Here is a 71527-nt window from a genome sequence, read left to right on the forward strand (position 1 = left end):
AAGAAAGTACAAGGGAAGATTTGTTTCAGATCAAACAAAAGAAAATAAGACTTCTAGGCATGGCGTTGGGGAATGGGGATTGGGGATGAGGGGTAGTAGGTGTTGCAAAAAACTCAAATTAGGGATTTAGGGTTGGCGGATATATATAAATACCTTCATGTACATGATAATGTTTAGGTGCCTTTAGCTATCACAATATGGTCCCTTCATATCTATTATACTTATTATTACCATAAAATTACATCTCTTTCGAAACGATTAATATCTCATCACTTTCATCTCCATAAGATGTATCCTAAAAAAATCATTATAATTCATGCTGAGCATATATATATATATATATATATATATATTGATGCTCGGTACATTATTTGTTACACTTATAATACATTTTACTTGCACTTAAGTACACTATATGAAACTGTTACTTCCAATTTTAACACAATTTACTTGCACTTCAATGTTCAAAAAATTTCACCGCATTTTTTTTTTTAAATTAGTGTTTATGATCCGTTAGATCTGAACACATGGACGACTGTGAGTGATTTTTAGTTCTATCCTAGGCAACTCGTTCTCACCGATCACACACACACACACACATTAATGATCAAATGTGAATTAGGTTCTCGTGATAAGTGTAGACTAATTTGATCCATCCATTTTGTACACACATACACACAAATTAATGATCAAATGTGAATTAGGTTTCTCGTGATAAGTGTTGACTAATTTGATTCATCCATTTAGTATGATCAATAGCTAAAAAATGGTAGGATCAATTTTATAAATATTAGCATCTATTTCTCTTTTTGCAAACTAATATCAGTAACCCAATTACATATGAGACACTACAAACAAAAAAGAAACGGACAAGCAATGAAGAAAAAATCTTGACAAACCTATCCAAAAGCAAATTAACAAAACTTATACCCTACCAACTACAATAAGTATTTAGATAAATATTTTTAGAAAAGTGTAAATTAAACATTAATTTTAATATAAATTATAATGAATTTTTCTTATATAATCTTACATTGATATACTTTGAATTACTTATTTAAATACAAACACTTAAATCAATCACGCAAATGCGCATATAAAACTAGTCAAGATGGAACATATCCTTCGGTTTGGTATCAAAGTTAGCCCTAATAACTTAGACTTTTACCTGAGACGGAACACATCCTTCAATTATTGAACACTATAAAATTACAATCCCAACTAAAAGAAACAGGAATAGATTCTCATACTCATCATCTGGTAGAATTGATCAAAATATGCCCATTTTTCATAAAAGAGTAAGAAGACTTTGTAGTTATTAATTTCAGCATACTGAACAAATCCTGTGGCCAAGTCAAACCATGGTATTTAACTCTCGGAGTGGAAAGATTTTAGGGGATCAATAAATGCCAATAAAAATGTTAATTTGAATATTGGATTAAGCTATGGCATTTTCCACTATGAACAAATTCTTTAACCAGCAGTTGAATTTTCCTTTTGCCTAACATACTTTTGTCTAGGTTTGGGAACACATTTTTACAAAATGTGCATATATTTGTCAATTCCTGTCATTTAAGTGACAAACTCAATTAATTAGAAATGTGCATATATAGTGCAACAAATACAGGTTGCAGTCAACAAACCAACAGTAGTAAGAAATACAATAAATGTACTATGAGTAATAGCTTTGGTTGGGTGAATAAACTGTAAAAACCCAAAATTAATGGGGAGGAGAAGTTTATCACGGTAAAAATGCATATTTACCTTTCAGATCGACTGTTATTTTATCCTTTGTGTGTAAAGAATTCTTGTATTCATCTCTTTAATAACCTCAACACGTCTCCAACCAGATGCAATGAGCCTGTGACAAGAACCTGCATATCCAGAATATGCAGGATAGTTAGACCTGTAAAGAATTCTTGTATTCATCTCTTTAATAACCTCAACACGTCTCCAACCAGATGCAATGAGCCTGTGACAAGAACCTGCATATCCAGAATATGCAGGACAGTTAGACCTCTTAAGAATTTGATTGTTCAATTTTCAAAAAATTAAAATGTGGGTATATGACAGTTTTCTTTTTTATTAAGAGAACCAATGGAATGTAATGAATGATTGTTACGTGCATTACTTCTATGATGCAATGTTGCTACCAAATTATCAATAATGTCAACATTGCAGGTGTTTTTTACCTGAATCCTAGAGGAAGGGTTTTCCTTAGCGCAATTCCTCAACCAATTTATTGTCAACGGTAATGAAGGAAACACAGCGCTGCCAAAATACTCATCTCCCCGACTGCAAGAGGAAGCATCCTTGTAAAGAAACTTGCAGGGTGGTACATTTCCTGATGTATTCGTGTTCAGGTTCTGGTCTAGAACATGAACATCTGCATGGAAGTGACGTTAACGTGAGGCTTGGCAACTGATAATTTTCAAATACATTTCCTAGCTAATGCAAACAAGTATAGCTATTTAAAGATTGTTATATAGTTTCACAGCTTTTCAGCTACATGAATTAATCAATTAATCTTGCTGAGAAACCCTCTCTCAAGTCCCAAGCACTATCTCAATTTAATACTCCGTAATAAATGTTTGTCCAGTATAGCCTTAGTAACTACTAATTACCTATGGTGATTATTACCTTATAAATACTGCAAAAATTGAAACATGTCATGGATGACAAATATGAGAGAGGGAAGTATGGAAAGATGGGAAAAACTAAGACAGCCCAGTTTGCAAGGAAGAAAAGAAAAGTCACCTTTGCCACAGCAAATTCTTTCCCACACTCTCTGAAGATTGAATTGCCATGACAAATCCTTTTGAGGAATGTTTAAAGGAATAGTTGAGGTACCAGAAGTAACCTTGTTATATGCAGACATACTTGGCACAAAAATAGCTTTTGAGAAGTGAGTACCTGTAAAGAATCCATCATACATGCAATTCATTACTTCTGAGGTTGCAGACTGATGAAGAAAGTCTGGTAAAAAACACTAAAAACAGAAATTTTTACGAAAACTCGATGGCAAATTTATTGAACTATACAAAACTGGATAGTTGTTGGCAGCTGAGCCTGGTACATCGTTTACACTTGGATATCCCAAAAATAATGCACAATTAAACCATACTGTTGTTTGCAGGCACATGTTCCTTCATTATATTCATACAAACAGATAGAAGTATTCACATGTAAATCAAAAAGGGAGAAAAATAAAGGAATATCACCAAGCAGAGAATATAAAGTTGAACATTCACGAATAGAGAACTAGCATGTTGCAGACACTGTTCCTTTACTAGAAGGATATTGGTTATGATGCTTTGCAAAGATGTGAAAGGCACTAGGAGGAACTAACAAGTCAGTGGTTTCATACCATTCATACTCAAAAAGGGGTCAATAGTTCATTTGCTGTCTCATACATTGAGACAACCATTATCATCAATGAGTAGACAAGTGGCTAGTTTCCGCATTTGTTTATATACCTGATGAAGCACAGGTACTAACCAACCGTGACAGAAGAATTTGTGGATCTCTTACATCCATGCAATTAAATAGAAGAACCTGCAGTCAGGCAAATAAACCATTAACCATATCAGACTACATATACTGAAATAAGGCGCACTGTGTTGGAGCATGTAACAAAAATCATCTCTTCGAGATTTTACCTGCTTTGACATTTTGTAGGGTTCCTGCTTGTCACCGTCCTGGATGCAACCATTAACCCAGATTTTTTTTGGAGTTAGATTTTTTGAGCAAGATAACAAATGAGATAAATTTTTATTTTCTCCCACCACAGCAGAAAACCATCTGGCACAGGCTTCCATGCTCTCAGGACTGTGAGCTCCATCCAAGTAGAAGGTCAAACCTCCAGAACTTCCATTTACTCCTGATGAATTTTTTATAGTGTCATCATGAACGATCTGAGCTCTACCAGAAAGATGTGCATTTGAAAGCCCCATAAGAAATTTGTGTGGCAAAGTCTCGTCCCAGTCAGCCTGATTAGACATTCAAAAAAATCAAGCAGTTTGATCAAAGGACTAGTAAACAAGGAGTAAATATGTATGTGAATATTAACAAATACATCAGTATGCCAACGAGTCTCCAATGATTTATAGGAAGATGAAATACAATGCAAGCAAAGAGTGAAGCTAACTTAGATGATAAGAACATGAAAGGCAGGACAAGAAAGAGGCTATGGTCCCTCCTAAACCTTCAAAAATACCAAAGCATATATCTTCTTGGATTATAGAAAGTCCCAGCTAGTGAATACTAGTATGATTTAAGTGCAAGGAAATAAGCTACTAACCAAAGACCAAGCACAAATACATTGTCACTCACAATAAAGATAATAAGATTTTATCCACAAATACCACTGTTATTGCCATAGTGACTGATACTTTCTCAGCGTACTACTAACACATGAAGTACTTATCTTATTGAATACTAAAGTAATTGGCCAAACCCTGCAAAGCTTCATTCCATCCTCAAGGTTGGAGCTATGTGGCCAAGAAGTACCAACATCCCTATTAGGTCATGGGCTCAGCTTCACCTTCCAACACCCAAATGCACTCCACAAAGTGAAGAAAGGAAGGGGTAGAAAAGAAGAGCAAATGAAAGAGCCTCTATTCAAAGTCCAGTGTTACCAAAGAGAAGTACTGCTTACATACTTCAAGGTGTAGTTTCAAGAATTCACCCCGAATGTAACTTATCAAAAAAGAAGGCCATGTCCTATGTATCCTATAAGTTTTGATGGACAAAAACCTGGAAGCCTAAGTTGCTGTTACTATTAATAGTTAGAGTAAATAAACTATATAGCCTTATAATCTAGAATCACAAAAATTCACAACTGTCATGAATACAGATTATCCATTGAGATATCAGCATGTTCTTAAACTAACAAGAAGAAAGGATAAACAGAATCAACCAACATTTTCAAGCTGCCATGATCCTGTAGTTTTAAGCCAGCTTTTACAAAGTGAGATGGCAAGGGCAGCATTTGTGAGCTGGTGATCACCGGACAAGATTAGCTTTACATCTTTTAACATCTTACTGTCAAGTGGAGTGACTACTTTCAATGGAACCTTCACAAAAGGATAACTAGTAATGAGTAAAATTCAATGTAAAGGCACATATACAATAATTTTGGTGCATAGCTATATACAGAGTATCAGTTTACTTCTTTGGTAAAAAACAATTTTCTGATATTAGTTTCTTGTAAGAAGGCCAAGATATATAATACATAAAATCTGCAATTTAAGTCACAGATCATTAAAATGTAATGCAAGTAATTAGCCATTCAAGTATTCAACATTCTCATTATAATGTGTAATGAGGTATCAACCCTGGGATAGGGATTGGAATTTACTAACACTTTGTTTCATAATGCAAATTCGCATATAATGTATGTTGATGAATTAAATACATTTTCTTCAGAGTTGTACCATCAATTTCTGTGCCCTGTCATAAAGAACTTCCATTGCTTCAGAAGGTTGAGGCACTGTGAAAGCAGGAACTCCAAGCTTCAGGAACTCAAGCACAGGAAATAACAAAATTCAGAAAAAACAATTGAAAGTGAAAGGCGTGAAACTCTATTCTCTTCAGTGATCAGCACTCTATAATAAGTAGAAAAAACACCATACTCCATATCCCTTTGAGTTTGCTTAAAGTCCTGTACCTTTAGAATGCCAGCTTTGTGAGAAGCAATCTTGCCTAGTGTATCTCCTGCATATTTGAACAATATATCATTGCAAAATAGCATATATAATGGTGTTTTTTTTTTTGTTTTTTGTTTTTTGTGAGGGGGGGCGATAAGTAGGTATAGCCTCTATGAATTTTACTAACCAAAAAGAAGAAGTGCATCACAAAGAAAAATGTTTGGACATAATCAAGGACAGGCTACTAACATATGAATCAACCGTTCCTTGCCCCGATAAAGAATAAGTGCAGTGCATAGATTGCATAAAGAACAACGCAATAGGATGATGGATAATAAAGGAATTACCCAATATTTCCATGTGATCCATCCCTAGAGAAGTAATGCCACAAACAACAGGTTCTTTGATCTGCAAAGTTAATTGTCTTTCAGTAAAGAGGACAAGTAGATTTCTTTAACTCCTATGTTATTCGAGCCATTTTTGAGACAGACTCCCATATTAAAGTTGATTAACACTGTAATCAGTTCAGCTGTGCCTGAAAAGAGATGTCTTACCACATTTGTTGAGTCAAATGTTCCCCCAATACCAACTTCAATGATAGCAACATCAACCTATGAAAGCATAGAGTCTATTTAGTAAATAATGAAAAGATTTTCTCATTTGGTCCCAAAACCATCTGTTAAAATGTTTTTGGTGATTAATGACACCCAAGAGGTAACACATAGATTATTGTTTAATTATAAAAGAAAGGACAAAGCAACTGAAAATGATCAACATTTTTCATTGACTATCTAGAGGCTTTTTTAGGGAAATATTTGGCAGATGAGATAGAATAACTGGAATGAGCAGGATTTATTCTTATTGCACATTTAAGCTTCAGAAATTTTGAGACCCACAAATTAGAGATCAACATGAAAAAATAAAAAAAATAAAAATAATATATATATATATATATATATATATATATATATATATATATATATATATATATATATATATATATATATAAAGAAAAAATACCTTCTCAGATGTAAAAATTTTGAAAGCCAATAGAGTTAAGAACTGGAATAGAGGAGGCATAGGTAAGCCTTCCACAATGTTATCCTGCATATTAGAATAGAACTGAGCAGTAAGCAGGCCAATTAACTGGAATTAGATTAAGTATCAAACTCTCATGAGTCATGATCACTTTTAGTATTAAAGGAATAAGTTCATTTAATGTGCCAAATCATTGGATTCAATGACAGGCAGTACTCTATGAGTATACTTTAATTTCAACACACACACAAACACACACAAAAACATTACAAGCTGAAAAGAAAGATGATTGCTGATTTGTAAAAGGGGAATAACATTTGTAACTCTTATACATTTTGACAGTATGTGAAGAAAATGACTAAATCAAGGGATTCATATGTAAATAATAAAAAATGGTTAATTCCAATCTCAGTGTAATTGAGTCTCTATTACTGGCAACCTAAACTACAATAATTCCTTGGAGAGTAGAAATTTTGCAATATGATCATCATAACTTCAAGTGTCTGTTACTCGCCTAAAAGTGTCTTACAGTAAAGAGCAAAGAGCCTTTTTCACTTGGATATCTTAATTCATGGTAAAACTGGGAAATAGAAAGGTAGCAAAATAATACTCCGTATAAAGATACAACTAGGCAACAAATGAGCTACAAGAATGAAAGAATACTTTCAGCTGGTTCCAAATCTCCCAAAAATACTGCAGAAACTTTTCCTCAGATATGTCCAACCTATAGAATGAAAGCAAAACAGTGAATAGTAAGAGTATACATGATAGATAACCTACATAACTATTTTTCAACACTAGCAAGAATTTTGCCTCCTAACATGAAAAAATGGTCAATACTGTGCTTTGCAATATATAGCAAATGAATGACAACTGTTGTTTGTTCAGGGTAATACCCTCCCGTTCTAATGGGCCAAGTTATTGGCCCAGTTTAAGCGGACATCTTCATTAATGAGCTGGCCTAGACTAAGCAAATGGTAGACTGGGCCAAGCTCATAATGCATGCATTAGTCTGAGGACCTGAAGCCCAGGTCAAACAATACAGCTGCAATGGCAGTACTCAGAATTCACTGAGATGTCAAGTTGTCAACCCAGGCATCTCACTCAGGCAGAAAAGGACCTATCTTTATTGATCAACATACATAGAGGTTAATTACCTAAAATACAAAGGGTAATTATCTTATGTGGAAGATACTAGTTGCCTAGTTTATTAGGGAAGTATCTCGTAATTCTCCATATCTTGTACTTAGTTTCCTAATTGCATTATGGCATGTACTAGGGAATTCCTTTCTCATCTAGGATAGGAAAAGGACAGTTCCCTAGTCTATAATTAGAACCCTTTTTCCTCCAGTTGTATCCAAGCAATCTTCATTGCATTCTAGACTTTTTTTTTTTTTTTTTTTTTTGAGCATTCTAGACTTCTAGTGATTACAAGCAGCATCTTTGTGATTGCTCTAAATTAATAAAAGAAGCCCTTGGGTTCAACTTTCCCTCTCATTATGTTACTCTTTCTGGCAATATTGCTTGGTTAGTCTATTACCCGGGTACATTTACAGAATTACACCAACACTGTTCAAACTTCAAAGTATAGTTATTAAAATTTAAAACACTAATGCTGGCTATCTACTCTTTGACAACATGAAAAGTTCATGAATAGCTAAAAGGGTACATATTTAATGAACACAATATATACCCATCTAAACGAAATCTTTCTCTCACATCAATTAAGTGAGGAGAAGTAAAAAGGCCAGTTCTGAAGCCACACTCCCGCAAAATTGCTTCACAGAATGCACATGTTGAACCCTACATTTTGAATTCCATAAAAATAAGGCAAAGAATCAAAAGAAAGAATGCTGAAGTATTTCCCAACTAAAGATTGCAAAATAACAACATTTAAATGGTAAAGAAAAGCCACCTTTCCTTTGGTTCCAGCAACATGTATAATTTTAAGACCAGCTATCTGCTTTTCCAGTCCCAAAATCTGAAACAAAAAATGCAGCTTCTATGATTCACCAGTTTACCATATATTCAAGATCTGCAAATTATAACAATCTAACAGCTTGAAAAAAAAATTGGTGAATACACAGCAATTCATGACTGGGTGAACCCTTTGTGTGAGCAAATTATTTGTCAGGAAAAGCTATCTAACATCTTGTCATAGGTATAGCAAAACTATACTTTTAAGTCCATCAAAGAATAAGAAGGATAATACTGAAGCTACCTAATATATGATAGTAAATTTCCAAATAATTTAAAAACCAATACTCTATAAGTAGAACTTTAGTGAGTAATGATGCAGATGGCATCATGGAATTGAATCATATATGCTGTGTAGTATAACAAAATGAAAGCTTTCTTCTATAGAGGCAAAATAGTTTTGGTGAAGGGCAATACAATGGACAAATGTCATCAGCCACATTGGAAAATGAACTCTTGCAAAAACAACATTGGAGAGACATGAATATGCAGAACTAGAGATAAAAGCACTTTCAACAATAAGACATCTGAGTATCTCATATCACATTTATATAAGATTGAAATGTCAGTTACTAGTGCATCTAGAAAGGCATGAAATGCTATCTGTGGAAGCTGGGGAGATGATCCATACTTTTGGTACCAAATATTTAGTACCAAGCCTGCTTATTATTGCATCAATAACTTTACATAAGAGTGTCAGTTATGTTCAGAAGCCTTTAGGGCACAGAATGTTGAAGCAGAAAAATACCACCAACTAGACTAGCAAGAAGCCAAGAAGCAATTAGTTCACAAAAGATTAAAGCCAAATTCTCTATTATTGAGAAGGACATTTACCTCAATAAAACTCAACATCCTTTCCCGTTTCTCTATTTCACTTATTGTTGATTTACCATCCCGCTTTTTCCGAGTGATTAGAGATGAGAGTTTTTCCATAGCATATTCATATGTGGATGTAACCCCCTTAACTTGAGAGGTTTCTTCAACTTTTTCATTCTTCAGCTTTTCCATAATCTTATGTCCTCTAACTAAAAAACAAAGAAAAAAAAAAAAAAGAAAAAAAGATTAAAAGTTAAAATGCAAGGATCAAAAACTTTGCATCTAGTAAATGAGTAGCATCACAATAACCAATATGCATATACAAGTATCAAACTAGAGGCAGGGAATTTTTGTAGTATAGGATAATGTACCTTTTAATCTGATATAGGGTAAAGTCTGCAGTCCTCCAACTCTAATTTGAACCACAGGAATTCCAATAAGCCCAGTTCTAGGCCCTTAGTATAAATTTACAAGGAAATTGGTGTCCCCCAATATAAATCTTAGAAAACCAACTCATTGGCTTTGGACATCGGTTCTTATATACTAGCATTAGAAGAATAAGCCTGCAACCACAAAACACCAAAAGAAAATAAAAGGGACTTAAAATGTGTTACAAGTTAGGATTCACAAATTAATTTGGGAAGAGTTTTATCCAATTCCAATTGGACAGAGTCTGTCAATTTTTGTTGCTAAATAGTATGCCATTTTACTGCTAACAAGACAAAAGCATTTTTGCTCAGTATCCTTCCACAGCTATCAGTATCATACAATCAACCATGGCATCAACAAGGATTTAAGCTCTATTATCCTCTATAACAGTAAGGAGGCAATACCCTCCAGTCCTAATAAGGTGGCATTCACAGCTCACAATGTATAGTTTATATGATCAAATTGTATGCCATTTACAGCTAACAACACAAAAGCATTTTTGCTCAGTATCCTTTCACAGCTATCAGTATCATACAATCAACCATGGCATCAACAAGGATTTAAGCTCTATTATCCTCTAACAGTAGAGAGGCAACATCCTCCAGTCCTAGCGTTCACAGCTCACAAGATACAATTTATATGATCAAATTGTATGCCATTTTACAGCTAACAACACAAAAACATTTGTGCTCTGCATCCTTGCAAAACTATCAGTTATTATATAAGCAATCATGGCATCAATGAGGATTTAAGCCCTATATCTCTGGCGGTAGGAGGAGATATCCTCCATTACATGATAAGGTGGCGTTCACGATAGATAAATTCAAATACACTATTCCAATTTCCGTTTACTTTTTTACTTCCAGCTATTTCGAGCCTACGCCGATGCATATATAGGCGGCAAGCGAAATGAGATAGCAGTTGAGGAGAAATAGAGCTTACTGTAAATGTTGTGGTGGCGGCGGCAGGCGGAGTGAGCGCAGAAGCCGGTGGTTTTTTTTCTATTTCTGGATAGGCTATCTATAATCTGTGTATGAAATTTGGATCGGCGGGGTAACGAATATTTGGTTGTTGTGTACTTGTCTTGTGACCCCAAAAACTCGCAGCCACCAGCCAGCTTAAGGACAACTCGACGACAATGGGAATATTTTTTGTAGCAACATAATTCTCTCTTTTTTTTTTTTTTTTTTTTTAAAGAACATCATATACTCCGTATTAGCCTATTAGGTACTATCAGTCAACATGATCGGATTTTGGACGTGTAAAATGAACAACAGCAAATAGCCTCAATTTGTAGAGAACTTAATATTTATTTTTGACTTAATTAGGTAAGAAATCAAAAAAAAAAAAAATTACAAATAATTTTAGAGCTCATTAATCGTTTTCCGAATCACTCATTGCTCCTAATAATTATAACCTATTAATTGAGCATGCCAAAATCATTCTGTAACTTAAAAGAAATAATCATATATTTTACGGTATTAATTTTGAAAATTACATGTATACTTTTGATAAGGTCTCACTTATTTATAAGGTCGGGACTTCAAAAATCAAAAAATTGACCCTATCATCAACAATACATGAAAAAGAGCAAGAAAAATAAGAAAAAGTAATATAATTCCATTTGAGTAAAGCTAGATATTCTTCATATATTTTTTCCTCAAATCTAACCCTGTCATTAATTAATTGGTTACTATTAAGAAAAATGATATATGTACTCTCATTCTCTACTCTCAGTTTTTACTCTACACTTACAATTTTGATTTAGACATATTTACGGGAATCCACATGAAGAAAATAGTCTATCAGTGTCTGCCATATCATGAGTAAATTTGAGGGAGTACATGTAATAGAACTCTAGAAAAAAGTGTCAAATTGACCCCTTAAGTCAATTGGATACTCCTAAACTAGACTAAAGTGATAAAATCGTTCAGTTCAAATTGACGTATTTATCATATTAAATCTATACGGTATTCACATGTGTCTTTAAAAAAAAAAAACAATTTTTTTATTTATTAAAAATTACAAATATTATTTTAAAAAAAAAAATCGGCGGTCCACACCGGACAGTTGATGACTGTCTTCTTCACGAACAGTCACGACCATTTATGAAAGACGTATTGAACCAGTGAGTTAAATTTGTACCAACAATGAATTTTGATTTTTTGTGCTGCTATAATAGTAGAATGATGGTACAAAATAATTGTCTAACTGAGGAAATTTCAATTTTGATCATAACTATAGGGGTTGTTAGTTTCAGACCTTAGACTTTTAAAAGTGTCAATTTAGTACATTAACTATGTAATTTTTGTCAATTTTGATCACTCCGGCCAAATTGTCGGCCAAATTTCGCCAAAAATTTTTAATTGTTAAAATAATGAGAGTATTTTGATCATTTCACGTCTCTTTTCTTTTTCTCAGACGAGTTCATCCCTTCCTCTCCCGTTTCCGGTGAATACAATGAACTAAGATGATGGGGAAATGAGGCTTGATGATATTAAACTATAACCTCCATAACCACGACTTGCGCAACTGGATTTCTCACTATATTCGGCCAAAGAGCATGGAAAATGATGGAATCAACAAGCCAAGGTTGTTTGCTATAGCAATCTGGTGGAACTGGATATGGCGGAATAACTTCATCTTCAGAAAGGAGGAGATGGATCCAAGTAGGAAAATTATGTGGATCCTTGAGGCTGAGGAGGAGATCACCAGAGCGTTTAGAAGAAAAGATGAGTCAAACACACTTTGGTCTGCCACAAATAAGAGAGTCCAATACTGGAAACCTTCGACTACCAACAGATGGACGCTGAATGTGGATGCTAATGTGAAACATGCTACACAGCAAGCCGGGTATGGAGGAGTGCTGAGAAACAAAAATGGTGAGTGGGTGGCAGGATTCTATAATAAATCCAGCTACAAGAATGCCACAATTGTTGAAGCCGAAGCAATCAGCAGAGGACTTCATTAGGCATGGAATGGAGGTTTCAAAGACATTGAGATTCAATCTGATGCGGAAGTAATTGTCAAGTGGATCTCAGACAACACCCAACTAAGATGTCCCATATGCGTATACATTGATGAGATTCGTCAGTGGCTCAAAAAAGAGTGAAAATTGAAGATATGTAGCATCCCAAGAGATCAAAACGAAAGTGCGGATGCCATTGCTTCTTGGAGTATAGCCATGCATGGAAACTGGAAGGACTTCTCTTTCCCCAGCCAGAATCGATGAGATAATTGAGAGAGAATACATCTGTGTCTTCTGTTCGCGCAGTGGGAGAAATTAACTTCTCGCTGGGGTCCCCCTCCCATTTAAAAAAAAAAAAAAGATAGGGTTTAGAGGGAGAAAGAACGCCGGAAACGGGAGAGAAAGAGATGGACTCGCCAGAGGGAGAGAAACGAGGCGTGAAACGACCAAAATACCCTCATTATTTTAACTATTAAAATTTTTCTGCGAAATTTGACCGGCAATTTGACCGGAGTGACTAAAATTGACAAAAATTACATAATTAAGGTTCTAAATTGACACTAGGACAATGTGGTCCAATGGTACCCGGGTTGAACTTCCATTTGGAAGGTTGTGAGTTTGAGTCTCAATGGAGGCATTATTAGCTCTTAAATTGACACTTTAAAAAGCCAATAACTTAAATTAACAAGATCTCTGTAGTCATATAAACAAAATTGAAATTTCATATTGTATAACTATTATATTTTACACTCCAAAATCACGAGCTCAGGAATTATGGAGGTAGAATGTGCGCAGAGATTTGTTTGGATGGGAATCTCTAGTAGCCGTGTTTCTCGTTTTCCCTTTGTCCCTACCAAACGCACCCTTAAATAGAAGCGTCAAAACCTCCCCACTCCACACTTCCGCCATTTTCCAAAGCTTGTTCTATTCGTCTTCTTCGCTGATCAATAATGAGCTGCTCAGCCAACCTATTCACCAACCACAATCCGCTTTCGCCGGCGGCCAATAAGTTCCGCCGCGCGACCAATCTCTTTCCGCAGTACAGGAGACTCGCAATCCCTCATTGCAATGGCGGCGGGAGAGTGGTGGCGTGCCTCAACGTGGAAACGCGCGCACCGGATTCCGGGGCGGCGGAGTTGGGAATCGGGGAGAAAAGCAGGGAGATTATGGAGGAATCTGCTAGGTATTTCGTGGGGACCTATGCCAGAGCTCCCCTGGTGCTTTCTAGTGGCAAAGGCTGTAAATTGTACGATGTTGAAGGGCGAGAGTACTTGGACTTGACCTCTGGGATTGCCGTCAATGCCCTCGGCCATGCCGATCCCGATTGGGTCCGGGCGGTTACCCAACAGGCTAATATCCTAACTCACGTCAGCAATATCTACCATTCACTTCCGCAGGTAGGTTTACTTTTCATTTTAAAAAATTTCAAGGTTTGTTAAAATCCTTAATCCCTTGGTTGTTGGCTATTAAGAATACTCTCTTGGTTGGCCCTTTTTGTCATATGAAAGTTAAACTACAAAGTGGAAATTCTAAATAGTTACTTAAGATCTGCAATTTAGAGGTGAAGATTTTATTTTATTTATTTTTGCATTTATTCCATTCCTTCAGGGTAAAATGCTTAACCCCTAGAGGTTTATGGTAGATTTTTGGGAATTTAATTAGTGAGAATGTTATTTTGATATCTTTGGTCTAAAGTAGTTCTAAAACAAAATTAGTGAGTCCTGGGGTGGGTGATAGGCCAAGAGATGTTGATTTTAGGATGGATAACTACATTTTACTTCTTCTTCTTCTAATTATTATTACTTCATTATTTTCACAGAATAAATTTTTAAAAAATCAAAGAGAGAGATAAGGTTAAGGGTACAGTAAATCTGATGATGGGTTCTTATGTGACTGGTGAAATATTTCTGATTGTTTATTGCTGCAAGCAAACAAGAAAGTACTTTGTTCATGACTTCATGTAGGTTGAACTGGCAAAACGCCTTGTTGGTTGCTCATTTGCTGACCGTGTTTTCTTCTCAAATTCTGGGACTGAAGCAAATGAAGCTGCAATTAAGTTTGCAAGGAAGTTCCAGAGATTTTCACATCCTGACATGGAGCAGCCTCCTGTGGAGTTTATTGCCTTCTCCAATTGCTTTCATGGGAGGACTATGGGTGCTGTTGCTTTGACAAGTAAAGAGCATTATAGGTCACCATTTGAACCTGTGATGCCGGGAGTTACTTTCTTAGAATATGGTAATATTCAGGCAGCAACAGAACTGATTCAGAGTGGAAAAATTGCTGCCGTTTTTGTGGAACCAATCCAGGGTGAAGGGGGCATATATAGTGCTACAAAGGAGTTTTTACAAGCTCTACGTACTTCCTGTGATAATGCTGGTTCACTTCTTGTGTTTGATGAGGTATGCAATCAATCTACTATATCAAATCTACTAGATATATTCGTGAATGTTGCACTTTGGTCATGTCTTCATGGGGGCTATTGACAATTTCTGTTATTGTTTAATTTGAATGTTCTCGCTTGTCCTTTGCACCTACTAGAGAACTGGCAGGATAATATCTCTTCATTCTTCATGCTCGTTGCATCTTCTAGACCCTAATCTAAAATGGATAATATCTCTTCATTCTTCATGCTCGTTGCATCTACTAGACCCTAATCTAAAATTCTAAATAGGTTGTTTATGGGAATTGGATCCTTATCGTACCCTACTTTGGGGTGGGGGATGGGGATGTATCTTTTGGCATCCTTTTCTTGACTTGGTCTGTAGATATGCTAAAATGATGAAAAGTGTTGTAGTTTTTACTGGTGGTTTTCTGAGTCTAATGCTCTTAGAATGAGTCCTTTTGTTTAGGAAGGCAAAGCAGTTTGTTGCCATGTTTCTATTCTTTTATAGATCTTAGTTGGTATCTATTGTTTTGTGCTCTCTAATACATATTGAATCTTGATATTGTGTTTGGTTTTTTATTCTTGTCTCAATGGAAACATGGATGGCACCTTCTTGGACCTATCAATGGAACATTCCTACCTCCTATCTACCCCTCACCTCCAATGTAGAAGGTTTAGTACAGCCTAGGACAAATTGAAACATAGTTTTTACCCTGGAATATGAAGATTGATGTTTTTTGTTTTGTATTGTTGTTTGGACATTGTTATTAATTATTATATATATTTTACGAGTGACAAGAAAAACTCGCATCCACTATTTGAGAGTGTGCGTTGGGACCCATAGTTGACCAATTCAAATCAAGAAGGCGAATAAGCCTTTTATGTTGAAAGTTGAACTTATAATCTTGTGGTTACCAATTCAACAGTCTTACCAACTTAGATGAGCCTCGGATTATGAAGATTTAATAACCATTGATCTTTTTTATAGGTTCAATGTGGCCTAGGACGAACTGGTTATCTTTGGGCGCATGAAGCATATGGTGTATACCCGGATATAATGACACTAGCCAAGCCCCTTGCCGGAGGTCTACCTATCGGGGCCGTGCTGGTGACCGAGAAGGTAGCCGCTGCCATAAACTATGGAGATCATGGCAGCACCTTTGCCGGTGGTCCTCTGGTGTGCAATGCCGCAGTCACTGTACTGGAGAAAATTTCAAACCCGGAATTTCTGGCCAGTGTTTCCGACAAAGGACAGTACTTAAAAGAATTGTTGGGCAAGAAGTTGGGAGGAAACAATCACGTGAAGGAGATAAGAGGCTTAGGGCTGATCATCGGCATAGAACTCGATGTGGCGGCAACGCCACTCGTGGAGGCGTGTCAAAACTCCGGCCTCCTCGTTTTAACTGCCGGAAAAGGCAACGTTGTGAGGCTTGTTCCTCCTCTCATCATCTCAAAGCAGGAATTAGAGCAAGCAGCCGATGTTTTAGCTGCCTGTTTGCCTGTGTTGGATAAGAGCACCTAAGTTGTCATAGCTCTGCTTGTCTGTAAGCTTTTCATTATACAAGTAATTTGGTTTTTGTTTGCATTTGTTAGTAAAAAAAACTCACTACTTCCCTAGAGTCCGTATGTAACATTTATGAATGTTTAAAAATATCAAATTGGTACTGATAATTTCTTTGAGTACCCCTTATTCTCTGTTATAATGCAGTATCTGTTCATAACATAATTCATAAGTACTTCTCAACCTATTGAAGCAAAAATAATCAATACCACTGCCACTGAAAACCTCCTCCCATTTGAGAGAAACACTTCTTTAGTGTCAAATGCAGTATCTGTTTATAATTTTAACTACTTTCTTAACCTATTGAAGCAAAAATAATCAATACCACCGTGGAAACCTCCCATTTGAGAGAAACACTTTGACTTGGTATTGATACTTTTTCTTTGACAAAAGTAAAAGAGGGCTGAACGTAGTGAATTAGGGTAAAAGAAAATGCTGCAAATATCTGAGAGTATCAACCACTAGAACATATCTCCAGCTCACTATATTCAGTAACCCTAAGCTCATATTCGCCACCACTATTCTTCCGCACCTTTCTTTCAATCCCAGTCTCAGATCCGACACCAGGCCGCTCACGGCATCGTTCGACGCCGAGCAGCACCCCGGCGCCGGAAGCTCCTCCGAGTACCACGCTTCCAATCCAGACACCAAGTTCCCTTTCCCTTCGCAGTCCAGCATTGTGAATTTACATTGGTACCCTTCCAATACCACGTCCCACGTCACTCTCACGTCGCGCAACTCTTGCATTCCCGCCAAACTCCCGCCTCCGCCTCCGGCGACGGCGACGTCAACGTCGAACCGGAAAACGCCGTTCCGGTCGACGTCGAGCTCGCTCCCGGGCTTCACCACGGTGATGAGGGACGAGCCCTTGTGGAAGACGTTGACGGCGAAGATGATGCTGGACATGGAGAGCAAAGGCGGCGGCCGCTTCCTGAGGCGGCGCGTCTCCGACGCTCGCCCGAGCGCGTATAGTCTCCGGTACGGGACGCCCGGGTCCGCGAGGCGGAGAGTCGAGAGAGAAGGGAACCGCGCGGTGCAGATGGACCGCCATAGATGATCGGAGGACATGGAAATGAACCATAATTTGCAGACGCACGAGGCCACCGCCAGCGATTTCGGATCCAAATGGTTCGCCACCAGAGCAATCACCTGCCACTGCGGCGGCGTACGCTTCGCCGGAATCGCCGCCATCATTCCTCGAAAAGATTCCATTAACGGCTTAGCTTGCAGAAGAAAACTATGAATTCCGCTGGGTTTTTAAAACGTACGGTGTGAGTTTCGGAACATGGAAGAGACACATGTTGGAATGGGAAGAAAAGCATGGCGAGGGGGTGCCACGTCTGACACACAGCGTTGCTGCATCGACACGTGGCGATGCGGAAGGGTGACGTGGAATTTGCGGGCGGGAGGGGTGATGCTTGTGTGCACGTTTACGAGATGAGACGTTAAACGTGCGCTTGGCGTGTGGTGCTCTGCGTTTGGCGTGAGAAGTAAAGCTGGCCCAACTGTTATTAGGCTTGTTTAGGCAAGCGGGGTTGGGTTCGAGTAATATCTGAACATTTTAGGTGATTTTGTAAAATTGAATATTTGAATTAAATTTAATTCATATATATTAAGTTGATGTGAATTTATTTTGAGTTTGTATGAAAATATATATCGTGTGTTTGGTTCGCACATGAGAATGAGAATCAAAACACTTGGTAAGAATATGAGTTTTTGTGAATGTATTTTGCATGTTTATTAGTAGGGCGAAATTTGAATGATTATCAATATTGATTCAAGCTCTATACTCCTCCTTGCTTTTGTTCAATTATATATATATATATATATATATATATATATATATATATATATATATATATATATATATATAGATAGATAGATAGATAGATAGATAGTGCTTTATATATATGTCGTTTTGGGAGGCGCGCGGCGCACAATGCTATGTGCGCCGTGGTGTAGGATATAACGATTGATTGAGTGACCTATTTGGCGGCAAATTATATTATGCACCGCGCGTCTTTTTTTTAAATGAAAATTAACAGTGTTTATTTCCGCCGTTTCGCACCCTTTTACAAAAAGTAACTCTGTTGTTCAGTGTCATTTTGTATACACTGCAGTTTCAGTTGAACACAACTACAGTTTCATTTCGATATAACTATAGTTTCATTCGATATTTTATAGACTCAAATATGTGAAAATGTTATTTAATTTTATTTTATATACATTATAGTTTTATTAAAACACAACCACATGATCATTTTGATATAATTACAGCTTCATTGTACAATATACACTCAAATATGTGAAATGTTATTCAGTTTCAGTTTATATACACTGCAGTTTCATTTCACTATAACTATAGTATCATTTTGATATAACTGCAGTGTCGGTTTGGATATACTGTAGTGTCAGTTGGTGTTTAATACACCAAACAAACGGACTCCGTTAACTCTAACGGCGAGCCGTTTCTTTAAGTAAAGAAACGGCGCCGTATATGGGCCGCGGTGCATAATCGATTATGCACCGCGGTCTATAATATAACAACTGCTATTTGGCTCAATTGGCTTGGAAGATAGGCCCAATGGGCTAGGAGAGATTCTTATTGGGCTAAAAAGGACGCAAAATTTGGTCTGGGCCACTTGACACCTCCAACTAAAAGGTAAGGGAATTAGACGCAATCATTATTGCATGTACCATGGTACATACAATTATGTGGATTATAAATAAAAAATACATTTTTAATATATTATAAATACATTATTTATGCATATAAGATATATTTTTTGAAAGTACATTTTAAATATACTAATTGTACATTATTTTATATAATATACTTTCAATACAAAAATAATATATTTTTAATATATTTAAAATGTATCTGATATTCATGATCCATATAATAATTTACCAACTAGACGTGCTCGTGCTCTGAATGACTGCCTCCAATTATTTTATTTATTTATTTATTTTTGGGTAGAGGGGAGCACATCCAAAATCATTAGCTGACCTCAAAATATTCGAATCGCCAAAAATGCCCAGTTCGTCCTCTCGCAGAAATCTTTTTAAAATATAAGTTTACGCCACAATAATCACTCCAACTCCTTTGCTAGGCATAGTTACGAGTATGACGGGGACAATATATATTTTTATCCAAATCATATTATACATTAATTACCAATACAATAACATCATGACCCAAAAATAAAAAATAAAAAAAATACTCCGTAGTATTTATGAATGGAAATCAAGTCCGCCCACGATATAGTTCCATCTAAAAGCCAACATTGTGTGCCGAAAAAGTAACAAATAAATCATTAATTATTTGCTATCAACTACTATAGCAATATATTAATTCTGTTCAAGCAATTAAAAATTAAAATTAAAAAAAATGTGCAAACGAGCAATAGGCAAAAAATACAAGCAATTGAAAGTAATACGTAAATAGACGGTGTTGGACAAATAAATATTAGTTGATAGTTGTTAGCGGATTGAGTTAGCGAGATTGACTAGCTAAAAACATTAGCTAGTTGTAGAAAGATGTTTGGTAATTAGCATTATATGCAAAATGATCTTTAAGGGTATAATTTATTTTATTAAAAAATTGGTTGAAAAAAAGCTATTTTGATTTTTTTTGAATTTTGACTTTTTAGAGCAATAAACTGTTATAAAAAGCTGATTAGCCAAATACTCATTTTGTCTGTTTAATCAAATCAAACAAATCAAAATTGGTTGATAAGCTAATTATATTAGGAAACAGGGTCGTCAACAACAACAATAAATAATAAATAAATATAAAAATAGTAAATATATATATATATAAATTGAATCCCTAACCGTTGCCCATTTGCCTATTCCAAATCTCCAATAAGATTTGGAAATCCAATACCAATATTTAGTAGTTTCTTTCAAATGTTAACAAGGGCCCACATGTATATTTAATTATTTAACAGCGCAAATTATGTTGTGGTGCACACGGTTGCAAAAACGACGTCGTTTTGATTAAAAACGCGCGTCTCAATTCCCCACAATAGCATTTTTTTTGTGCATAATTTGATTATATATCTACAATGAATGAACTAAATATCCACAGTGAATGAATAACTAAAAATCCAGAATAAATGAACTAAATATCCACAATGAATGAACAACATAATGTTGTTGAGAGGAATCGAAATTAAATATTTTTTTTTAAATAAGACGCACGTTTTCAGTTAAAACGGTGTCATTTTGCACCCGTGTGCACCATACATGGTGCACACAATTGCACAGCATAACTATTGCATTTACAGGCATAATATTTAAAAAGATAATCGGTATATCATTAAGCAATTAAAAGATCACAAATAAACTAAAAATGAATGACAAACCTAACCCCGCCCTAACCAAAAAACTAAAAAGGATGGATAAACCAAAACCCTTAATCATACTGAAAGTCAGCATTTCTCGCAAGGGCATGAGTTTGTTGGAGTACTCATACTATACAGATACACATTATGAGTAAATACCAGCCAATGTCCTCTGAATTTGGTATTTTTGCCACCTTTAATTCTAAACTTTCAAATCGATCACTCCAGTCAAAACAAATCATTTCCTTCATAAATTAGCCCTAATCTCCTCCCATTTCTTCGTACGTCTTCATCCTCCCATTTCTTTGACTCAGAGGACCACATGTGATCGATTTGAAAGTTTAGGACTAAAAGTGACAAAACCACCAAACTCAAAAGACTTTGGCTGACATTTACTCCATATATTAATTAAGGTTGAGTTTGTTGGACTACTCATACTATATATTTTTTACTAAATTATTAATTTTTTGTTTTGCATTTGATTATTATATGAATAATGAATAATGCAATAAACTAATTTCTATCAATCTTTACACGAAACCCTATAAATGGATAGATATTCAATCACTAACAAAAATTTAAAACTATTAAATATTCCACATTACTTGTGACTTTGAGAATATGATCTTCAACAAAAATTTAAAACTATAAATATTTCACATTACTTGTGACTTTAAGAATATGATCTTCAACAAAACTTAAAAACTATAAATATACCATATTACTTGTCACTTTGAGAATATGATCTTCCTTGTAACATACATCCATAACAATAAAATAATTCTTTTTTAAAAAATAAAAATAAAATCCTATAATGTTTATAGTTATTGTTAAAACATTTTTGAATGCCTTCTTCAATTCATGCACTAAAAACCTAGATATGTTCTGACAATGCAATGTAAGACATCAAACAGCAAACTTAACCTCATCAATCAATTTAAACTTAAAGTTTCATCAATATGAAAGTTATATATGAAGAGTTTTATTTATAATACAAGAAAAACACACATTGTATAGATTTCGGAGAAGGATCGCCCAGCAGAATATTAGCCTTGTGGATTTATATGTCAATCCCTCGGTATCTAATGATCTCAACGCCCAAGTAGTCGACTGGTCCTTGGACCGCAATATGTGGCTTTCCAACCCGAACACGCACAGCATTTATCTGGGGATATTTGCTCAGGGTTGTAGATGAAATGTGTTCAGCCACAGATTCAAGAAGATCATGTGGTGATCCCTCCACAACTGCTTTTACTATGCTGCCAAATCCAAATGTTGAAATGATGATTAATGACAAATATTGTGCCAAAAGAAGCACCAAAGAATTATTATTTTTTTTTTAAATGCTACCGACTCTATTACATTGTTAAAGTACAATAAAATTAAAATAGTATAAAAAGAAAGAAGAAAGTTACTCCAAATTAAACTCACCGGTAAATATCACTATAACTAAGTGTGTCTGATAACTGGTCAGATTTACCAGAAGTTCGAAGGTCCATCCAGGCATCTACATCCACTACAAACTTTTGACCCCGAGTCCTTTCTTCAGGCCTCACCCCATGGTATCCATGGAATTTTAAACCCCTTAAGACAAGTTTGTCTCCTTTTGGCATCTCATCACAACCTATCATTGCATGCTCTTCATAAGAATTCAGCATAAACAAAAGATCACAAACTCCAAAGATGCAATATTCTGTTTTATTATAACTTCAAAATATTATTCCATATAAAGACTCTTTCATGTTCAATAATTCATCTACTTCGAAATTAGACGGTTTATGCAATTATGCTAGAATTTTGTATAAGCTCATCTATACGATATATAGTATAAGCTCATGAAGATGAATAAGCATTTCTCGACATTTTGAAAAAAAAAAAATATTATCACAAAATTCTCCAATTAGTCAACCAAAAACCGATGAATTCCAATATCTTACTGCTCCGTGTTGGGTTTCATATGATAAAAATATAAGCATGTAGAACATGTGTAGACATATACTTGTACCTGTGCAAGGAGTCGCCATTAGTTAACTTAGACGGCCGGAAAATGATCGGAATCGGAAAAGCCTCACCGGCATTAAAACCACTGTCTGTCTGAGGGTCTGGAGTGTCTTCTGACTGGTGAGTAATAAACATTTTATACAATTCACCCTATATCTTAAACAGTTCAAAGCCCAAGCCCATATTTTTAAGCAAATCGTAGTGTATAGAGCCCAAACCCATGAATCTGTAATGACTTTTGAAGCCCAATCCTATCAATGGCTGGCAATTGTTATGCCATGGACTCAGGTCCAAAACGACGCAGTTTTGCGCGTTTGGAATAACAGTGTCTGACACCGTTTCTTCAGTCAATGATATATATATATATATATATATATATATATATATATATATATTAAAAATTGTGAATATAGAGTTATGCAATTGTGAATATTGAGCTCAGTAATTTTGTGAATATTCAGTTCTAAAATTGTGATATAGAGTTCAAAAATTGTGAATATAGAGGAACGAATTCTGAAGATAAACTCTAAGGGCAAGAAGTGAAGTAATTTTTTTTTTCTTTTTTAATTCAGACCGCATCGTTTGCATATCAATGGAGTTATAAAATAAAACAAAATGAATTCACTTATTCACCCTATGCCCGGAGGTAAATACTAGTGGTAAATGGTGAGTTTTCTTTCGATAGTATATATTCTCGTTGCATGGAAGAATAAAACTTAGGAAGTTAAGAACGTATAAACAGAAGTTATTTATACAAAATTAAGATTTGAGATTGTAAAATGGTCAAAAGCATGCAATGCTAAGGGCAATGAAATGATTAAATTGTTTTATCTCAAAATGTCGCTTCAACTGGTAAATCGCGGAATGTGACTTAATTAACTTGCAGACCTTTAAATTTATTTGAACGTAACCCTACACGGTGAAGTATCAAGTATATAAACTTATTTTAAATTGATTGACCAATTAAACTTGTATTGGACACCAATGGAAAAGTTTTTAATGGAGGCATACGCAGCTACCTCATTGGCAATGGCTACATACACCCAATTAAACACGTAGAACTAATCAATGGAGGAGTCACGGGAGCAATATATTCATAAATTAAACTAACATATATTATATATACCTAACTTCTCTCAAAAGGTTAAATCCCTAACTTCAAGGGTCCTTCACATCCCGACTCAGACAGGGCCAAATGCCAATACACAAGAAATCTACCCACTTTGAACATATATAATCTCTATACTGCGCCAACAAGGTTTGAACATTGGTCCCAAATATTCTTTTCTCAAATACTACTTACTGAACCATTTAACTAAGTCCATGCGAAAAACATATATACCTAACTACAAACATGGATGGTCCCCATTGATAGACCTAATAATTTCCAATGTTCCAAGACAAAAACCACAAGAATGCAAACAAGCGTATATACACTTACCCAGTATTATATTTGTTAGGAATATAGCGGAATAATGCGGAAGCGAACGAATCGAAAATTGAGAATTATAGAAGTATAATAATAGGGAAAATATAATTAATGACAAAAAGAATTAATAAGAATGGGAAAATATAAATATATATATATTACTATCCAGAATGAACATAATATATATATATATATAAGTATGCTAGTGAGAAAGAAAGAATGAATATAATATATATTGAATTGATGTACATTTGAATTACAAAGTGACTAAGCTATTTATACTAAGAGTATTGCGCATGTGATGGGAGCAGTGATGGAGCTACGTGAATGTTGGAGCACAATGAGGATAGCATGCAACGTGGATGGGAGGCGAGTGATGCATGATTTGAGCCACATATTCCAACAATCTCCACCTTGGATCAAATCCATTCTGTAGGAATTAACAATTGGAACAGTCGACTAAACTCAAACACTGCTTGAACTTAGCAATAGGAGGAGCCTCATAATAGCAGGATGGATCATCATCAACCTCCTGTGCGACTGAAAGAGCATAAGCAACCATATTGGTTTCATCGTCACTAGCGTACCTAGCAGGTTTCTTGATTGTCCTCCTAGGCCGGTCCATAGCAATGGAATACTCTCGTTGTGGCTCGACGAGAGGTGTGGGGCTAGTAGATGCATCATCTTTAGTATTACCATCAGCAGTAGTAATACTATCAATAGGCCTGAATTCAAACTCCACCTTCTCACCAGTACTCTGTGTCTCACCTGTACTGGGAACTTTTCCAGAAGAAAGTAGTGCATTTTCATCAAAAGTGATATCTCGACTCAGAATGATTTTCCGAGAATCAGGAGACCATAGACGATACCCTTTTGACTCAGAAGCATAACCAAGGAAAATGCATTTGACAGCTCTCGGGTTTAATTTACCCGTACTGGAATGAGCATAAGCAGGACATCCAAAAACTCTTAAGATAGAGTAATCAACAGGATTACCTGACCAAACTTCCTCTGGAATTTTGAAATCAAGGGATGAATGTGGAGATCTATTTACCAAATAGCAAGCAGTAGAAACGGCCTCGGCCCAAAAATCACGTCGTTTCCATAACCCAGCATTAGAGAGCATACAACGCGCTCTTTCCAATAGAGTCCTGTTCAAACGTTCGGCAACACCATTCTGCTGGGGTTTACCAGGCAAGGTCTTGTGCCTGGCAATTCCATTTGCCGCACAAAAGTCATTGAAATCTGACTCACAGAACTCCAAGCCATTGTCTGTCCTGAGCTTCTTGACTTTTTTACCTGTCTGAGTCTCAACAAGTATTTTCCACTTCTTGAAAATAGAAAATGCCTGATTTTTATGTTTCAGGAAATAGACCCAGACTTTACGAGAAAAGTCATCAATAATAGACATAAAATATCTACAGCCTCCCATAGACTGGAATTTAGTTGGTCCCCATAAATCAGAATGTATATATTCCAATACATCTTTGGTACGGTGTGTAGCAGTAGAGAAACTAACCCTCTTTTGTTTCCCAAAAATACAATGCTCACAAAATTGTAATTTACCCGTACCTGAACCACCAAGGAGACCTTTCTTGCTCAGGAGATGCATGCCTTTCTCACTCATATGCCCCAGACGCATATGCCATAATTGAGTGAGATTCGCATCAGACATCGATGAGGATACCGCTACTGAACCTGTCACAGTACTGCCATGCAAGACATACAAGCTTCCAGAACGAGAAGCTTTCATGAGAACAGAAGAGCCTTTGATGACCTTTAGAACTCCACCTTCAGCTATGTACTTGCACCCCAGAGATTCCAAGGTGCCCAATGATATCAGATTGCGTTTCAAATCAGGAATATACCGAACATTGGTAAGAGTCCTGACAACGTTATCATGAGTTTTAATCTGAACACTTCCAATTCCACTAACCTTGCATTGGGTATCATTACCCAGCAAGACAACTCCACCATCAACCGGTTCTAGAGAGATGAACCAATCTTTGTGGGGACACATGTGGAATGTACAACCAGAGTCCAAAATCCACTCAGTTTCACTCCGTTTCTCACCGGAGCTAACAGATAACAACACATCACCATCTGAATCACTTTCAACAACACTAGCTTCAGCGGACTTCTTTTCTCTCTCTTGCTTGTTTTTCAACTTGAAGCATTCAGTCACATCATGACCATGCTTCTTGCAGTACTTGCAGGATTTGTTGGACTTACGTCCTTTGGACTTGGATCTAGAATTTTTATTGCTACTCCCTGATTCAAGTGACCGACCCCTTACGGTCAAGCCTTCACCTTTGTCCTCAGACTTAATTTCAAAGTCAAACTTTTCTTTGGACAATAGGTTCGACTTAACATTGTCGAAAGTAAGGGTATCACTACTATTACCATACAGCATAATTTCTTTGAAATGCGTGTAGGATCTAGGGAGAGAGACAAGCAATAAAACAGCACGATCCTCATCTTCAATTATAACATCAATATTTTCCAAGTCCAATAAAATAGAATTGAATTCATCCAAGTGAGATTTAATAGAAGTACCTTCCGTCATACGGATTGTGTACAGACGCTCCTTCAGGCGTAGCGTGTTCGCCAGAGTTTTGGCCATGTAAAGCGTATCCAGCTTGGACCATAAATCTGACGCAGTCGTCTCACTTAACACCTCACGTAGAACCTCTTTAGACAGGCACAAAAGAATGGTTGAACGTGCCTTGTCATCCAGATCTTCCCAGTCTACATCTGTCATTGTAGCCGGTTTCTTCTTCTTCCCAGCTAGCGCTTTCTTCAAACCGTTCTGGGTTAGAACGGCTTCCATCTGAACCTTCCAGATAGAAAAGCTAATTTTCCCGTCGAACTTCTCGATATCGAACTTAGTAACAGTCGACATCTTTGAAAATAATTCTCAAATAAACCGCTCTGATACCACTTGTTAGGAATATAGCGGAATAATGCGGAAGCGAACGAATCGAAAATTGAGAATTATAGAAGTATAATAATAGGGAAAATATAATTAATGACAAAAAGAATTAATAAGAATGGGAAAATATAAATATATATATATTACTATCCAGAATGAACATAATATATATATATATATAAGTATGCTAGTGAGAAAGAAAGAATGAATATAATATATATTGAATTGATGTACATTTGAATTACAAAGTGACTAAGCTATTTATACTAAGAGTATTGCGCATGTGATGGGAGCAGTGATGGAGCTACGTGAATGTTGGAGCACAATGAGGATAGCATGCAACGTGGATGGGAGGCGAGTGATGCATGATTTGAGCCACATATTCCAACAATCTCCACCTTGGATCAAATCCATTCTGTAGGAATTAACAATTGGAACAGTCGACTAAACTCAAACACTGCTTGAACTTAGCAATAGGAGGAGCCTCATAATAGCAGGATGGATCATCATCAACCTCCTGTGCGACTGAAAGAGCATAAGCAACCATATTGGTTTCATCGTCACTAGCGTACCTAGCAGGTTTCTTGATTGTCCTCCTAGGCCGGTCCATAGCAATGGAATACTCTCGTTGTGGCTCGACGAGAGGTGTGGGGCTAGTAGATGCATCATCTTTAGTATTACCATCAGCAGTAGTAATACTATCAATAGGCCTGAATTCAAACTCCACCTTCTCACCAGTACTCTGTGTCTCACCTGTACTGGGAACTTTTCCAGAAGAAAGTAGTGCATTTTCATCAAAAGTGATATCTCGACTCAGAATGATTTTCCGAGAATCAGGAGACCATAGACGATACCCTTTTGACTCAGAAGCATAACCAAGGAAAATGCATTTGACAGCTCTCGGGTTTAATTTACCCGTACTGGAATGAGCATAAGCAGGACATCCAAAAACTCTTAAGATAGAGTAATCAACAGGATTACCTGACCAAACTTCCTCTGGAATTTTGAAATCAAGGGATGAATGTGGAGATCTATTTACCAAATAGCAAGCAGTAGAAACGGCCTCGGCCCAAAAATCACGTCGTTTCCATAACCCAGCATTAGAGAGCATACAACACGCTCTTTCCAATAGAGTCCTGTTCAAACGTTCGGCAACACCATTCTGCTGGGGTTTACCAGGCAAGGTCTTGTGCCTGGCAATTCCATTTGCCGCACAAAAGTCATTGAAATCTGACTCACAGAACTCCAAGCCATTGTCTGTCCTGAGCTTCTTGACTTTTTTACCTGTCTGAGTCTCAACAAGTATTTTCCACTTCTTGAAAATAGAAAATGCCTGATTTTTATGTTTCAGGAAATAGACCCAGACTTTACGAGAAAAGTCATCAATAATAGACATAAAATATCTACAGCCTCCCATAGACTGGAATTTAGTTGGTCCCCATAAATCAGAATGTATATATTCCAATACATCTTTGGTACGGTGTGTAGCAGTAGAGAAACTAACCCTCTTTTGTTTCCCAAAAATACAATGCTCACAAAATTGTAATTTACCCGTACCTGAACCACCAAGGAGACCTTTCTTGCTCAGGAGATGCATGCCTTTCTCACTCATATGCCCCAGACGCATATGCCATAATTGAGTGAGATTCGCATCAGACATCGATGAGGATACCGCTACTGAACCTGTCACAGTACTGCCATGCAAGACATACAAGCTTCCAGAACGAGAAGCTTTCATGAGAACAGAAGAGCCTTTGATGACCTTTAGAACTCCACCTTCAGCTATGTACTTGCACCCCAGAGATTCCAAGGTGCCCAATGATATCAGATTGCGTTTCAAATCAGGAATATACCGAACATTGGTAAGAGTCCTGACAACGTTATCATGAGTTTTAATCTGAACACTTCCAATTCCACTAACCTTGCATTGGGTATCATTACCCAGCAAGACAACTCCACCATCAACCGGTTCTAGAGAGATGAACCAATCTTTGTGGGGACACATGTGGAATGTACAACCAGAGTCCAAAATCCACTCAGTTTCACTCCGTTTCTCACCGGAGCTAACAGATAACAACACATCACCATCTGAATCACTTTCAACAACACTAGCTTCAGCGGACTTCTTTTCTCTCTCTTGCTTGTTTTTCAACTTGAAGCATTCAGTCACATCATGACCATGCTTCTTGCAGTACTTGCAGGATTTGTTGGACTTACGTCCTTTGGACTTGGATCTAGAATTTTTATTGCTACTCCCTGATTCAAGTGACCGACCCCTTACGGTCAAGCCTTCACCTTTGTCCTCAGACTTAATTTCAAAGTCAAACTTTTCTTTGGACAATAGGTTCGACTTAACATTGTCGAAAGTAAGGGTATCACTACTATTACCATACAGCATAATTTCTTTGAAATGCGTGTAGGATCTAGGGAGAGAGACAAGCAATAAAACAGCACGATCCTCATCTTCAATTATAACATCAATATTTTCCAAGTCCAATAAAATAGAATTGAATTCATCCAAGTGAGATTTAATAGAAGTACCTTCCGTCATACGGATTGTGTACAGACGCTCCTTCAGGCGTAGCGTGTTCGCCAGAGTTTTGGCCATGTAAAGCGTATCCAGCTTGGACCATAAATCTGACGCAGTCGTCTCACTTAACACCTCACGTAGAACCTCTTTAGACAGGCACAAAAGAATGGTTGAACGTGCCTTGTCATCCAGATCTTCCCAGTCTACATCTGTCATTGTAGCCGGTTTCTTCTTCTTCCCAGCTAGCGCTTTCTTCAAACCGTTCTGGGTTAGAACGGCTTCCATCTGAACCTTCCAGATAGAAAAGCTAATTTTCCCGTCGAACTTCTCGATATCGAACTTAGTAACAGTCGACATCTTTGAAAATAATTCTCAAATAAACCGCTCTGATACCACTTGTTAGGAATATAGCGGAATAATGCGGAAGCGAACGAATCGAAAATTGAGAATTATAGAAGTATAATAATAGGGAAAATATAATTAATGACAAAAAGAATTAATAAGAATGGGAAAATATAAATATATATATATATTACTATCCAGAATGAACATAATATATATATATATATATAAGTATGCTAGTGAGAAAGAAAGAATGAATATAATATATATTGAATTGATGTACATTTGAATTACAAAGTGACTAAGCTATTTATACTAAGAGTATTGCGCATGTGATGGGAGCAGTGATGGAGCTACGTGAATGTTGGAGCACAATGAGGATAGCATGCAACGTGGATGGGAGGCGAGTGATGCATGATTTGAGCCACATATTCCAACAATATTATATAATATAAAAATTCTATGCACTCAATTCACGCGCGCGCACATACATATATTGTAGAATATTGGTATTATTAAATTATTAGGTACAATCATGCTCTATATGTATACTATTTTTTTTTTTTTTTGATATTAGATACTATCAACATTGATATCAATTATCAACCGTACTAATACAACCAAATATACTTTAAATAAAAGTACGATTAACGGTGCACAATAGTTGGTTTAATAACTGAATTAATCGAAATTTTTTTAACATAATTATACATGACCAAAAAATTGATCGAAATAATGAATTTTTTATTTCAAAATTTCATAACTGATAATCAATTGTTACACACTCCTACACTTAAGAAGTACTCATCATGAACTCCTAACCAAGATAGTTATTAACCGATCCGAACCAAAAATTTCAGTTGATTTAGCTATAAGTCTTTGATTACACAAATTTCAATTCTCTCATGTACCCTTAATCCCGATTTAAAAATAAAAAAAATAAAAATCTTATATACTGATATACAAAAGGTTCACGAGAATAAAATTGGGTGGTTGGTAGCTTAAGGCGGGTTTGGAGGATTGTTGGAGTTGGGTGCACATACATTTCCAACGTACTATACACATGTGAGTATAAAGACAAGCAGAGCAGAGTATATGTGGCCATGGATGATTCCTCCCTCATCCATATATGCATTCTTAAATCTTTAATGCGTAATAATCTGATCTGTTTTGTTAGTTCTGCCATTCTGCTCGCCCCAGAGGAGAAGGAACGAAGCTAAGACACCTGCCACTCTTATATCAATACATGTGAGGTTTGCACATGTATGGGGGGTCCTATCTTCTATCTTTTCATGTTGCCCTTCACATGCCATTTGTTTTCTTATATATATGACAATTATACCCCGTAGTTTGTTCCAATGTAGAGTAGTGGTGGGGAAAGTAACTAAAATGGAAAGAATTGGAGTGGGATGAATGAACAAAAATGGAAGATGGTGATGGTGAAAATTGGATTGAGGATGAGGACTTGCATGTGTCTTTGCATGTTATGTACAAATTAAGATAGTAGAGATAAGGCTGGAATTGGGTTCAGGTGAGGATCTGCTTAACGTGAGACCGTGCGAATAATTGTATAAGTGCACAAATTTTATTACATGAATGCACACTAACTACTTCTAGGCATGCATGCCTGGATGACGAAGGAGATCAGACCCTAGAAGTAGTTAATTAGTGTGTGCATTCATGTTGTAAATTGTAAATTGTCCGTACACATATAGTTCTCATGATCTCTCGTTAAGCATGGTTCTCATTTGAAATCATGGTTGCAATAGGCGCTAGGCGCTAGTCGGGCGGTAGAGTAGCGCCTAGCGCCTAGACGGCCTAGGCGGCTAACTGAAAAAATGGAAAATAGTGCACGTCTGTAGGTGCATATATGTCATATCATTCATACATACATACATACATACATACATATATATATATATGTGTGTGTGTGTGTGTCATATAAATCAAAAAAAATTAGCAAGGTCGAGTCAGCCGGGTTAACTCGGCTAACTCGGCAGAAATTGACGAGTTAACTCGGCGTAATCGGCCGAGTTAGGCGCTAGGCGGGCGCCTAGGCGGTCGGTTTCCTAGGCAGGAGCCTAGGGAGGAAATCGCCACGGCCTAGGGGCGCCTAGCGCCTAGGCGCTGATTACTCGGTGCCTAGACGGGATTTTTGCAACCCTGTTTGAAATACAATTTTGAACACAACTCGTAGATATAATAATGGGTGGAAAGTGGAAGTTTCTTATTATTTATATTTGAGTACAATAGACGTCTAACTAACCAACTATGTGAGCAATTAAAAATTCAGGGTGAGAATGGGATTACATTTAATATTTTTCTAAAAAAGAAAAAAAAATAATAATAAGGGCAGGGAGGGTGTAAATGTCATTTAGGGGATTCGAAATGTTGCTTTCAGAGAGGAACTGATCAGATCATGAGTGACCTGTCTTTCCATGCATGCAAACGATCAAGAAAGTGGCACATAGAATATTGTTTTATATTTTCCTCTTGAGTGGTTTTGGCAGTTAAGTTTATCCATCAAAACTGCCTATAAATTAAATCCACTACTTTTCTCTACTCTCCAAATTCAATACAATACTCTCATACTCTCGAAGCAACATGGAAACCATGAAGCATTATTGCCTTGCCCTTGTCTTTCTTGTGATCATGATATTTGCTCCCCTCTTTGATTGCCATGTAATATAAATTCTTTTCTTTAAACTTTAAGCCATATTATACATACATATATTTTGCTGGTGTTCGTTTATATACTGTACTGATTTTAATTTGGTTGTCACCTTCAGAACATCATCTCAGAATCCCCAGCTCCTCAACCCTCACCCGGTTTCCATATGGTGAGATGATGATCATATTTGCTTATATTTATGTGTGTATATATGGAATATGGAGCTTTAATTTGCTTCCTTTTCTTTCTATATATCATCATGATATGATCTAATTAACCAAAATAGTAAGCTTAATTATTTTGTGTATTGGGTTTTTCTTTCTTGCAGTATGGCTCAACACCTGGTAGCCTCCACCCTCAAGGTAAATTAAAATAGCAGAGTATAAGTATAGTTAATTAAAATGAATTTTTTTTGGGGTGATGAATTGATACGAGAATTATGTTGCACCCACTCAGTCACCCTTTTTAGTGCAGGTCAAACTGAGTTACAATATTTCTTATACATTATCAATGAATTAAGTGTTTCTCAAAAAAAAAAAAGTTTTTTTTTTTTTAAGTGACGAGAGAAACTTGCAGTCTGTGCACTGAAAAATTTCGCATTGCGATCCTAATCGGTAAAAGATCACAAGAAGATGTGTATTTGCACTGATATATAGATATATGTGTATAAATTTGCAGAGTGTTTGCCGAAGTGCACGTACAGGTGTTCAAATACGCAGTACAGGAAGCCATGCATGTTCTTTTGCCAAAAGTGTTGTGCCAAGTGCTTGTGCGTTCCACCTGGGACCTACGGCAACAAGCAGTTCTGCCCTTGCTACAATAACTGGAAGACTAAGAGGGGTGGCCCCAAGTGTCCTTAGCTTAATAAATCACATTATTATTATTAATTATTTTCCTTAATCAACACCGGAGTATGTAATTAGTGTAATTCTGTCGTATATTTTCCTATAGCTTACGTTATTCCCAATATGGTGCTAGCCTCTTGTTGTTACATGGTCCTTTGAGGTTTGTTCGTTTGGACAATTTCTTGGATTGGATTTGTATTGCGAATCCACATGATAGATGTACCATATGAATGAAATTCAAGCGTGTTATTCTTGCTGTGGGTAATAAATCGCAAACTACTCATAAGAGTGTCTAGAAGATATGATGTCACGGACTTAACTACGAGAGGACCTGGCAGTGCTCTAGTGGTTGGAGTGTTGCACTATAGACTCACTTACAGCGACATGGTGGAAATTCAAACCCCGACCCACCTTAGACAATTTGGAGTTAGGCTCCCCATGATGAATGCTAAAGTTGGGCTCCCCAAGTTGAGTTGGGGTTTGGTTTGAACTCCTTGTGCTCAGAGGTGTACATTTAGGTGTGAGTCTCAACACTGACTAGATATGTTTAATTTATCTCTTTAAAGATCTAGGGACGGATTCATGTAGTACAAGATATAGTTCAGGGTGAAATTAAAAATCTTGAATTACAAATAAAAAAAATCAAACTTATAATATTTTAATACTCAAATCATGTTTTAGACACTCGAATAATTCTAACTCGTTTAAAAGAATACAAGATGGAGTATGCAAGTACAGTAAATTAAAACAGGGCGCAGGGAAGAGGCAGATTAGTACAATAAATAATGCATAGAATTTTGTCGTAAATGGTGTTGTTTGATAGTCGTGAGATCAGATAGCTAATTCATGCAATTTCGTCATTGTCTGCGGAATCTTGTGATCCTTGTCGCTATATGACATGAGAGTCAGGTCCAGCGAGACGACGAAGTCGAAGTGGCTCTGAGGGACTTGACGGTATTTGCGACGTTTATAGAATCGTCAAATGTCCAAGAGGATAATCCATCACACTCGGACATTCTTTAAAATGGACCAGGCCCAAAAAAGTGTCTGGCCTATTTATTCAGGCAAGCTCTCAATTCTCGATCATTATTGCGTGGACCATGGTCCACACAATAATTTGCCTTCAACAATAGTTATGTTGTGCAACCGTGTGCACACGGTTGCAAAACGACGTCGTTTTGATTAAAAATGTGCGTTCCATTTATAAAAAAAAATCAGTTTCGATTCCCCTCAACAGTATTATGTTATTCATTCATTGTGGATATTTAGTTCATTCATTTTGGATTTTGTGTTATTCATTCACTGTGGATTTATAGTTGTAAATTTGTGGATATATAATTCAAATTATGCACAAAAAAATGCTATTGCGGGAATCAAACCTGATTTTTTTTTTTTTTTTTAAAAGTTGGACGCGCGTTTTTAGTCAAAACGACGTCATTTTTGCAACCGTGTGCAATATACATGGTGCACATAGTTGCACAACATAATTTGCGGATGAATACTCATTTTAAATATACTAATTAAGGCATATTTTGATTCAAGAAATCTTGAATTACTCTAAATATACTAAATGTTTATTTTTAATGTTTTAAAAGTGCTACCTAAACATAAATGTTTCTCTTTTTTTTTTTTTTTCTTTTTTTTTTTTGTGAAAAAGACGAAAGTATTCATTAATTCAAATCATCCAAAGAAATAACATCCAACAATGTCGGGAATGTGGCATAACTCCACTTGGCACAACTTGTCTTAGAAATAATATCTTTTGCTAATTATATGAATTGTCATATTCGCAGGCCGTATTGCAAATAAAAATCTAATGTTTACAAATAACTTAACTATTTCTTTTATATCTATCAAAATAAGATCAATAGTTGAAATCTTGGAATGATTCTTCAATCATTCCACCACCCATTTAGCATCAAACTACTCCACTTGAATATTATTGAATCAAGAGTTAAAAAGCTAATAAACATTTATTAGTGATCCACAATATAATTTAGCTACCCAAATTGCATTTAGTTATTGCATGGAAATGTTTCTCTGTTCCTTTATTCATGAATTGAATCACATTCACACACTCACTTCATTCACCTAACTTTTTTGTTGGTAGACTAATGTCGCATGTATATATATATCACACTATAATTTATAGTTTTGGTAATTCAACCACTATTTTCACATGCTGATCGAATTACATATTTATATATATTATTCCATTATTTTAGCATATCATTTTCAAAAATCTTATGACAAGTGTGTACCTTTTTATATTTTGATTATTTGTAAATTAGTTTTATATAGGTATTAATTAATTCAGTGTACTTCTTGAAGGCAACCACAACCAAATTGATCGGATAGTTAATTTGGTAACAACAATATTTCAAGTTTAACTGTCTAAATTATTTTTTATGCCAAAAAATCGCCCACACGAATTACAAAGTCACCAGAGTCCATGAATCATTATAGAAATTTTAAGGATACAATACAAGAAAAGTAGAACTAATCAAATACGCATAATACATAATACATATATAAAATATGCATATACTAATTAATTGGTTCATTTTCCTTTAATTCCCGGGTTGCCCCCTGATCTTTCTGCGCCTTCTGAAGGAGAAACAGCCTTGAGAGGTTTGGTGCTGACGATAATTGCACCTTTAGCCTGCTCTGCATTATTTACATTACTGACCTTCTTGGACTTGATCAAGGACACCTGAGTAGGGGCTTGATTGTCTTTTCCCACTGGCTTTTGTGCTAGAGGGTAGAGGAAATCTGTAGGGAAGAAATTGTATTGCAGACCAGCCATGAGAATTTTGTTGGGTGGAAAATTTTTTGTGCTCTTGATGCCCTTCTCTGTATGTTTTCTGGTAGTTTTGGCTTACTTATAGAGGCATAGAGGGTTAGAAATGTCTTTTCATTGTTGCTGCATGCAGTCTCAACTTCTGCTTCTCAAGTGTGGTAGCTGCAACTAACAAAACTGATAAAAACGTGCCTTGATTTTGGGATTTATTATTATTATTATTATTATTATTATTATTATTATTATTATTATTATTATTATTATTATTATTATTATTATTATTATTGTTGTTGTTGTTGTTGTTGTTGTTGTTGTTGTTGTTATTATTATAATGCTTAATAATTATATATTGTATTCCTAAATTACTATAATATAATGTTCAGACATGTTTATAATAATGTTTGGGGTTCAACCTTTATTGGAATAATGTTTATAATAATGTGATTTTTTCAAATATTCTTTGATTTTTTTTTTTTATCAAAAGTAAAAATAGGAGTGCATGTAACAAGATATATTCTGAAATATATGAAAGTTACTAAAACAGTTCACCTTTTAGAGTTTTAGAAAAATGTACATAACTAGCAATGCACTCAGTGACTCAGGTTCCTTTTTTTTTTTTTTTTTTTTTTTTGTACAGATGTTTAGCACTCTATAGTGTTGCTAAGTCCACTACTTTACATTTTAAGTTAATTACAAAAATGTCATCACGTTTTATTATAACTATTTTAAATCTTTTAGATATTTTAATGAGTTTATTACCGAAATGGTCCCTCAACTATTGTGAAATTATCAATTTAGTCCTTGACTATTTTTCTTACCCAATTAAGTCCTCAACTTTGAAAATGTTAACCATTTTGGTCATCCGTTAAAATTTCATCCATAAACTGTTAAATTTAAGGATAAAGAGGTAATTTCATATATCTTATTTATTAAAACTTTTCTTCTTCCTAATCTTTCCACTCCCTTCATCGATGCCTGGTTTAGTCTTTCCACTCCCTTCATCGATGCCTGGTTTAGACGATTGGGATCATCCTTTCACTGATCTAGAGCTCCTAGATACCGAAGCCGCTTTTCAATCTGCCACCAACAAGCGCAACGATTTCGATAAGTCGTCTGCTCCCGTTGCTGAAGATTAGGTTAACGCGATGGAAATAAATTTCATCGGAACCGTTGAATGGAAACCCACTTTCAAAAGAGGTAGGTATACAGCTCTCCATCTTCCCTGCAACTTTTTTTTTTTTTCTGACGTTGGTAACAGTTAGCAAGAACATGACCATCCTCCAAGAAAACAGAAGCTCCAAAATCACTTCTTGACCTGCTTTTATTCTTAAGAGAATTCCTCATTTGATAGGCCTTCATCTTCAACATCCCAATTCTATTCTTCCTTTCCTCCTCTGAGATCTCAAACTCTGATTCATTTTCATTTCTTCGATCACTGCCATGTGATCCTTCAAGGCAAGGAACCGTAAATCGATCGAGCGCATCAGGCATTTCCATTCTGAGTCGAAAGATCCGCCGCAGCGTCGCCGATCTATAAACGCTTCGAAAAAAACTTCACTTCGTGATGATGGGAGTATTAGTCGCACGGAAGAATGAAGCAGCGGTGAGAGGAGAGGAGGATAAGTTTTCGTCCTCATTTTTATTAGATTAACTCTGCACTTTTTTTTGAAAAATAAAACAAAGAAAAAAAAAAAAAGAGAGGTAGGTATACAACACTTCCAGGCCTCATTGGAATCTGAAAATTTTGTTCCCAGAGCTTTACGTGGAAAGACGAAGAAGAAAGAAAATTTTTAATAAATAAGATAAATGAAATTACCTTTTTGTCTTTAACTTTAACAGTTTATGGATGGAAATTTTAACGGAGGACCAAAATGGTTAACATCTTCAAAGTCGAGGACTTAATTGAGTAAAAAATATTATCGAAGATCAAATTGGTAATTTTACAATAGTCAAGGGACCATTTTTGTAATAAACTCTATTTTAATTTTTAAATAGATAGTTTTGATCAGTTCATAATTTTTGTATGGGGGCCTATTGTCTAGGAGTGTGCATATATATATATATATATATATATATATATATATATATATATATATATATATATGTGTGTGTGTGTGTGTGTGTGTGTGTGTGTGTGTGTGTGTGTGTGTGTGTGTGTGTGTGAGAGATAAACAATTTATATTGTTATTGTGCATATGCTTTTTTGTCTTTAAAAAGCTATTTAAGTTTAATATTGTTCAATTATAAACATTTTGTAGGTTTTAGTGAGAACAATCTAATTCATTCATTTGGTAGATCAACAGTTTAGGTAAAGTTCTCTATTATTGATAAATATAAATATTTGATATGATTTGGGTTCAAATTATAACAAAGTCATCCTCCAAAATGTAAGGGCGAATTATAGTTGCATGTTAATTTACCCACATAAATGAATTAGATTGTTATTATCTGAACCCTAAAAATTGATTGAATAAGGTTAAAATAGATTGAACCCTGAAAATTAATTAAGGGTCAAATAAGTCACTGAATTGCACACCAAACTATAATTAGGCTATAAAACTCAACAAAATACAATTAAATCTTTGAACAACACAAACTTAAATACAATTGGGTTCCTGTTTACCAATACAATTAGATTCCTGTTTACCTTAAAATATGTTGACCTGCAGTTACCGATTTTTAAAGTGCGAATATCTCTAGCATCAATAACTTAAAGCCGTATGATGCTTCAAAGTGCGCATATATCGACATCTCAGATTCTCCAATGAATGACAATTCTTAATGGTTGAATCTAAATGATATTGTTTTTTAATTTGATTTTTAAGTTTTGTGTATTTAATTCTTCCAAAAGGTTGAACCCAACCCGACAGAGCATTTGGGAGGATGTAAATCATGGTGACTCAACTGAACATGAACCACCCCCAGCCCGACAGAGCATTTGGGAGGATGTAAATCATGGTGACTCAACTGAACATGAACCACCCCCCAGCCCGACAGAGCATTTGGGAGGATGTAAATCATGGTGACTCAACTGAACATGAACCACAGTCATGGTGACTCAACTGAACATGAACCACAGGGGCTAGACCGGTGCTCACTGCGCACAAGGACCCCCTCACTTTGAGAGGTTGCTCCCACACCGTGGCTGGTGAGACTCGATCCCTGGTCATTCTTTCAAAATTTCACCTCTCTGACCAGTTGAGCTACCCAATTTTGAGTATTTAATTATTTTGATGACTTGGTGTTTTTTGTTTTTTACATAGATATTGTAATTTTTTGGTATATGATTTATTAATTAATTTACAAATGATTCATTAAACTCAAAATTATTTGTTATATAGACCAATTTAAAGTAATTTATTACTCTAAATTATTTGTTATATATATATATATATATATATATATATATATATATATACACTAGTAATTCACTCGCGCGATGCACGGAAAAAAATTATGTTATTATAAATATAAATAAAAAATAAAAAAACTAAAATATTATAAATTATTTAATATAATAATATTTTTGAGCTTCCATTGGTCAAGTATTTATTATTTTTATAGAATACAAAATTAAAATTAAAATTAAAATTATAATTTTGTATGATTAATATAATCTCTAATTATGTGCATATTCAAATAAACTTATAAAAATAATTTACATAATTACATTGATTTATTCTTAATTATATTTCATCTATATTATAATTTTCACAATACAAATAATAACTAAGATAATTACATTTGGAAAGCAAATTTCAAATTTTGTATGTGTAAATTTAAACTCTAATTGAACACATTTTTTATATGATTATATAATATATAGTTATTTTATTTTTCAAAAGTATATTTTTTATATGATTATATAATATATAACTATTTTATTTTTTAAATGTTGTTTTTTTTTTATAATAAAGGATGTTGTGGCATTAATTGTAACATTAATTATTTCCCAAACCATATAGCTTTATTATATAAAGGATATATATATATATATATATATATATATATATATATATATATATATATATATTTTAATATTTGTATATAATAATGATATATTAGAAATTTTAAAATTTTTCTATGAAAGTTTAACTGAACATATATGTTCATTAATTTTTCCTATAAAGTTATTCAAGCAATCAAATAAATTTTTCTAGATAAACATTTTTCTAAAGTTTTAATTGATAGAAAAGTATCAAGCAACCTTCAAAGTAACAAGAAATAATAATAGTGAGTTAGGTGTATATTTAATAATTTTTTTATAATGGAAATTTATAATTTTTTTTACCATGCACACATTAAAAAACAAATAATTTGGAAAACAATAGAGAAAATGTTTAAACAGAAAAGTAGTCCATAGTTTACGAAACAACGAACTCCTGAAAAAAAGAACAGATGAGATGTTCATCCGATTCAATCTTTGATGAATTGCCTTGGATTATTGTTCCTCTCAATTAGCCTGGGTAGCCGCGGAGCTGAAGCTGTGAAGATCTTGTTTCCGCTCCAAAAACGTCGAGACTTGGGCATGTCAGGACCCTCTGCCGCTGCCACGGAACTATCGGGCTTCGCTGCTTCGGCGGTTACTGGCAGAGTAATCTGCGGCGGCGGAAGGGTGTTGGCGGCCGGTTTTGATGGCTTCGGGTAGAAGAAGTCGGTGGGGAAGAAGTAGTACTGAAGACCTGCCATTCAAGAAATCAAGAGTATATTATCTGTTGGGAGAAGAGGAGTATATATTATCTGTGTCGATCGATCTGCGTAATTCGATTTGATGATGTTTAGAAAAGGTTGAAAGAGATAAAGGTGCATTTATAGATGTGACTCTTGGGATTATGAGGAATTCGAAATTCACTTGGGCTTTGCGACGTTTACGATACTCCCAATTCCCAATTCCCAATTCACTTAGGTCTAAGGGGATGGATGCATGCATGTTTTCCCCACTTATAGAAGGTTAAGGGTTTTTTTTTTTTTTTTTTTTAGTACATTAGGTTTCTAACCACAAATTATTTTGTGAATCCAGATTCACCTTGAACCCAAGTCCAAAGATACACATTTACCTATTAAATGTTCACAATTTACATTATATACTAAATGTTCACAATTTATATTTTCAAAATTTACAATGTGTGATGATACTGTATTGTATTCACAAATTCTCAAACTTAAAAACACAATTTATATTCTAAATGCTCACAATTTCAATACTAAAAACACACAAAGTTGGACCATGGTCCATCATCCGTCCATTGTATAACAACTAGTTTCCAACTTATACTAGACGAATTTTTATATCCTCAAAATTCCAATCCCAGAACATTATGTTAAGGTGGTGGTGGTAGTAGTATTTTTTTTATTAATTTAAATAATTGATATTAAAAAATAGAGGAATTATTTATAATTTTATTATTTTCTATAATAAAATTAAGATACTTGATACTCCGTATTTGATAAGAATGATATATATACTTCACGAGAATGATTTTTGATTTTAGTACGGAGTTGTATTTAACGCCTGCCATTTAAGAATAATCAGAATTATTTCATCGCTGAACATTTGACAGTATGTGTAGAAGGAATCTTGGGCTGTCCTAATTGACTTGCCAGTTACGCTAAACTTCTACACAGTTTTTCTGTTTTGTTTTGTGTGTGTGTGTTTTTTTTTTTTTTTAGGTACACACGGCACATAGTTACATTTGTATGATTGAGTATATTGATTTGGTCGATGAATAATTATCTTATATTCAATTGATTTACATAATATATTAATTTGGTTCATAAATGTACAATTTGTATGAGAGGAATTAAAATTTTGTTTTGGTGACCGATATAAGCTAGCTCTTAGGTTATGGTTTATTTATATTAGGACTCTACGTTACTAACATAGCTATAGTTTACTTGTAATAGGATTTATCTACCTATGTGTTTATTCTGTATTCGATCTCCTATTTTAAAATTTGAATAGTATTTCAGAAACTTAGTTCTTATCTGGTATCAGTTGCTTCATGTTTCCATGGCGGCTTTATCAGTACTGCAGGATAGCTCTATCCGGATTTCATATATAAATATAGTTCCCATCATTTGAAAAATCAAAAAATTACTTTTTAAACAATGATTTATAAAAAAAAAAAATGATTTGTATAGTAAGTAAAATATTTTCATTTTCAAAGTTTAATTGGTTGAAAGTTAATTATGTTGTAATCAACATAATTATTTTAAGCATGCACAATATAATTTGTTTATGATATAAATAAAAAAAATCAATGATTTTCAATAAACTACGTACTTTGACATCGATGTATATGTTAAATACAAACCCCATAAAACTATGAGACATTAATTAATAACAAATAATAGTCATATACGTTTAATAAATTTGTTTTTTACAATGCATATGTCAACAAATTAACATTAGGAAAAAAAATTGCGAAAATTACACGAGCCGTGTAAAACAAAAAGGCTGCTCCGTTGTTTAAGATACACAACTCCTAAAAAACTCCGAAAAACAGCAGAAATATTCTATCAGACTCAATAATCCTCGTCAATCAATCGCCTCGGATTATTCTTCCGTTCAACTGGGTAGTATGTCACCGCCGGAGCTGAAGCTCTGAGAATCTTGTTCCCGCCCCAGTTACGTCGGACCAAGGCGGCGGACTTAGCCATGACGACAGGGCCCTCTGCCGCCGGCTTCACTGGTTCGGCGGCTACTGGCGGAGTAACCTGCTGCGGCGGCGGCGGAAGGTTGGTGGCGGCCGGCTTTGGTGGCTTCGGGTAGTAGAAATCTGTGGGGAAGAAGTAGTACTGAAGACCTGCCATTGAAGAAATCAATCAAGAACTATATTATATGACTCTGCGTGATTGGATGCTTTGATGATTTTTGGAAAGGAATGAGAGAAACGAATGTATTTATAGGAGGGATTATAGGGGATTCTTAATCCTATTTGACTTGGGCTTTACGGTAACGTTTTAGTCCTAATTCACTTGGGTATAGAAGGTTCTACGATTCTAGAAGATTAATTAAGGTGGACAACGTACGACGGAATGGGCATCCTTAGTTGACGGACTTCTAATAAACAATAATAAACAGAAGAAGCACACAGAGTTGGAACTTGGAACAGTATCCTCTTCTAGGCGCCGCTTTAATTTATTGATTAATTTATAATAAACTAAACACAAATTAAATACAATCATCGATGAACATGTGACTGTAATGTGTAATTATAAAAGAATCTTTTGCTAAGATAACATGTAGTGATTCTCTCATACGAGTGATCATGAGATCGAGTCTTGATAGAGACAGATAGAATTATAAATACTAAAATATTTTTGTGTAATAATAATGTTAATAATAATTAATGGTAAAAAAAAAAATTTCTTTTTTTCATTTTTCATTCCCAATTGAATTGCAATTCATATAGAAGAGTGTATGAATTGCAATTCAACAAAATGAGAAAATTACAATTCGGTAGAATTGTAATTCTTTTCAACCAAACACTATAATGCGAATGACTAAAGAATTGTGATGTAATTGAATTGCAACTATATCTAATCAAATAACCAATTAAAAATATAATTTGAATTATATCATATTACAAAAACATAAAACAATTTAAATTACTTATACCTAATCGACTCAAATTCTGTTAAAAAATAAAATACACCGACTCAAATTAAAATAATCAAAATATCAAATCACTTCCTTTGGGTGGACTGCAAGTAATTCAACGCGGACGACAGTCGTTGTCCCATCTACGAGTTCCCGCCGAGTCAATTCACTTATTCCGTACTAAACAACGGTTACCGATCAAAGGAACACCGCTCTTGACAACGTCTAATGCGTCCTGGTATGCTGTTTCCGAAATGATTTCACGTCTTATACTAATGCAATTGTTGGTTAGGGCTTTTTCTGGTGAATTTAGCAGTGATATACTCCTGCAATTGATGCTGATATGATGTTTGTGGAAAGTACTCTACTTAATAAATTTGATATACTTTGTGATGTGCTTTGTATAGGGCTTTAAGGTTTGATCATTTCTAGAATGAATTCGACAAGCCAGTTTTGGGAGGAAAGAATTTTGTTGCGTATGGTCTCATGTCTTTCTTAATTCAGGTATAGAATAGATTCATAATTGTGGTTTCTTTGCCATAGGTTTCAAATTTCTGTACAGACATATATTACAAATATATTAAAAACTGGCAACTCTTGCCCTACTTAGAACTGCCTAGATGATATGAATACCATTTCATCATTTTCTTCTAGTTCAAGAAAGAAGTGTATACAAATAAATAATGAATTCAACCTTACAGATGTACTGACAACTTTCACTATAATTGCATTGAAGAACCTGTAAATACGCTCAGTATAAGAACAAGAGACATACGCCTGTATATTTTTGACAATGTTCTTTCTTCCAACCTTAGAGAAACAGGATTAAAGCAGCCATGACGAGCAAAACCATTACCACTATTTGCTGGAAATATATCAAAGAATGTAGAAGAATTTGACACCATCGAAATCAAATGATTGACTGCTGCTTGATCTTGCTATCCCACCTGCAAAATGTTAATAAGATATTGTTAATCATGCATTGATAACAACAACAACAACAATAGAGTAAGGTTTACTTATTTCTAATGCAATTAGTTTTGCTAGTCTTTACTTCATTTGTTACACTAGAGAATTGACAATCAGGATCTTCTTTTGAGTACATACCTTACTAGCTTGTATATGCCAGTCTCAATAGAATGTGTGTTGATTTGACAAATATGCACATCTACTGAGTTTACACTTCAGGGAGTGGAACAACTGCTTCGAAAGCTTCCACGAGCATTGCCACCCTTCTTTTACGAGCCGGAGTTAGTTTAGTGACAATATTTTGGACTGCATAATCAAGCATCCATTGTTCTGCCTTCTTCCTTTCATCCGTCATTTGATGCCTTAGATCCACTTTCTCTGGTTCTGGATTAGGTGTTTGTGGCAGGTCTATTTGTGGTGGAAATTTGAGTTTCCGTGCACTTTCCAGAGCCATGATTGATCTCTTAAGGAGGAGGAGTTTCTTCAGCTTGCTCCAATTCTTGGACTTTGACAGCCCAGGTTTGGCTTTAGCAAGAGTAACTTCTCTCTTTTCATGTTCCTTGATGATACTATCATCTATACTCGTGTTTCCTTCTTTCTCCATTGTAACTGTACCCTCACTTTTGTTACATTCTTTCAAGTTCTCCTCACTCAAAGCTGATCCATTGTGTTCTCCATCTCCAATCTGGCTTGTGACTGGGAGTTCCTGCTCTGGAAGTGTGTCGCTAGTGACTGATTGTGTGTCGGAGGAATCATCTTGAACCTGTGTTACAAGGATCTCATTAACTACCTCTCTTACAAGTTTGATGGCATCATCTCTGCTGAAATTTCTCCTCTGATGGCCTGAATCAACATTTTCACAAATTGCATCTGTGTGATCATGTGGTTCCGATAAATCCTGGCAAGAACGGTGAGTTTTGGTTTCTTCCACAGTAATTGCATCTTCTACCTCATCATCTGCTCCATTAAGCAACTCTGTCCCGGCTTTTGATACAACACCTGTGAGTACATGCTGAGATATCATATGCCACATGCTGATGTACTTCCGCTTTTCTAGATGCTTCGTGTCTCCCCCATTGTTGTTTCCTTTGCATCCAGACATTGATTCTATCAGAGAATTTCCACCACAAACTTCAGGTTGGTGCTCTGGTTTTCTTTCTGTCTCCTCAAGGATATTCTTCGTTGATTGGAGTCTTTCACTACCATCTCCTAGTATGCTTGGATTTGTGAAAGAATTGCCATCTTGAGCATCAAGCTCTGTGCTCTTGGTACTCTTTATTGAAGCACGAGTGGGAGATTCAGAATTTGAATTTAAATCTGCACCTTCATGTGAGCCTTGGAGAGCAACACTCTTTGCATCAGCTGCCTTCTTGTTCTGCTTGCCAGGTACAGTTGGGCTTTCTCCATCAAACTGATGGGCTAAGCTTGGGATTATACCACTTGAAGCGTCAAGTTCCTCTGTTTTGCATCTTTCATCAGACCCACCACTAACAGGATGAATTGTTTCATTTACTTCTGAGGAAAACTTGTTCTCCTTGATTGTCATTTGCAAGTGTTCTTCACTATTGGATTTGAACTTAGAAAGTGTGACTTCAGTGTTATTACCTCCTTGAGGTGGAACCACTGTTTCAAAAGCTCTTACAAGCAGTTCCACTTTCCTTCTCTGAGTTGGAGCAAGTTGGCTGACTGCTTGCTGTAGTGCATAATCTAGCATCCATTCTTCAGTTCTTCTCTTTTCGTCCACTACTTGCGGTCTCAGACGAACCTTTTCTGCTTCTGGATCGTGCTCTAGCTGGAGTTGCCTTGGCTTCATTGGGCTGATCCTTTTCACTTTTTCCAATTCCTTGATGAACCGTTGGAGAAGAATCCATTTCTTGAGATTGCTCCAGTGTTTTGGTGCTTTCCTCTCTGATTTCATTGCAACCTCTCTTCTTGTTTTCACTTCCCCTTGGCTACCATTACTATCGGTGATGACACTTGACTCTGACTCTTTTGAACCAGGTAGTGCAGTGGCTAAATCTTGATTCCTGTCAGCATCCATGTAGTTTTCTTGGACAGAGGCTGCAGGATGGGGAAAAACTAGTTCATCATTTATCCCAATGAAATAACAGAAGAAATGGGAGAAAAGGAGGGTAAACATACCATTTTCTTTATTGATTTCCAATATTTCTTGTTCTGAAGTGGTTTCACTTGTTATTGATTGATCGTCAGATGACTGGTCTGGAACTTCTGGAAGGAGAACCTTCTCTATTGCTTCTCGTACTAGCTTAATCGCTAAAAGCTTCCGGACTTCAATCTCCTGATTCTCGCCATCCTGATCTGCAGCAGCAGCAGCCACATCTGCATACACCCTGGAACTTTCTGGTGCCGCAGGTAATTTGTTTGAATCATCAGCATGGTTTGCTTCATCGGATCCGTTCAATGGTTTGTTGTTGGATCCTGCAGCAAGACCTGACACCATATGATGATGTATAAGGTTCCACATGCTCAATTGCTTCTCTTTGCTATCCTGGGGTGTGGGTGTCTTCAAAGAAGAGGATTTGGCTTCAGAATCTACAACTTGTGGAAGGTTCTTGGATTCCAATTCTCCAGCTGGAGTTGGCTTGACAATTAGACCCTTGTCTGGCTCCGATATTTCTTCCTGGTTCTCTCTGAACTCCTCTGAGTCTACATTGGGTTTAGAAGAATTGCAGCTACAACACCAATTTGCTGTTTTCCCAATTTGATTGAGAGTCTCCTGGTAATTCTTCTCTGGAAATGATGTTTCCCCAAAGATAATTTCAACCAGGTCAGCATAAGATTCACTGTTTTCCCTCACACTGCTATCTTCTGTGACAGAAACGGTTGGTTGTGGACTACTTTTCTTATGCATTAAAGGATCAACACCAGAGCTTATCTGACTAGTATCAATAGGAATTAATTCTTTTGTGCTTAGTTTTGTGGTTTTCCCAGATGTTGACCATCTCCTTCTTGGATGGACGCGCTTTGGTGGGATTGATGGTGAATCATGAGAATGTCCATTAAGAGAACAATGATGATATGAACAAACTCGATACACTGAAATTCTTTCCGATTCAGCTTGCCCAGGTAGCAGCTCAACCTTTTCAGGGAACTTGGAGTTCTTAATGGTGGAAGAGCATGTTGCTGTATCCACAGGTTTGGCCTCGGGAAGAAACTTCGCAGAACGCCTCCTGGATTTGAAACTAACCCTCAACGTTCTCAAGCTAGAACTCCTCATCAAAGTCTGGAAAGATTTCACACTAGAAGAAGCAGCCAAGTTTGACTGAGAACTCTGATCACTGCTATCAAAACTAGATTCAGAGCCTCGAGGACTTGCCCGGAGGAAATGACCCTTCCTCCTTTCAGTGCAGCTCGCCGCCTTCATCTGATTAAGCGGGGAATCCTCCGATGTCTCTACTGAACAAGGTGAGTGATTTGCAGTTGGCTTCATGATCCTTGATCTCCCCCTCCTGAATGATCTTGTGCTTCCGAAACTTTTAATCGCCTTTCTGGCTCCTTTCAAGTTCTTGCTTTTGCTGTCACGCTTCACCGATATTGAAGAATCAACAGACTTCACATCATCGCATTCAATCCCTCCCTGACGACATAAAAACCAGAATTTTACGACAAGCAAATTGCCACAACACAAGATTTCTTCATCCTGCTATACAGCTCAAGAGGTAAAATGTTGTTTTCGAGTCTGCTACAAGTTATTCAGTTATTAATTTATTCTTGACATATTCAATTCCCCATTTATATATATTATCATTGATCATGACATATTGGAATTAAACAATCAGGTTAGACTCAATACATTGTCATCAACCTTATCACCAAAAAAACAAAAAAAGAAGAGTCAAAAGCTCAAACCTGAAAACTTTCCTTCTTTGCATCATAGCAGGCAGTGCCCTTCATGAAATGAGGAGATGCACCCGGCATTTGAACAGGGCTTGATTTCTCCGGGCTCGAGCCACCACTAGAACTGGATGGATCAATCCTTAGGCACCGGAATCTGGATTTTGCGGGCGGCCTGGACTTTAAGGATCTGCTGGAGCAAAGCAATCTGGGGAAGCTGATTACTGATCTTGGCTTCCTCTTGGGCTCTGCTGTCTCCCTTCTATTTCTGCCAGCCAAGCTCTCAGAAAAGGTTGGTTCAACAACTGCCATTCCCACCATATACAGCAATAAATAAAATAGATTAGAACCAATTTCTCTGTAGTTTAACTTTCTTGGTAAGTCTTGATTTTCTACAGTGATGGGGTGGGGGTGATTATATATGGGATGGTAATTATTCCACTTTTTGGAATTAATATAACATATGGTAAATTATGGTTGCATAATATCTGATTCCTATTTTAGATTTTTTTTTTCTGCTTTGAAATTTGTTATTTATGAAAAGTTAGATTCTTGGACTAGAATGATTGGCATATCTTGGCGTGTGAATATGAATGAGGCTGAAGTTTTGACTTGTACAAAATAGGTGTCTTGACCTGGCTTTGCTGACTTGGACTCTCTTTTGGTAAAGACTCATAATTTGGTAAGCACATTTATTATATTGTTTTGTTTGTTTAATTGAAAATTCTGGTTTGATAGGTGAAATTAAAGCATCCAATCAAGGGGATCTAAGGATCATGACAATCTCATTCATAAAGGAAATTCTAAACATAAATACTCCGTAATATTATTTTAAAAAAAAAAAAATGTAGGCCTAGTAACTTTGGACTCTTTAATTTCATTTCTCCAAATTATCATTTTTCTTTTTTCCAAATTCATTTTTCAATTTTAAAATTTTTTAAAAATAATGATATAAATTATAATTATATTTATAATTATAAAATTAATTAAAAGGTAACAATAATTAATAATAAAATTTCAAAAAAAAAAACAGTTAGTAAATAAAATTAAATAATTCAATTTTAAATGTTGTAGAAGGAAAGAAAATTTGTTGTAAATAAAAGGAAAGAAAATAACGCGTAATGAGGAGAGAGGCCAGAGAAAGAAAAGGAGAAAAAGATATGAGATTATTGGGTTGACTTGAAGCTAGAAGAGAAGAACGAAGATAAAAGGGGGAAATTGGTGATGTTTGATGGTAAGAGACTAAGAGGTGAGGTTTGATGGTAGGGTCACTGTAGATTCACCTTCAATCACTTCTGCTTACTAATTTTATTATAAAAATTTATGGAGGAGGTAATTACGAGATGTGTCTCAACTGGTTTGTAGATTTCTAAATACTTATACACTCTCGCTCACAACAAATGAGTTTTTTGAATTTGACTAGTTGATAGTATTAGCGAATTGTAGAAAAGTGTTTGGTAAATTAATTATTAGCTGATTACATGAAATATGGCTTTCCCAAAAAGATGATAAAGAAGTTACTTTGACCAGTTTTTTGTGTTTTAACATTTTGGAGCAATAAGTTAGAAAAATCTAATTAATCAAACACCCATTTTGATTATTTAACCAAGTCAAATAGCTAATAGTGTTCAAATTAGTTAAAATTAACTGATATACTAACTATTTTACCAATCGAAGACTTTTTCTCTAATTTTTTATTTGAAGAAGTACACGTAATCATTATTTATTTTTTCTTAAAAAGAAATTCTCATTAATGAATGTATGTGAATAAATGTCAACAATGTTGGATAAGAAGCATTAATACGTAGATGCTGTTATTCTGTACACGCGTTTATACAATGTGTGGCTTGGCCTTTAATAATTTGATAAGAAATTCCATTCCAATTACTTTACCATGATCTTCCATCCGTGTGGGGAAAAGTTGTCACAATGTGTCCGATATATAGGTGATCCAGTGGGTGGAGCATACTTTTTATATTTGAAGGTTACGAGTTTAATTATTGTTAATACTTTTTTTAATTGAGTTCGTTGCATATGATTTTTCTATTGTAATTTACTTCTTATGTATGATTTTCGAGCTACGAACTGTACACTTTTAAATAGTGGCCGTGGATTTTCACATAATACTAGAGTTTAAAAATTTAATTATGAAGCAAATAAGTATTGCTGCAACTATTAATTTTTTTTTATTATATAATAATAGTTTCATTTAATAAATATATGATGAGTTGTTTAATTCACTAATAATAATAATAATAATTGTAGAAACTACTGTTATTTCCTGAGACATTTTCATATTTAAATTCGAGATGAAATAGTGAAAAATACCACGACATTGAACATTCAATACCAACAAATTGGGTAATGGTTGGCGGTTGACGGTTAACTGAATTCAACGTGCCATTTTCCAGTGCCACCGACAGTGATAAGTTACGGCCTACGGGCGGTCTGATTGGAAGGTGGCCAGTTGTTGCAGGGCCCACCACCCACGTGTGTTTTTTGAAACGCGCAATCACCGCCTTTTTCTTTTCAAAGCGGATGGAACTTAGCCCAAATTTATCTTCAAGCCCATAAAAGTCTCGGGCCTTTTGAGAGGTTCATTGCCCGCATATTATATCGGGGCAACTTATATCGTGGACCAGGTGCATAATGCATTGTACTCTCTAGTTTAAAATAATGTCGTTTTGTTCTTATTCATTTACGTTTTTTTTTTTTAAATCTTGTTTTCCGTGTTTGCCTTTAACTTCTTAAAAAAATACATGTTTCGTATGTATAAAATTGTATAGTAGAATACACCTAAGTTCACAACATAATACACATAATCATAAGTCTAAGAAATATCATTTCTGTATACTGAGGTACAAAATTTAAATTAAAAAATGTACAGAATTGTATAATTGAATACACAAAAATTCAAGTCTAAGAAATATCATATCTGTCTAGTGAGGTATGAATTTAAATTCATAATGTACATAATTATATAGTTGAATACACATAAACACGAATTTTAGAAACATCATTTATGTTTAATATGGTATGGAATTAAAATTCATAATGTAGAGAACTGTATAGTAGAATACACATAAATTCCTAACATAATACACATAATCATAAGTTTTAGTAATATCATTTCTGTCTACTGAGGTATGTAATTGAAATTCATAATGTACAGAATTTTATAGTAGAATACACATAAACTCTTAACATAATATACATAAACACAAGTGTTAACAAAAAATTGTAATGGGATTGGACAGACGGAACAATGTCCGTCGCGTCAATTCCCCACCAACTTAACCAAAACGATGTCGTATTGAACCAAAGTCCACAGTGCACTCATGGTTATAATATAGTTTTAAGATATATTTAGTTGAGAATTAGTAAGTTTTTATTATGAACTTAAGATATTGACTTTATAAACTTGAAGTTAACAGCTTATGTACCGGTATTGTCAATGTTGTTTTTGATATCGCGAAAAAAAAAAAAAGAAAAAAAAAGGCTTCACTAAATGCACTATTTATGTGAAAGATGAAACAACATCGTTTTGGTCTTTTTGGACTATGGTCCACGATATAACTGTTGTTCATTGTCTTATTTGGCATATCGACTCATAAACTTTTTAAATCACCGACTTACATTAATATATCACGAAAATGTGAAGCAAAATACATAGAACTTTATGATACAAATAGCAAGAAAAATGTACAAATACAAAAAAATAATCATAAAATAAAAATTCTTTTACTATATAAAGAGATAGTACTTGTTTACTAATTTTTTTTTTAAAGAAATATATTTTTAAGTTAGGGAAACCATCTTAAGATATTTTATGAAGTTTTCATAAATTTCTTAAAAATAAATATTTTAGCAATTCAAAAACACTCACCTTTAAAAATTTATGTGCATCATAGACTTAGCCATTCATGTCCATAAATGCATGATAGTGAACTAAGTGAAGTGATTGGTCAAAGTCGCAACCCTTCACTATATTTTCTTTTGTGGTTACTTGCCGGCAACAAACTACACCTAAAACCATCTTACCATCACAATCAAATTTCATTCTCCAAGGAGATATTGTTATCTTGAAACCTTTATAATTTAAAAATTTTGGAGGAAAGTGATTCCTAAAAACGTGATAAAATAAATTGAAAATTATTTTAAAATATTTACGTTATCTAAGTTCGTCTCATATTTGTGTAGATAAACATAGGTATATAACAATCATTTCACATTACAATGGTTATTATTGGACTTATGAAATATCTTTAAATAATGTGACATTTCTATAAATTTAATATTTTTTTTAAGAATTTAGATGAATGAAATCCCGAAAAGGCCGACCTAGAAAAGAGAATTAAAATTTATTTTAAAATTTTTTACATTATTTAGCAAAATATCATTTATAAGTATCAAATAACAAATGATAAATCATGAGTTCGAGTTCTAGTGGAGGCAGTATTGATTCTTTGTGTTTTAATAGGTTGAGAAAGTTGATATAAACAGACACTACATTATAACAGAGTCAGTAGTAGTCAAATAACAACATACGGAGTATAATATTGTATACCTATATTACTAAGGGATAAGTTTCAAATTGGTCACTGAACGTAACATGAAAATACAATTAGGTTACTGAATGAAAAAAAAAAATGCAATTAAACCATAAACACATCAAATGTATGCAATCTCACTCTCACGTGTATGCAATCTCACTCTCATGTGAACGTGTGGTGGTGTGTGTATTTTGTGTAAAATAAAAATTGTTAGGAAAGAATTTCCAATAATAATAACATATGATTCAACTATTCACGCAACCAGAAAGCATACATATCCAAACTTCCACGTTAGATACATGTCGTTACGTCAATTTTAAACTGCCAACGCATATCAGTATCTAATCTCTCTAATTTCCAATTTCGAACTTCGATGCTCCATTAATACGTCAATGGTTTCCCATGCCTCTCTGTTTTTATGTCAGTTATTTATACGGGGACGGTTTTTTGTTTCCATTTTATACTCCGTAGTTTTATCCTTGGATCTCGAGTTTCAGAGGGATTTTGTGGATTTTGGCGGTTGATTTGAATACCCTTTGGGGCATTGGTTCCAGGGATCTTAGAAATTTTTAATCTTGATTTGTAAATCTTGGATCCCCATTCCCCACGTTTTTGGTTTCCCTGGAAATTTTGATCTTCTGGGTTATTCATGCAGAGTTTCAGAATCCGCAGGTAAAATATATATACATATATATGTATATATATATATATATATATATCCAGTTGTTCTTCAAGGTGATCTCGGCGTCTGAGATTAATTTCCATTGTTCTTATTAGCTTCTGTAATCTCTACACTATGCATAGGTCAGAATCTCTTTCCTCAATCAATCCCTTCTTTAAGTTAGGCCATTGATGAGTATTTCTTAGCATATTTAGCTTTGCCAGTTTAGCTTCTTCATTATATTGTGCCTGAGTTTTGTTCATAGATCTTCATTTGATCGTCACAGAAAACCAGTTTTATCTTGCCCTAGCAATATTCCTGAATCTAATCATTAGATAGAGTTGATCAATAGGGAGGAGGATTAATCTCTTTAATTTTGGTAAGATATGGATATTAGTAATGAGGCTAGTCTAGATTTTTTGGCAATTGGACCTTCAACCATTGTGGGTAGGACAATTGCTTTCAGAATATTGTTCTGCAAGTCAATTTCGCAACTGAGGAGACGCATATTTCAGTTGTTGTTATACTACTTGTCTAAGGCTAAGAATTGGCTTTCGTTTTACGTGTTACCTTCGATCTCATGGCTGAATCCGCGGAATCCACAAGGGATATTAGCGTTGGTGACACTCGTGGCTTTCTTGTTGAAACGATACACGGATGTGAAAATGAAGGCTGAGATGGCGTATAGGAGGAAGTTTTGGAGGAACATGATGAGGTCTGCCTTGACCTATGAGGAGTGGGCTCATGCTGCCAAGATGTTGGAGAAAGAGACCCCTAAAATGAGCGAGGCGGATCTTTATGACGAAGAACTTGTTAGGAATAAACTCCAAGAGCTTAGGCACCGACGACAAGAGGGTTCCCTTAGAGATATTATTTTTTGTATGAGAGCTGACCTCGTTAGAAATCTTGGTAATATGTGCAACCCGGAGCTTCATAAGGGAAGGCTTCATGTCCCGAAACTTATTCAGGAATATATTGATGAGGTTTCGACTCAGTTGAGAATGGTGTGTGACTCGGATTCAGAGGAGCTTTTGTTGGAGGAGAAGCTTGCTTTTGTGCACGAAACAAGACATGCCTTTGGTAGAACCGCTCTGCTTTTAAGCGGGGGTGCCTCACTCGGGTCTTTTCATATTGGTTTAGTTAAGACGATGGTGGAACATAGGCTTTTACCTCGGATTATTGCTGGGTCGAGTGTTGGGTCTATCATGTGTTCGATTGTTGCCACTAGGTCATGGCCTGAACTCCAGAGCTTCTTTGAGGATTCCTGGCATTCGTTAACGTTTTACGAGCAAATGGGTGGGATTTTTACTGTTTTTAAGAGGGTGATGACCTTTGGTGTTGTTCATGAGATCAGACACCTGCAGTATATGCTACGGCAACTCACTAATAATTTGACTTTCCAAGAAGCTTATGATATGACTGGTCGAATTCTAAGCATTACGGTTTGCTCCCCAAGGAAGCACGAGCCTCCTAGATGTTTGAATTACTTGACATCTCCTCACGTTGTTATATGGAGCGCTGTCACTGCTTCCTGTGCCTTTCCTGGCCTTTTCGAAGCCCAAGAACTCATGGCAAAAGATAGATTCGGAAACATCGTTCCTTATCATCCTCCGTTTCATTTGGGACCCGATGAGACTTCTGGCGGTGCATCTGCTCGTCGATGGAGGGATGGTAGCTTGGAGATCGATTTACCTATGATTCAGTTAAAGGAGCTCTTCAATGTAAATCATTTCATCGTGAGTCAGGCTAATCCACACATTTCACCTTTACTAAGACTCAAGGATTTTGTGAGAGCTGCTGGAGGTAGCTTTGCTGCAAAGGTATATACTTTATCTACTCTTCAATTCGCTCCGTTTTAATGCAATTGTTCAAAGTTTAAATCTTTGTTTTTCTTATGCGTTCTCGATACACTTTAAAATGCTTTTCGATCGCTATCCAGCTTGCACAGCTTGCTGAGTTGGAGGTGAAACACAGATGCCATCAGATTCTTGAACTTGGGTTCCCGCTCGGGGGATTAGCCAAGCTTTTTGCTCAAGAATGGGAGGGGGATGTGACTGTTGTAATGCCTGCTACTCTAGCTCAGGTAGGTTTGTTATTTGATTCCCGTCTCTTATGGATTATATATTTGATATATATAATCTCTATATATTAGGCAGTTAAGGGTTTTAGGTAAGTAGGACATATGAAAACTTGTTTCCTATTCATAGTCTTCTAGTACCTATTTATAGGGCTTTGTATTCTCTTTTCTATATGATAGTTTGAGACAGTATACGACAGCACATTCGAAACTCTCTTCACTTTCGTAACACCGTCTTTGCTTGCTTCTATTTGTTTGAATACAGTATTCAAAATTACTTCAAAATCCCACTACAATCGAGCTACAAAAAGCTGCGAATCAAGGGAGGAGGTGCACATGGGAGAAGTTCTCAGCCATAAAAGCGAATTGTGGGATTGAGCTTGCTCTCGACGAGTGTGTTGCGATGCTCAACCACATGAGAAGACTGAAAAGGAGTGCAGATAGAGCAGCAGCAGCTTGTTCCCACGGCTTGGGCAGTGCCACGGTGAGATTTAACGGGTACCGAAGAATCCCTTCTTGGAACTGCATTGCGCGGGAGAACTCAACGGGATCAATCGAGGAGGACCTTCTTGCTGATATGGCTTCCTCGCTGCGCCAAGGCGGTGGCGGTGGGGTTTCCACCTCGCACAGCACCCGGAATTGGAGGAGCCACCGGAATTTATACGAGGGAAGTGATAGCGAGTCCGAAAGTGCTGACCTTAACTCGTGGACGAGATCCGGGGGCCCTTTGATGAGGACAACCTCAGCAGATAAGTTTATCGACTTTGTACAGAACTTGGATGCCGGTTTCCAGTTGAACAGAGGGTTATTAACTATTGACCCCAACAATGCTCAGATGGGAGGTGGTAGTAGTCGAGACCCCCCGTCGTCCTGCCAAAGCCCGAGGATGTTGATGCTCGATAGAGCAGCTTCAGATACCGATTTCGATCAAAGGGATATCACGTACCGGATTCCCGTCAATAGTTCAAGCATCATTGTGGCTGAAGGTGACCTTCTGCAGGCCGAAAGGAGTCATAATGGCATCGTGTTCAACGTCGTGAGGAGAGGAGACGTGACGCCATCGAGCCGGAGCCACGACTCGGACAACAATAGTGCCATGCACGCTGAATGCGTCCAACTTGACAGTCACGAGAAAGAAGCCGATACTAGCTCAGTGTCCGAGGATGGTGACCATGAAAATCAGGGCGGTAACACCAATACTGATGAAAACGTTTCCAGTAACAACGATGTTGTTGATGATAAGCGTGTTTCAGATGCCTGAGGTTCATCGAGTTCCATAGACTGATCATCGACTGCTCTTAGCAGAATTAATTGTATCATCACTTGATCAAGAACAAGGAGCATATATATGTAAGGGTAGTGACTGGTTGCAATTGTAAATATGAATGTATTTAAGCTGTTGCTGTACAAAAAAAATATATATTCTGAATTTTCTAGACTGTAGTGCAGGTTCCAAAATGATCATTTTTTGAAATGAAGTAGAAAATCTGAGTACACAGCTTCCAATCTTGGGCCTTTTAATTATCAGAAGCTTATTGATTCAGATTTCATAGTTTGCTTAAGAGTTTGATATATATTTTTACATTATTTTACACTGCAAATATTGTATTTCTTCTTTAACAAGATTTTGCTTGGCACATTAGTTTTTTTTATGTTTACATGGTCTTGAGATATGACATCTCTTTTGGGCTGTTGGGCAGATGATTTCTGAGTTGCATTGCATTAGAGCTGTGGTTAGGTCACTCCAAAATTAAACTTGATATGCTTTTGGATTTCATTCTTTTGTTTTAAAAGAAAGTTCACGGCGGTTATCCAAAAGTTTTACGGGAAAGTTTGCTGTTGTTATCTGAAGATGCACTCTAAGTGAAGTCCGCTTCTAGATTCTATATTCTTAATACAAAAAATGTGTTGTAGATCACTATTCTCACCTAACTGGCCCCATCGACCAAGCTCAAACCCTTGGCCGACTCCAATTGGCTACCCCCAAGTGCCATGTGTCAAGGTCACTAAGTCGGTCAATCCTATGCTCACCGGTGATTTACGTCGTCAACTATTAAACACACATGAAAATATACAATTTACATAAAATTAAATTCTACACTAGTACTCACAAGAAGTCAAATCCATACTTTTTTTTTATCCTTCGTAAGATTCAAACTCTGCCTTCTGCAGCCATAAACAAAATAAAACTTAAAAATTTATTTCGACTTAATTCTTCCAAAAGACTGAACCCCAACTCTAAGGGCCCCCACACCCCGACCAGACAGGGCATTTGGGACGAACATTTACGGTTGCTTGTGGCTTGAAAGATAGATATCTTTGTATGAACAATTTCTGTTGATAAAATAAATATTGGTGGTAGCTCCAATCAGAGTCTAGAAGTTAAGAAGTATATGGGGTATCAAACTATCACGTGAAAACAATTTGAAAAATAAATGTTGAGAGTACGGTATTAAAAATTAAGAGAGTTTATAAAGTCATTTGTTAAACTAACTAGTTTTTGGCCCGTGCGATGCACGGCATAAAATTTAAGTAACTTTATTATTGATAATATTTTAAAAACAATAAAATAAAATATTAATCATGAAATTAAAACTTATTCTGAAATGTATTTTTCTTTAACAATATTAAATTGGTTGTTATATCGAACATCACATACTGTTAGCATATATTATAAAGAATTGTGTTATAACATACCAAATGAGATTTAAAAAGTGTACATTAAAATAATTATATATATGTATATACACACACACACACACACATTTTTATAAAAAAAAAAAAAAAATTAAGTTAGGAAATCAAACAATATACAATAAAAAATTATGAAATTAAAAAAATTTTCTTATATATAAAAACATTTATTAATATGATTTGCAATTAAAGCCTATAGTACATATACTTGACAATATATAAATAAAAAATACAGTATCATCATCATACATTGAAACTAACTATGGAAATCTTTTCTTAAACATTGCTTAATAATAATAATTATATACGTACAACATATATAAATCTAAACTAAGGGTCTGTTTGGAAACCCGGAAAATGATTTCTGTAAATCATTTTTCGGGTTTTCAATGTTTGGAAAGAAGGAAAATTTGAAGTCAACTGAAAATGAGGTACTGGTCAATGGAAAATGAGCCTATTTTTAAGGAAAACAACTTCCTCTTTAAAAAAGGGGAAGTCATTTTTCGGATGTTAACTTATTCATTTCTTCACTTCAAGAGCAGTTGACTTTCTTCATCTTCATTGGCTTCTTCATCCTTTGACTTTTGGGCTTACTGGTTTCCGGCAGGTTTCCACCGGAAACCTGAGCACTGGTTTCCTAAGCTTTGGTTTTCGGAAGAAATCTTGTTTTCGTCGGAAACCAAAGGTTTAAAAAAAAATAGTAAACAATCCATCTGGTTTCTGCACAGAAACCAAATCTTGGTTTCCGGCGTGAAAACCAGATGGTTTCCTGCCGGAAGTCATGGTTTCCGGTGGAAACCAGATCTTGGTTTCTGCCGTAAACCAGACATGGTTTCCTGCGCGGAAACTATGTCATGGTTTCCTGCGCGGAAACCATGTCATGGTTTCCGGCGGAAACCAGACATGTGGTTTCCTGCGCGGTGTCATGGTTTCCGGCGGAAACCAGATTTTGGTTTCCGCCGGAAACCATGAATATTATGTTTGTTTGTTTTTTTTTAATAAATAATATTATTTGATTTTAAAAATAAATATTATTATTTATAATATTATTGTAAATTTTATATATTTTAAACAAAATAATTAATTATATAAAATGTTTAATTATACAATTTTACATCATTTCCAGAAAATGAGCCAAACACCAAAAGATAATTTTCCATTGTTAAGCCAAACACAGGAAAAGAAAATGACTTCTGGAAAATGACTCATTTTCCAAAAGTCATTTTCCTGGTTTCTAAACGGACCCTAAATATGAAATATTTCATGACATGAAAGAAAAAATAAAATCTGCAATGCTAAGCCCAATAAACATTTAAGTATCTATCCATATAACCTAGTTACGTTGCATTTCAACCCAATACCCGAGCCCATTAACCCAATTATAAAACCTGATTACCAAACCCTAATCCATATTTTTTTGACGATTGCGCTTCCGTCTACTCTGTTGCGTTCGTCATTCTCTCTAAAATGTTCACTGACTTACGCGAACTTTCTCTCGATTTTAAATCATCGCACGTCCAAGTAATCCACTGCTAAAAAAACTTTTCAGATAATCTGACCGTAGCTTTTGACCGTTGTGGAATTGCTTTCTTCCCCAAATGCCGATCTGAAAAATCGGGTGACCGGAGCAGATCTAAAACAAACTAATAAATACAGTATCATCTTCATGTAAAACTTATTGTTTAAAACGAAATTAAGAAATACATCATATTTTCTAATTACTTAATATCAGTTCAGTAATTATTTGTTTAAACTTATTCGTCTCTCCAATATTATTGTTCATGCAACTGATTTAAATTTTAAAAAACTATTTTTCAATTTAGTAACTTCTTTTAAAAAAAAAAAATTCCCTCTCAAAACTATATTAGAATGAACAATTAAATTGTTGTCGATCAACAAAATTGTAAGAATAAAAAAACAGGTTAATCTTATTTTTTAAAATCGGATACTCTAATTTTTTTTTCAGTAAACAATAAATTAATTTATATAATAAAATGTTAACTTAAAAATACTGGAATGTATTACATGCTTCATCATTAAATAACACTAATTGTAGATTAATATGTATTGAAAATAGATAAGTATGCTGCATTATATACCTTAAAATGATGCAATTTCATTTAATTTGTATTTAATACCTTAAAATGATGCAATTTCATTTAGGCGGGAAATTGATTGGCAAAAAAAACATTTTGCTATTATATAGAGTAAGATTAATTAATTAAATTCAATCTTTTAATGCAGTTTGACTTATGTGTATTATAGCTCAGTTGAGTGAGTCGCCATTTTAAATATATATATATATATATATATATATATTAATAATAACAACTTTTATATATTTTAATAATTATGAGGAGAAAGAATCATGCACAACATACCAAATATTCTGCCATATAATATTCTCATCACCTCCACTTTTCACGACCATGCCTTATAGCTTGTGATTTGAATTGACAATACACCATGCATATATTAGGCATATTCCATAATGTTAAGCTAAGGAAGGTGCCTCGATATTTCTTCAGCAGCCATATTGGTTGTACACTTTCGCATGGGGAGTAGTTTTCAAAACACCAATTAACCTAACTTGCAACTAGCTAGCCAGCTACCATACTGCATGTTATGTTCTTGAAAACAAAAGCTTTCCAACATGTGCAGCTTATTATTGGAAATTTAACACGACTCTTCAACGTATGATACGCATTCAAGAATGTGTACGTTCCAAATTAACAAAAAGTTGACGAAATGTGGATTGGTACGTATGATACTAATAATTCGTATCGCTTTCAATCACCCAAAGTATGTATGATTTATTGGTTGTCGTGGCTAGTGTCAGGACCACGTACAAGATACTTGTACTGCTCTCATACTATTTAATTTGGCCCTGTTTAGTAAAAAAATTGACATATAGGCTAATTTTGATTTATTTTACCACTATTAATGGTTTGATTTAGTTAAAGTATCAATATAAATGTTTGATTAATTAGTTTTTTGCAACTCCAAAAGGTTAAAATTCAAAAAGCTACTCCAAACAACTTTTTCAATTAGCTTTTTGAGAAAAGAAATTATACCAAACAGCTATCAGCTAATTTACCAAACACTTTTCTACAATCAGCTAATGTTATCAACTATTTATACCATCTAATTGACACAATCAGCTAACAGCCATTTTACCAACTAATGTTATCAACTATTTATTATTATGTCAAAAGTTATAACTAATAGCGAAAGTACAATTTTATTTTCTTATACTTGTATAGCAACCAACACCTTCGCCCAACAGTACCCGGTGTAAGTCAATACAGTATATATGTGCCGATGAGTATGTACTTCAAATTTTGTCTGTTATTTTATACATCTTATACTTAGGACAATACTATATGATGTCAAATTAAAAGATATGTTTAACCTAAAGTATAAGTATTTGTTAGTATAAATATCAAGTATAGCTAGATATATGGAGTTGTAAACACATTGAGTGGTCTTGCTGCATAATTGTCAATAATGCTGCATAGAAATATAATGGATAAACTCTACATTACATTATTAATACTGCAGTGTCCTTATCACATAGTTGATGAAATTTTGTGCGGATCTGACCCATCTTATTCATTATGATAAGGAGATTGCTAAGGTACCAAAATGGCAAAATTCCAAACTGGACACCAATGATCGATATGCTAGTCTACGAAGGATCATAAAGAGGTAAATTATCGGCTCAAACTAAGCTAAGAAGGTCAATAGGCCACCTTCACTAGGAGTCCAATTTGTAACCTTGTGGTCATTAAATTAACAACTTGACCAATTTAGTTGTGATTGTCCTTTTGATACATAGTTTATATGGGACTATCAATTGGTATACCATGGCCCAGGGTCCATTTTGCATTGTGGAGTGTGGACCCTAGTCCAAAAATTATGTGTATGTCGTTAATATATTATGTACATACAATTAACCATTTATTTGTCTGTTGTTACCATTTGATGTGTATGTACTTCCTTCAATTTATTTATAAGCATATAAACAATTAATTCCAGGTACAAAATATGTCATTTGCAAACACATAATCTGAAGATTATTTTGGACTAAAATTTTATTACAGAGACTCTGATCTCCTTTCCAAAAAAAAAAAAAAAAAAACTCTGATCCATGGTATAATTTGTCATGGGATTATACCATCCGGGGTCCCACTAGGTCATTATGCCTAGTTTGGCCAAGAAATCCATTTGTAGAAAGATGCTTACCAACACGACCGGTTTTGTGAGAGATTTGATTCAAATTTGTGATCTGTGGGTCACAAGTTATTCTTTTTGTAAACTTTTTGGCAAGAATTTGCATGCTGGGCATCACCTTCTGATCTGTTCTTATCAAAGCTTTTTGCAATATTTCTCTTTTGAAATCACTGGAATTGATGAGATATAAAAGCTAGCTTAGCACTGGAAAAGTGGAAATTATATATTGAGATCTAGTACATGCACTGAGAGCATGCTTATCTGTATACTTGTGTGCTTTATCAGACAGTACAGAGAGCTTTTGAGTACTATAGAACTTGTCTACCATAATTAAAGTTTTATACCAAAGATGAAACTCTTTGTGAGGTGTGAGTGACTGTGAAAAGTTCTGCAAATAATTCTTGTCTCAATGTTCAGAGAAACTGCATGTGCATATAGCCCACCTCTGTGGAGTTCCCATCATGTGGCATCAGTAAATGGAAGACTAGCAATAGATTGAACCCCACCCTAAAGGTCCCACCAGCCTCGATCCCTGAGTCTTAATGGATAATACCGACGATAAATTACAAGATGTGTTTTAACTGTTTACAAGATTTTTTTAAAAATACTTGTATATTGGTACGTACAGGGTCAATTTTTTTTTATTTACGGGAAAGCTAAGCACGCAGCTGCTATCCGAATGTGAACTCTGAGTGAAGCCCGCCTTGCAACTCTATCTAGTAAAGGACTATCAAGGAGATAAACTAACCTAGGTTCAATTCCACATAGCTGATCGGCTCAAACTAAGAAGACCAATAGACAGCTTCGTGGGGAATTGGACTTGGAACTTTATAATCACCAAGCCAACCGTACTTCCGACCAACTTGGCTGAGGATGTCCCAATAGGACTAATTCTATATCAGTATATCACTTTGGATAAGAATCGAGCCCAACACTCTGCAACTGTGAACAAATCAATCAGTTGAATTATATCCAAAACGAAGAAGAATAGAATAGTTATTAGCTGATGAAAGGTATGTGTTTAGTCTCTTGTAACCAGCCAATTAGGACAAGTTTAATTAATTAATGTCAAGTGTTTTGTCTCTAACCACCAAATTTGAATTATTTTGTGTCATGTGTGATGAGACTGTGGGTGGAGTGTGTGGAAACTCTTGACATATCCCAGCTAGGCCAATAATAGCACAATTGGACAGATGAGACATATTTCATCATCTAAGTCTAACACTCTAACCTCAGCACATAGAATAGGACACTCCACTAAAAGTTAAGTGCCATCTTGGTTGATTGATTCATAATGTATTTATTCAATGTTTAAATCGTGGGCCAAAAATAATTTCCAAGAACATGGTTGGAACTGCACATGAATATTAAATACATTATATTATACATGCATGCATACCAAATTATCAAAAGAAATTCCAATAACAAGTGGAATGAATACAAAGGGGTCAAAGAAAGCACACTCTTAGAGTCTTGGGGTTCAAGTAGTTATTATAATTTGATAATAAGTTATGTCATTTTAAAAAAATTGAATTTAATTAATTCTATCTATATGCACGTAGAAGAATATGATATGTATATATAAATATTCTCTCTTTCACTATCAATTAAGTTCGATTTTATGTTTTCAATATGAGATGTCAATAATATTAATGGGCTATGAATTGTCTGATCTCGATATTGAATTGACCAAATTAAATAAAATAATCTAAAGTATTCGTTGGACTTGCAAGCACAACTTTAATTTGAGCCATGGAATTGGCAACTTGGGAAGGTCGGCCCATGGCGATGCACAAATGATAGAGTTCTAATCTTAATGAGTTTGGCAAAGTTTTAATTAGGGTATAATATTAGCTATATTATGAGACAATATTCCAATTGGAATGTAATTAGACATGATCTATCGACGAAACCCTAACCTATAAGTCATGTCGTCTCATAGGCAATATTAACCTTAAGTCTAATGAATAAATGTGAAAGCTATATAATCACATACGTACATCTATCATAAATGGTATCTCACTAATCATGTTACTAGTGGAACAATAGAATTTTACAGAATTTTTACCTACCACTTAGATTCTCGATCTCCTACATTTTTATAGTATGAACAAGATAAACATAAAAACTTATGTGTTACCATTATAGACATGTATTAAGTTATAAATTAAATCAAACTAAATATATATACCCAATATTATTTCTTCTATTTTATAGCAACAAACTCGTGTTGTCTCGCATTATCCCCAAGCTCTCAATTCTTTTTAATTTAATATTATTAATATTAACATTTCGTTTTGTGTTGGATCGAAATAATTAACATATACAAATTAAAGTAGGATTAGATCGAAATCCATCATCCAATCCAAAAACAAATACTTATTATCGTCAAAGAATAAACCTAACTCCATTAAAGCTCGATTGGATATAGTTAAGTGGTGGGCAGAAAAGATTGGCAAACCTTATACCATAAACTATGTGTCTTATGTTATGAGTTTTTTTTATCTTGTTTTATGAAATTTTATACTTTATTAAGAGTATGAAATCTATACCTGAAACAAATTAGTAATTATGTCTTATGTTATGAATTTCTGTGTCTTGTGTTGTGAAATTCTGTGCATATGAGCATAATTTATATACCTAAATCATATTTGAAAAATAAGTAAATATATAACATGTGTATGTGTCTTATATTATAAAATTTTGTACCTTACGAGTATGAATTCTATATCTTGTTGTTTTAATTCAGGATTATAATATTATGTGGACCCTAATCCACCATATAAATTGCCATAGACCGGGATGCATAACAGTCTGCCCATCTTCCCGTGCGCTGTCTGTTGTTACTTTACGGTTTTGCTTCAATAATAAATGATATACTCCGTAATAATTAATTTGAATTCGCGTATTATCCGTGTGCTCTAACTTTCCTGCGTGCTACCTACCACCCAATTATTAATTTCATGATACTTGTATCTCATTAGTTAAGATTTTAAAGTTGAGAGATTTAATTGGTCAAAATAATAGTTAAAGATCAAATTGATAATTTTTCTGTAATTATGGTAGGGGAAAATAAATTATTTATGATATTTATTTTAGAAAGTTTGGCAATATTTTGAGAAATACAAGCAAAAATGTGGGTGTAAGGATCGATTTGATATTATATTTTAATGATATATAAAATCAAAACGATAACAGGTAGCTAGCTACTTTATTGTCATCTTATTATCACATGATTAATTTTGTTCTGTTATTTTAGTAAATTTTACTCCTATTTCCTGCTGTATTTTCAATAGTTTGATCATTTTGTTGTTAGTGTTAATGGTTTATCTAAATATATTTATTTTGTCTAATTATTTCATACTATCATTTTAACCCACCACTTCTAAATCTAAATATATAAAAATGAAAAAAAAAAAAAAAAAAAAAAAAAAAAGGTTCTCTTACGAGTTCAACCGACTACAATTTTTTGTACCTCTCAAAGATGAAATTACTTTTCACTGTTTATATATTTATAAATTATAATGTGGCATATTAAAATGACTACATTGAATGGTCAGATTTTTATTTGTATTTAAAAAAAAAAAACTTGTTTATATTAAAAACTTAAGGCCATAGGAGTGAAATTGACTAAAAACTAAGATAGGGCAAAATCGAACCTTTAATGATAATAGTTTATTATTTGCTTTTCTTTTATTTTGGTCTCATAATATTGTATATATCTTACATTTGGTCATTAACTACCAATTTTTCATATCTGATGCATAACTAGCAAATTCCTTCCGGTTCATACAACATTTGTTTTTTTCAATCAATTACTCGATCAACTTTTTTTTTTTTTTTTTTTTGTATATATGATGGCTGTGTAAGTTATTTGAATTTAAGAACCATCTAAACAACACTATAGAATATAGTAATTTTGGGGTTAATGTTGATGAAAATCTAACAATATTTGTGAGAAAGTTGGTCAAAACGACCAAATATAACAAGAATTTGATAACCATATACCAAATGTGAAAAAAAAAAAAATGGCAATCAATGACTAAATTTGAAAGAAGTATAATAGTCAAACTGTTAAAGGGACTCAAAGTGGGGAAAAGAAAAAACATCCAATGATAAATATTGCTAAATTAATATTTTAGATGTGACGGTAAATAATTTTTAGTAAAGTAATTTCAGTATTGCTATGTTCAGAGTACAAAGTATTGAGTGCGGTCGTTATATTGTGCACCGCGTGCATAATTGATTATGTATCGTGTGTCAAAACGGTTCCGTTTCTGCAGTTATAACGGAGTGATACTACAGTGTGTCTAAACCGACACTGTCTCACGTATTATTTTTATATTATCAAATGAAACTGCAGTTATACAAAATGATACTGTAGTTGTGGTGAAATGAAACTACAGTATATATAAAATGAAACTGAATAACATTTCACATATTTAAGTGTATACTGTACAATGAAGCTGTAATTATATTGAAATGATCATGTAGTTGTGTTTTAATGAAATTATAGTGTATATAAAATAAAATTTACTAACTTTTTCACATATTTGAGTGTATAAATATTGAATGAAACTGTAGTTATATCGAAATGAAATTGTAATTTGTGTCGAACTGAAATTACAGTGTATACAAAATGAAACTGAAGAACGGAGTTATTTGTTGTGAAGATTCTGTTTCTTTTCATTAAACAAAACGACGTCGTTTTGATGCGCGGTGCATGATATAATTTGCTTATTGAGTGTGCCCCCTTGTTATTACATGGGCTAAGATTTTATACTATACATTGGTAGCGGCACAACAGTCTCCTAAAAACTACAACGTCTTCCTAGTAATTGAGACACTCTCAGCTCATCCATAAGTGCACGCCCTGGCCCTCCATAACTCATGCTTTTTTATGAGGCGGTGCTCTTAATAAGTGCGTGGCTCTTGCAACCGTTCCATCTACTCTCTCTAACAGTTACTGTTTGACTGTCTTTATTGCTTTGACGACTTAGACCAAGAGCGTCGGGTCAGGTCCGATTCCTGGTCCAATTATTCTGTCAATATGATTTTTTATGGTGTCATACAACATTTTTGTCATATTTTAAAAAGAAATTTAAAAAAATCAAATGGTTATATACTTATAACCCTTATTTGTTTTTTGAAAATATTTATTTATTTATGACAGAATAAAAAATAGCTATTTTTAGGGCGTAGGATACAGTGCCAAGTTCGTATGAAAATACTTTTCTTGGCATATTTTCTAAGCTGTTGTACCTAAATTATATGCCAATGATTGACAATGATGAAATATTGCAAATTTGCAATAATTCATGTGAACATGTGATATATGTACATAGACATGTAGTAATATTCTTCTTAAAATTTTATTATTATTTTAAACCTATTTTTTATCAGGTGAAAAAAAAATTAAAATTAAACTAAATTAATGTTAACTATTGTATACGAACGGGGTTTACTTAGTGCACACATTTTGAGATAGTGACTGCGAATTTTTACCGTCATCCAAAAAACCTAAACTAATTTTCATTTTCAACTCCCATAAAATTCTATAAGTAGGCACATAATGCTCTTTTTCGTGTGCTTTTAAAGTTTCTAAAATGCACTTCTAGAACTTTTGAGTTACACTTTTAGAATTAATATGACTTTTATAATTTCTTATAAGCACTTCTAATAATCGTAATGTACACTTTTGTCATTATTAGAGTACATTTTGTGTTTAAATCCTACACTTTATAAATTAAAGTTTTTATTTTGCACTTGCATATACACTTCCAAATATGCACTTTTAAACTATTTCTTACTGCACCTTTAACTTTTAACTTGTCCATTTTCAGTTTTTCACCCTTAGCTTCTAACTATGCACTTTAAAATATTTTATAATGCGTTTTTTTTATGGTGCTTTTATGCACTTTTACAGCTTCAATTGTATACTTTTAGGGTCCGTTTGGAAACCAGGAAAATGACTTCTGGAAAATGTTTTCTGGAAAATGAGTCATTTTCCGGAAAACATTTTCCTTTCCGGTGTTTGGTTGCATTCTGGAAAACTGTTTTTGTGTGTTTGGTTCATTTTCTGGAAAATGAGTAGAATTGTATAATTAAACATTTTAATTATTTTATTTAGAATATTACAACATGTATAATAATATATAATAATATAATATTAATTTTAAATATAATAAAAAATAGCTAAGTTTTTCAACAAAAAAAAAACTAATAATATATCAAAAATATTATGGTGGTGGTGGTGGTGTAGTGGTAGTGGTGTTATTCGTTATATAATAATAATAATAATAATAATAATAATAATAATAATAATAATAATAATAATAATAATAATTGGTGGTGGTGTGATGGTGGTGGTAGTATGACGATGGTGTGGTGGTGGTGGTGGTGGCGGCGACGGTGGTATGGTGGTGGCGGCGACGGCGGTGGTATGGTGGTAGTGGTGGCGGCGTCGGTGGTTGCGGTGGTATGGTGGTGGTAGTGGTGGTGGTGGTTGCGGTGGTATGGTGGTGGTGGTGGCGGTGACGGCGGTGGTGTGGTGGTGGTGGCGGTGGTATGGTGGTGGTGGCGGTGGCGGCGGTGGTGTGGTAGTGGTGGCGGTGGTATGGTGGTGGTGGCGGCGGCGGTGGTATGACGGTAGTGGTGGCGGCGACGGTGGTTGCGGTGGTATGGTGGTGGTGGCGGCGGCGGTGGTTGCGGTGGTATGGTAGTGGTGGTGGCGGTGGTGGCGGTGGCGGTGGTGTGGTGGTGGCGGCGGTGGTATGGTGGTGGTGGCGGCGGCGGTGGTATGACGGTAGTGGTGGCGGCGACGGTGGTTGCGGTGGTATGGTGGTGGTGGCGGCGGCGGTGGGTGCGATGGTATGGTGGTGGTGGGGGCGGTGGTATGGTGGTGATGGCGGCGACGGTGGTTGCGGTGGTATGGTGGTAGTGGCGGCGACGGTAGTGGTGGCGACGGTGGTTGCGGTGGTATGGTGGTAGTGGCGGCGACGGTAGTGGTGGCGACGGTGGTTGCGGTGGTATGGTGGTAGTGGTGGCGGCGGCGGTGGTGTGATGGTGGTGGTGTGACAACGGTGGTATGGTGGTGGTGGTGGCGGTGGTATGGTGGAGATGGCGGCGACGGTGGTATGTTGGTAGTGGTGGTGGTGGTGGTATGGTGTTGATGATGTTGGTGTAAAAGTTGGAAAATGACTTCCCCCAAAAAAAAAGGGGAAGTCATTTTCCATAAAATTGCCTTCCTTTTCCATTGACTTCCACCCCATTTTCCTTTGACCAGTCATTTTCCAATGTAACCAAACACCAAAACCCCGGAAAATGACTTCCAGAAGTCATTTTCCGGGTTTCCAAACACACCCTTATATTATACACTTTTATACTTCCAAATGTATACTTTCAAATGTGCACTTTTAGTGTTCTGTCGTAAACTTTAATTAAAACAAAAACATAGCTTTGAATATAAACTTAGGAATTGAAACTGCTAAATCATAAAGAAAATCAACGAAAACACTATGAAGCGTTGTATTAGGTGATCTGAAATGGATGGTCAAGTGGATATATAAAACACAACTATAATATTCAAATGTCACGAATTAGATTCTTACCAATATATTCTTGATCAAACTCATTACACAAAGTCTTTTTAATATAGTTTTTATCCAATATACATCTTCAGGTCTATCTTGTCCATGTTCATGTATGTATATATATATATATATATATATATATATATATATATATATATATATATATATATATATATATATATATATATATATATATATGCTGCTGTATTTAATTTAGCTAATTTGCGGTGTGCTCAGACTTGTCAACCAGGCATTATCAGAATAGCTGTATTTATTAGAAAACAGGGATTAGTTTATATACCCAGGATTGACAATTCCTGGGCTCCTTGATTAACTCCAATTAGACAGCTGCCTGCATGCATGCCCAAAGTACACACTGGAATGCACCGGAAATTCATCAGAACCATTGTATATATCCATCAACTTTTTAGCTTTATTTCTTAGCTTTTAGATCTCCAGATTTGAAGTCGTTTGAATGTGTTGCATGGATTCGATCAGGTGAATTCTGCTGATCTGATATCCCAGCAAAGGAATCAAGAAATTCTTAATTGAAATTAATTTCCTGTTCAGA

General features: G+C 35.1%; 7 protein-coding genes and 1 long non-coding RNA gene across 14 annotated transcripts; 4 read left to right on the top strand and 4 right to left on the bottom strand.

The window, feature by feature from the left end:
- Window positions 1–1568: 1568 nt before the first annotated feature.
- LOC109182404 (folylpolyglutamate synthase) lies at window positions 1569–11015 on the bottom strand. Of its 5 annotated transcripts, none has more exons than XM_019332592.1 (18): window positions 10851–11013; window positions 9851–10042; window positions 9498–9688; window positions 8602–8667; window positions 8380–8489; window positions 7350–7410; window positions 6669–6752; window positions 6203–6259; window positions 5996–6056; window positions 5669–5715; window positions 5436–5522; window positions 4923–5075; window positions 3786–3989; window positions 3660–3698; window positions 3477–3555; window positions 2758–2913; window positions 2193–2386; window positions 1569–1985 (listed from the first exon to the last, which is right to left on the bottom strand). In XM_019332592.1, the coding sequence occupies exons 3-18, from the start codon at window positions 9669–9671 to the stop codon at window positions 1926–1928; spliced, it is 1632 nt and encodes a 543-aa protein (XP_019188137.1). In that variant the 5' UTR covers window positions 9672–9688; window positions 9851–10042; window positions 10851–11013; the 3' UTR covers window positions 1569–1925. The 5 variants fall into 5 exon arrangements, with proteins under 5 accessions (XP_019188137.1, XP_019188135.1, XP_019188136.1 ...); XM_019332590.1 differs by having other exon boundaries at window positions 1569–1830; window positions 1942–1985; window positions 3660–3989; XM_019332591.1 differs by having other exon boundaries at window positions 3660–3989; window positions 5436–5513; window positions 10851–11012.
- A 2598-nt stretch (window positions 11016–13613) lies between these two features.
- On the top strand, window positions 13614–16930 carry LOC109182115 (acetylornithine aminotransferase, mitochondrial). Its single transcript, XM_019332173.1, has 3 exons — window positions 13614–14273; window positions 14841–15275; window positions 16248–16930. The coding sequence occupies exons 1-3, from the start codon at window positions 13827–13829 to the stop codon at window positions 16779–16781; spliced, it is 1416 nt and encodes a 471-aa protein (XP_019187718.1). The 5' UTR covers window positions 13614–13826; the 3' UTR covers window positions 16782–16930.
- Window positions 16931–17163: 233 nt separating this feature from the next.
- Window positions 17164–18040, bottom strand: LOC109182116 (probable F-box protein At5g04010). The gene has a single exon (XM_019332174.1). The coding sequence runs from the start codon at window positions 18030–18032 to the stop codon at window positions 17238–17240; it is 795 nt and encodes a 264-aa protein (XP_019187719.1). The 5' UTR covers window positions 18033–18040; the 3' UTR covers window positions 17164–17237.
- Window positions 18041–21968: 3928 nt separating this feature from the next.
- On the bottom strand, window positions 21969–23298 carry LOC109181352 (dihydroneopterin aldolase 2-like). Its single transcript, XM_019331101.1, has 3 exons — window positions 23175–23298; window positions 22601–22793; window positions 21969–22428 (listed from the first exon to the last, which is right to left on the bottom strand). The coding sequence occupies exons 1-3, from the start codon at window positions 23191–23193 to the stop codon at window positions 22230–22232; spliced, it is 411 nt and encodes a 136-aa protein (XP_019186646.1). The 5' UTR covers window positions 23194–23298; the 3' UTR covers window positions 21969–22229.
- Window positions 23299–32972: 9674 nt separating this feature from the next.
- On the top strand, window positions 32973–34202 carry LOC109181072 (protein GAST1-like). Its single transcript, XM_019330827.1, has 4 exons — window positions 32973–33085; window positions 33193–33243; window positions 33403–33436; window positions 33753–34202. The coding sequence occupies exons 1-4, from the start codon at window positions 33008–33010 to the stop codon at window positions 33932–33934; spliced, it is 345 nt and encodes a 114-aa protein (XP_019186372.1). The 5' UTR covers window positions 32973–33007; the 3' UTR covers window positions 33935–34202.
- Window positions 34203–44946: 10744 nt separating this feature from the next.
- On the bottom strand, window positions 44947–49656 carry LOC109181902. Of its 3 annotated transcripts, none has more exons than XM_019331869.1 (5): window positions 49162–49656; window positions 48212–48889; window positions 47434–48181; window positions 45430–47352; window positions 44947–45269 (listed from the first exon to the last, which is right to left on the bottom strand). In XM_019331869.1, exons 1-4 carry the CDS (start codon window positions 49465–49467, stop codon window positions 45500–45502), a joined length of 3585 nt encoding a protein of 1194 aa, XP_019187414.1. In that variant the 5' UTR covers window positions 49468–49656; the 3' UTR covers window positions 44947–45269; window positions 45430–45499. The 3 variants fall into 3 exon arrangements, with proteins under 3 accessions (XP_019187414.1, XP_019187415.1, XP_019187413.1); XM_019331870.1 differs by having other exon boundaries at window positions 45430–47252; window positions 47289–47352; window positions 47434–48889; XM_019331868.1 differs by having other exon boundaries at window positions 47434–48889.
- LOC109181904 lies at window positions 49340–49970 on the top strand. The gene is made up of 2 exons (XR_002054292.1): window positions 49340–49438; window positions 49772–49970. It is a non-coding gene; the product is annotated as an uncharacterized LOC109181904 (long non-coding RNA).
- A 4438-nt stretch (window positions 49971–54408) lies between these two features.
- Window positions 54409–57967, top strand: LOC109181903 (triacylglycerol lipase SDP1-like). The gene is made up of 3 exons (XM_019331871.1): window positions 54409–56180; window positions 56300–56443; window positions 56703–57967. The coding sequence occupies exons 1-3, from the start codon at window positions 54747–54749 to the stop codon at window positions 57696–57698; spliced, it is 2574 nt and encodes an 857-aa protein (XP_019187416.1). The 5' UTR covers window positions 54409–54746; the 3' UTR covers window positions 57699–57967.
- Window positions 57968–71527: the final 13560 nt, after the last annotated feature.

The sequence above is a fragment of the Ipomoea nil genome, unplaced genomic scaffold (assembly GCF_001879475.1).
Source record: "Ipomoea nil cultivar Tokyo-kokei standard unplaced genomic scaffold, Asagao_1.1 scaffold1043, whole genome shotgun sequence".
Taxonomy (NCBI): domain Eukaryota; kingdom Viridiplantae; phylum Streptophyta; class Magnoliopsida; order Solanales; family Convolvulaceae; genus Ipomoea; species Ipomoea nil.

Excerpts from the sequence above, each read along its gene's own strand:
- LOC109182115 (XM_019332173.1), top strand. The coding sequence starts at position 13,827 with ATGAGCTGCTCAGCCAACCTATTCACCAACCACAATCCGCTTTCGCCG. Across the intron at positions 14,274-14,840 it reads TCTACCATTCACTTCCGCAG|GTTGAACTGGCAAAACGCCT; the intron begins GTAGGTTTACTT and ends GACTTCATGTAG. Across the intron at positions 15,276-16,247 it reads CACTTCTTGTGTTTGATGAG|GTTCAATGTGGCCTAGGACG; the intron begins GTATGCAATCAA and ends TCTTTTTTATAG.
- LOC109181902 (XM_019331868.1), bottom strand. The coding sequence starts at position 49,467 with ATGGTGGGAATGGCAGTTGTTGAACCAACCTTTTCTGAGAGCTTGGCT. Across the intron at positions 48,890-49,161 it reads CAAAGAAGGAAAGTTTTCAG|GGAGGGATTGAATGCGATGA; the intron begins GTTTGAGCTTTT and ends TTATGTCGTCAG. Across the intron at positions 47,353-47,433 it reads GGAAATCAATAAAGAAAATG|CCTCTGTCCAAGAAAACTAC; the intron begins GTATGTTTACCC and ends CCCATCCTGCAG.
- LOC109181903 (XM_019331871.1), top strand. The coding sequence starts at position 54,747 with ATGGATATTAGTAATGAGGCTAGTCTAGATTTTTTGGCAATTGGACCT. Across the intron at positions 56,181-56,299 it reads GAGGTAGCTTTGCTGCAAAG|CTTGCACAGCTTGCTGAGTT; the intron begins GTATATACTTTA and ends ATCGCTATCCAG. Across the intron at positions 56,444-56,702 it reads TGCCTGCTACTCTAGCTCAG|TATTCAAAATTACTTCAAAA; the intron begins GTAGGTTTGTTA and ends GTTTGAATACAG.
- LOC109181072 (XM_019330827.1), top strand. The coding sequence starts at position 33,008 with ATGGAAACCATGAAGCATTATTGCCTTGCCCTTGTCTTTCTTGTGATC. Across the intron at positions 33,244-33,402 it reads CCTCACCCGGTTTCCATATG|TATGGCTCAACACCTGGTAG; the intron begins GTGAGATGATGA and ends TCTTTCTTGCAG. Across the intron at positions 33,437-33,752 it reads TGGTAGCCTCCACCCTCAAG|AGTGTTTGCCGAAGTGCACG; the intron begins GTAAATTAAAAT and ends ATAAATTTGCAG.
- LOC109182404 (XM_019332590.1), bottom strand. The coding sequence starts at position 9,671 with ATGGAAAAGCTGAAGAATGAAAAAGTTGAAGAAACCTCTCAAGTTAAG. Across the intron at positions 6,260-6,668 it reads AAATTTTTACATCTGAGAAG|GTTGATGTTGCTATCATTGA; the intron begins GTATTTTTTCTT and ends ATGCTTTCATAG. Across the intron at positions 3,990-4,922 it reads GATCATGGCAGCTTGAAAAT|GCTGACTGGGACGAGACTTT; the intron begins GTTGGTTGATTC and ends ATGTCTAATCAG.
- LOC109182116 (XM_019332174.1), bottom strand. The coding sequence starts at position 18,032 with ATGGAATCTTTTCGAGGAATGATGGCGGCGATTCCGGCGAAGCGTACG.
- LOC109181352 (XM_019331101.1), bottom strand. Across the intron at positions 22,429-22,600 it reads AGTTATAGTGATATTTACCG|CATAGTAAAAGCAGTTGTGG; the intron begins GTGAGTTTAATT and ends TGGATTTGGCAG.